We start from the raw sequence: 72,089 nt of genomic DNA, 5'->3' as shown, positions 1-72,089 counted from the left end.
TGGGAATAGTGGCCAAATAGCTTCCTTGTAGTATATTGAATTCTTTTCTCTCACAGGCTAACTGTACTTTCTCCGGCTTAGGTAATGAAATAACATAGTGTTGATCATCCAGTTTATCTATTGCTACAGCAGACAACATAACCTTCGTGAAGTGGCAGGTTTCCTTAAGATTTTGGTTGGTAATAAGCTCTTGAATGCAGTCTGGTTCTGTACGAATTTGATGACTTATTTTTTGGTCACAGAGATATAATATCCTGCTATACTTCGGGCATTCAGCCTCTATGTACACGAATGCTTTTTCGTTTGTTGCTATATAAGGAAAGGGAGGAATAAGGGCTAGTTGTTTTTCATTTGGAACGATGGATAGTTTGTACAAGTTATACCTGTCTATGTATATTATAGGAAATTTGTAAACTATAACTATTGTTCTATCATGATAGTATGAACCTGGTTTGATTAAGTCATAATATTCCCGTAATTCTAAATCAGGAATTTGCTCCTTACTGTATATAGTTATTAACTTATCTAGCATCGTTTTTAATACTCCTATATCTATCATAGAATGATGAGTGCTGGAGGCACGAATAAAAGCCATTATATTTTCTAATCTAATTATTTCTAGCACTAAATCCTCTACATTATTACTTATAATTCCTAATAATTGGGCAAACTGAGCAGACTGGACTAAACTGTTGTCTCTACGAGTATTTACTTCTATAAGAAATTCTAATGTGTTATTAATTTTTTCTTGATTTATAGTTAACTGATCTAAAATACCTTTATGTTGTAACATCTATTCTTTACTAAGACTAATATGACTATTGAATTCGGAAATAATTTTATTCTGGTTGTTTTGCAATATTTGAATAGCCTCATTATACTTTTGAGCATCAAGATAGTCTAAATTACCAGTAACACTTTTTATTAATGATCCAAGACTATCTACAAGACCTCTTTTAACTCTAATGGGTTCTAAAGATTTAACTTGACTTAGTACCTTGTTTAGCTTGTCTGTAAGATAATTAATCTGGTACTCGTAAAGAATGTAAGTTTCATTGTTCAGTCTGGTCTTAAAAGTGTTAAGTTGTGTCTGTACAGAATTTATCTTATCTTCAATATCAGTCAATTTTACATACTGTATAAAGGAGTGGTAATGTGATATTAGTCTGGTCGGTCCTAATTTGTAGGGCAAAAGTCCAGGTCCATCGGCTAAGCTCTCAAGTCTTATGGTTTGAGGATGCGTCACGTGTATTGTCAGCAGTAGCAGAATCCTGCAACAATCGGTTATTTTTAGGGGCGCGTTTTAGACGTGACTTAGCTACGGGGCCTCGCTTTTTTGACGTGTATATATGAATTGGTAAATCAGCTAAGACTGTGTCTTGTGTGTAGCGAGGTGCAGTTTTCTGACGAGAAGCAAAGGGATTTTTAATAAAAACTTGTTGTCCTGGAACATATTCTACTTCTGGTTCGCGAGATTTATTTCTATTTTCAATTAAGGCTGTTCTATTGCTCAGTGAGGACTCATTAATTATGTCATAAACCTGTTTCATTAGTTGTTTATGATTCTGAGCGTATTGTTGCAAAAGATGTTCGGTAAAATCTATGTCAACGGGATCTCTAGGATCGAAATGTCCGTTCAATAAATCAAAAGGTCTACACTTTGTAAAACTGTGAATAGTACTGTTGTATGCTATAATAGCGTATGGCATTAATCTAACTACTGGTTCATCTTTGTGTTGTAACTTAAGAATTCTTATGTGTTCTAATAGGGTCGAATGAAATCGTTCAATGTTACCGTTATCATTAGGGCTATGAGGTAAAGTTTTATGATGGATTATCTTATGGAGACGAATAAACTCTGAAAAAAGCTGATTAGTAAATTCCGTACCGTTATCGGTTATTATAGTGAAAGGTATTCCGTGGTGAGTACTGAAAAGTAATAATGCTTGTAAGATGCTAACAGCGGTTCCATCTCGTAAATGATACGCTTGACCGTATTTAGTAAAGACATCAATGAAGGTGACATATTTTTCGTTTTGAACTGTAAAGAGGTCCATGTGGATAATTTCAAATGGCTTGGTAGCAGGGGGTACTATATTAAATTGAGGTTTAATGGGATTTCTGTCGTATTTACTTTGACCACAAATAGTACATTCATTAATGTATTTAGTGATCTGCTCTCTCATTTTCGGCCAATAATATTTCCTAGACAGAGCGAGGTAACATTCGTTAATACCACGGTGGTTCGTTTTACCGTTATGATAATTCTGAATGATGTCTTGTTGTTGAAGATAATCTTTAACATTTTCGAGCTCAGTTTTACTTAATACGAGGTTAAGAGAGGAGCTTTTGAACTTTTCTTGTAAAATTGGTATTATCGAATACATTTCTAAGGGAGGATCTATCAATATAGCTGTTTTAACTTTCGGGTTAACGTATTCATTAATAGAATTGATAACATCGTTTTCTAAACTAGATTTCGACAACTGAATAGCTATCCGCGTATGGTTTTCAAATGGCTTAGTTATAATCGGTCGTCGTTTTACATCACTAACTACAGTAAAGTAAATTTGTCTGTGAAACTTGTTAAGGGGAACGTCAGTGATCGGGACTTCTAATATAGGTTGTTCATTACTAGTGTGTACGGTGTCAGTTGAAGAGTTTCTATGTTGAGATGGGGGTGTTTCTGATGGGTTATTAATCATTGACTCAAGCTCTCTAATACTATCCATTACCGATTTAATTTCGTCAGTTTCACTGATGTGAATTTGAACACGAGATAGAGCGTCTGCGTTGGTATTAAATTTACCTTTCTTATATATGACCGTAAAGTCGTATTCGCTCAGTCGAAGTCGCCATCTTGTTAGTCGTGAGTTAGGTTCTTTTAGATTCATCATCCACTGTAATGGTCTGTGATCAGTAACTATTTTAAATGTTCGGCCAAATAAATAAGGTCTAAAGTATTTCGTTGCCCATACTATTGCTAATAATTCTTTCTCTATTGTACTATAGTTGAGTTCGCCATCATTTAATGTACGAGACGCGTAACAAACAGGCTTGTCAGAACCTATGGGTCCCTGAGATAATACAGCTCCGATGGCTACATTTGAAGCGTCTGTGGTGAGATTGAACTCTTTGTTAAAGTCTGGATACTGAAGGATGGGGTCGTTAATTAAAAGAGTCTTACACTTATTAAAAGCTTCTATAAATTCTTGACTGTGGACTACCTTACTACCTTTTTTTAAACATAACGTGAGGGGCTTAGTAATACGGGCAAAGTCAGGGATGAATTTTCTTTAATAACCAAGAAGACCTAAGAATTGTTTTATTTCCTTGGGTGTACTAGGTATAGGGTATTTTTCAATAGCTAAGATTTTGTCAGGATTAGGTTTAACACCTTCTCCGCTAATAATATGACCGAGATAGGCGGTCTCAAGTTTTAAAAACTCGGACTTGTCCATCTGTATTTTAAAGTTGGATTCTTTAAGACGTTGAAAAACTTTTTCTAGGTTTTCCATATGTTCCTGAAGGGATGTACTGTAAACTATTATATCGTCCAAATAAACTAGACATATGTTATTTTGAAGACCTTTAAGGACATTGTCCATGACTCTTTGAAATGTAGATGGTGAATTTTTTAAACCCATTGGCATTCGAAGAAACTCGAAATGGCCATGTTCCACATTAAATGCGGTTTTAGAAATATCCTGAGGGTCCATTTCGACCTGATAGAATCCACTAGCAAGATCAAGGGTTGTAAAATATTGACACTTGCCTAACTTGTCAAGGACATCGCTAATATTCGGTATAGGATACTTGTCGTCTATTGTTTTTTCATTAAGTTTTCGAAAATCGACTACAAGACGCCATTTCTGTTTACCGGATGCATCTATTTTTTTAGGGACTACCCATATGGGTGAACTCCATGCAGAGTCTGATGGTCTAATTATACCTTGTTGTAACATTTTTGAGATTTGGTCTCTAACCTCTTGTCGGTGAATAAAAGGATATCGATAGCTTTTAGTATATACAGGAACTTCGTCCTTCGTTCGTATGCGATGTTTAATTTTGTTAGTAAAAGTTAATGGCTCCCCATCTATATAAAACACATCTGCATAACGAGCACAAAGTGTTAACAAGTTAGCCTTTTCTTCTTCATTAAGATGATCGGTACGTAATCGCGACAATACTTCATTTACTCGGTTTGATTTTCCTAATGGTTTGCAATTAAAATTGAATATCTCAGCGTAAGCGGGTTGATCTAATGAAAATATGATGTCGTTAGGTGAAGGATTTTCTATTTCTACAAATCCGCGACTACCGGTAACAGTTGTAAGACATTCGTGAATAATGCAATTAAATAGAACTTGTTCGTTAATAAAAACTTCGCCATCCGGGGCGTTAATGGGTATTTTTACTAATTTTGAACTTCTACCTGGGATAATATCTTCGTATAAATTAACGTTACGGGAATTGTAAACCTTAATAAAGTTTGTTGCATTTCGTGTAATTAATTTGAAATCTTTTAAATCTATTTTAGCTTGCCACTCAGATAATAAATCTAACCCTATTAAACCATCGAAATAATCATGAAAACGATAAACGAATAACTTTATATTATTATCTTCATTGAATTCGTTAAAACAGGGCAGTGTTACGGAATAATCATTTCTACTAATACCATGTACGTTTGTAACTTCGAAGGGGTCATAATTTAAAGGATAATTAGGATAAAAATTTTGTACGGCCTCGGGGCTAATAAACGATTGGTTAGCACCTGTATCTATCAAGAACTTTAAAGGTGGCTGTGAGATTTCAATATAGGGCAACTGTCGTTGAGTCTGTAAATTAACGTCTATCCTTGCTCTTTTGATTTTTTGTCTACTTGAAAATCCTGAGGTTGGGATTCACCGCTAGGGCCTGGCTGAGATTCTAACTCATTTACTATTTCATTGTCATAACTATCGTTACAGTAAGTCGGGTTGGCAGCATAATCATAGGGGTTGAAGTAGTCATTCGGGTCTGTATAATAGTCATAGTCCGGATAGTCAGTATGGTATGAACAGTCGGGTGAATAAAATTCATTTAGATTGACCTCGCGTGTTTTAAAATAATTAGTTGGTGGTGGGTTCCCAGATTTACGCCAATCATGACCTGACATCATAGGCTTAGGAGTATAATGTTGAACTCCACTCATTGGTTTCGCATTAAAATTTTGTGGTGGATTTGATCGGGGTGGTAAGCGAAACACATTACTTTGGGGGTTGTAATTCGGTGGTGGTGCGCGAAACATTTGTTGGGTTCGACTAGGGAAACGATTTTGTTGACTATTGAACTTAAAAGCTTGGGGCTGTGCGATAGGAGAGTTAAATCTAAAACCTTGGGGTTCCGGCTGGTAATAACGCGGTCCTACTGGAACGGGCCAGTTAGGTACGGGTCGCATAGCGCTGGGCGTATTTAATACTATGTTATGTGACGTAGTTTTAGACGTATTCTGAGTATTATGCTTAGGAAGATCATTACGCTGCTGTAAATAAATTACATTTAGTTCTTCTTGAACGAATTCTAAAGCCTTTTCAATAGTTTCCGGGCGCATGCAACGGATACGTGAACCTAGGGGTTCTTTTAAACCTCGTACGAAGGCCTGCATTGTAACCTTTTTATAAAGTGTCCGCTTAGCTTCAATTGTCGTCTGTAAGCTCTCATGTAACGTTACGTATGTCATTATAGTGCTGAACAAGGTTTGACATTGATCATAAAATTCCTGAGGGGATTTATTACCCTGCGTAGCTAAAGAGAGGTCATTGTACAAAGCCGTTTCATCTCTTTGATCCGAAAAATTATTAATTAATGCTGATCTTATACCAGTCCAAGTGTCAGGGATGCCGTTGGAATTAATAGTTGACGCGGCGGACCCTGTTATTTTATTTAGTATACCGTTTAAGAGACATAAATTACTTAATTCACTACCTGGCTCGGCACTCGCATATTGCAAAACTATTTGATCACATATATTTATGAACCTAGTTAATATATTCGGGTTACCATCGAACTCTGGCACCAGGCGTAAGGCCTTAAAAATAACGTCGGGATCGTATGACATGTTTGAATTATATGAAATATTTAAATTAAAATCTAATTTACTGTCTATATTTCTATAACTATCTACTATATAACGGCGAGCCTGACGGGATGCAGGTTCCCGGGGACAAGGCTTTTCGTGATGAAAAAATCTTGAGGATAAAATGACTTAGGATAGAAGGAAGCAACACGAGAAAGATTCAAGTGTACTTACATATGTTTCATCTCTGGCTCTTTTTCGTGAATCGATGCTTGGATTCTCCACTCAGCTTGGCAGCTCCGTAGATTCTGGATACTCGTAGCGTGACTTGACAGCCTCCCGGGCGACTCGCGAACGCGAATATCGATATGAGAAAATTCTAATGCTCGCGAACCGGCCCGCGAGTATCCTACCGACTGCGCCAATTACGTTTACTGCAGCCGATGGATCGAAAAAAAACCAAAATGACTTAAAAAATACTTTAATTAATTAAAATAAAATTACAATTAAGAGAGGTGAAACCTATTCGATGCGAGAATTAGGAATGACAAAATTTTGTATAAAAATTAATAATGAAATTAAATTTAAAATATGACGAAATCGCTGCGTCGGCGGCTCGTGGCTGGACGGACGTTGCGACATGGGCTGCATCGGTTTTCCGTTGTTTATTGAATATGGATATTAAATGCATGCTCGGCATTTTCATGGATGAGCTTAGGGTACTGTATGATAGATAGTACGGTTCCGTACTTAACAAGCTTCACTTAACATTTAGTGTTTGTTTCATGTCAATCGGTTCATAAATAAAAAAAAAATATACAAATTTAAGGAATCACGCTGAACATGTAAATATCTAAACGATGAATTTATAATCCAAAATAAACCAAGACATATGCAAAAAATGTACAAAATCACTATTCTACTCGGACGAAAACGCGGGCACCGCTAGTAGAATGAATATAACGTGATATTTGCGAATAAGTTTCTAATAATCCTAAATCGAATAGCGAACGGCCACGTTCAAATTTCTCATAGCCTCGTCTGTGGACTAATAAACAAGTTAGGAATTATATCTATTAATTTGTTGTTCTAGCTGGTCGATCAAAGGAGGTTACCGCATTATTCAGGATCTACGACAAAAGATAATTCGCTGTTTATTTATTGATGTTTATTGTTGTTCCGGCGATGACGGGTGAGGCTAAATTAAATTAATTTTATTGGTAACAATGAAACAGATTTCGTACCTAGCTGTTTCTTAAATTATTTTTTTAATTTTTATCATAGTATCCATCTCTGCCTATAAATCAAATTGTAACAGTATATAAATGTCGCTTGTTAGGAAAATACTTCTAAGAGAGGATTGTCATGTAATCCGCCCAGTGCGGGTCGGTGAATGTTTTTGTTACAGTGACTTTCAAAAGGTGCATTGTGGCTAGTTTTAATACCGCACTCTTTCGGTTAAAGTCTAAAAAAAACTTAATTTTTTGACTTTGGACCCTCGTTGTATAACTGTGGCTTTATATAATATATTTTGACTCTTTGGAGCTACATTATTCATCAGCGTTATAGGCTATAGCTATTTTCTTTTATTAAAAGTTAGTCATCCTATCAGAGAAAAATCGGCTTTTGAATTTCGATTGTGACTTACGATGACTTAACTATAAGGGATACAGACAAACACTTTGCAAGAGATCGAATTGTAAATCTGCATAAAATTAAGAGAAAACTATTTACTTACGTACTATTTACGTACTTAGTACCTAACGCTAAATATATAATACAGATTTTTATCTTTAAAATATTTACCTAATACTAGATAGCACATGATAAGTTAATATCAATATTACACGAACAATTTGTACGTTACTTTATAAATAAAAAAATAGTAAAACAAAATCATTTCGTTTGTGAAATATAAGTTATGTAAATGAGAGCTTCACACTCAATGCCCTCAGTAGGATTTTCTCCTTTGTCAGGGGTGTAGAAACACACACAGTACATAAGGACTAACACCGAGACCTAGACAAAAATCTATATGGCCAATAGAGTCGTGAGCGGGGATCGAACCTGCGATCACCAGCGCAACAGCCAGCTGTTTGACCGCTGTACAAATGTTTCGTCAAATAACTATCTCAATAACGTAAAATTTTTCGACGTAAGGAATATTGAATCTTCCGAGGTAGTACTTTAGTGATGGTTTAAATATTTAATATAAATAGTCTAAGACATTTTATAAAGGTAAATAGGTTATGAATATGACAATAAATATTTATTTTCGTATTTGTGTCTTCGGATATAAAAATTTCGATTATTACAAAAGTTTAGATATGAGTATGACCTAGCAAAATGTGATCGCCCACGCGTTATATTAAGTCGACGATAGTTGAAGCGGCGCGCGGCCTATGTAAATGTTATGACGGTCTTTTGGAAAACTTGGCTCAAAGAATTCGGTTTTTACGAATCGAGCTTAATATCGAACGAAAGAGTTGGATTATTCCTTTAATACTAACAAATCATCACAAATACTAATACGGAGTTTTCGTTTTCACATTATTTAGAAATATGGAACACCATTTTTTACCTTAATATTTTTTATCTGTTTCGCAAAGAAAATGAAACATACGTGTTCTGGACGAGTACACAACTAAAAAGGTTTGTATGAAAGAAAATTTAACAAAGAAGTCGATATATTCACGGCAAAAAACATACAGCTGTACGAACTTCATCGGGTTAGCTAGTATTAAAATTAATGAGTTTTATAATTGCCTCGGCGTTTTCAAATAAATCTTATTTTAGCGGAATAAATGTGAGTGAGGTTTATTAAATCGACTGCAAGTGCAAGATAATTCGTTGACGCAGAGAGCATAGGTCGGCTATATCGGCTAATACTAATTGAATCGTATTCGCTCGCCGGCGCGCCGACAACTTCAACTTTTAATTGATCTGCAATTATTGCGTTTGTGGCTACGACCAATAAAATCACTTTTCAATTAAACTTGAGAAATAATTCAATAATAAAACATTCACATAAATGTTGCTTTCGTCTGAATAAGTACGAATGTATTTTTTTTTTTTCGTAACGGTTATAAACGAAAATACTTTTTCTTTTGAATTGCTTTCAACCCAAAATCAAGTTTGACAATCTAGTTATAACTTTTTTAGTACCCGCTAGAAACTGACCGAGCTCGAGGCTTTTATGCATAAGACTATAACAGTTAGCCTTAGCACCCTAACAACTTTAAAACTTATTTTTTTATAAAGAAAAAAGGATTTTCTTAATAATTGCTATTTTCTAACAGGTAAGGGGTAAAATTAGGTATAAGTATTTAGAACTGACAGTGGCGTCGTTATAGTACGTTTTAACCGTAATGTAGAACATTTTGTATATTGTACATTTGTTACTGAGATTGCGTAAGTAATATAAACATATACTGTTGTGTTCCTGTGGTGAGTAAGGTGACCAGAGCTCCTGGGGGAATTGGGGGTAGGGTTGGCAACGCGCTTGCGATGCTTCTGGTGTTACAGATGTCCATAGGTTACTGTATCCCCTTACCAGTAGGTGGGCCGTAAGCTTGTTTGTTGCCGTAGTCAAGTAGTAGGTACTTTGTTACTAATACGGAAACAAATTTGTAGTTTAAAAACAAAAAAAGAATAAATTTTATGTTAAAAATGGTTTCCTACACAGGTCTTCAAATTTCCTTAACAATTTATTTAAACAGGGGTGTCGGTACTAACGTGTGTGACTATTAAGAGTTTACCTTTTCGTTTCCAAGTTTAAAGCGAAAAGCGCTAAGTCATCGAAACTTTGCAATCTTCACATTATAAATGCCAAAATCATTAGTCAGATTAAAAGTATATCAGCGGGTTCTGACTACCTCACTTACCAGTGTCACCAGAGTATAATTTAGCTAGGTATGATTTTATTCTAAGGTTGTGGTAGTTACTTTCCCAGTCGAGCTGCTCCATATTTTGAGCTTCTAATTTAATTAAGATACTTCCTAATGTGCCCTGCCTCAATGAAAAGATTTACTTGTATAATTTTCAAAATCAGTATATATTAAAAGTATGTACATATTGCAGAAGTATATGACATACTGATTTTATTAATCAACAAGTACCTAAGTTAATGTTTGGGTTATGAATTGTAATCGTAGCTTTGTCAAATAAAAGTTTCGCGTTACAAATCCACACAGATGATAGTTTAAGAATAATACATATACACGGTGATTTTATAACCGTTTTGGAAACGAAATATTTTACTTTGGAATCATCTATAGTACCTATAAAAATTGATAAATCAATTGTAATGTTGATTAAAAAAAAGTTTCAATTTTAATATTCATTTTTACTCGATCGACTTGGAAAGTAGTAAGGCACTGATCATTCATTCATTATTTTATATGAATGAAACACGTCCGTGCGCGTTTCGGTTGATAAAAGTATACCTATAGGCGCGAGCTAGCGAGTACTTACGTAGATAGACTCGTTTGTCCTTCATACTTTACACGGGCTTAGGACCGTCAGAAATACCTATTTTATTTAAACTTCTTTTCGATTATTAACGACGATTGTTCTTTTCAGAACAAATAAATTTATAAACGGACTGTAGGTATAAATTTCTGGCGTATTTAAAAAATCGGAGCTATCTACAGAATAATTAACTTACATACGTATTAACAGTTTATTTACACTATTTACACTTCTCTGTATCGAAACAACTGCTCAAAATGGAGTCCGCTGCGTTCAATACACAAACGTACACGTTTAATACAATTCTTTTAATTTTCTTAATGTGTCTTTTCATCATCACTTTTCACTTCATCAAAAGCGTCCACTATCGCAATGCGTAAATCATCACAGCTTTCATATTGACGTGTATAATTTTTTATTTCCGACCACAAGAAAAAATCCAAGGGCGTTAAGTCCAGACTTCCAGGTGGCCAAGACACAGGCCCTCCTCGACCTATCCACCTATCACTAAACTCATTGTCCAGGTACGCACGCACTACACTCGCGTAATGAGCGGGACAGCCGTCGTCTTGGTAGTACATACCTCTCGAGTAAGCTAACGGCACATCGTCTACTAACTCAGATATTATTCTCCTTAACATCTCTAAGTACGAGTTGCCGGTTAGATGACCTTCAATAAAAATAGGCCCTATTAATTGGTCGTTAATAATACCGGCCTACACGTTCACACTGAAACGAACCTGGTGATGGTTTTCTCGTATCAAGTAGGGGTTAATTAGAGCCGAGTAATGCTCATTGTGCACATTGTATAGTCCCACTTGAGTAAACAGTGATTCGTCCGTCCAGAGTATGTTGTCGTTTGTATTATTTAACAACCACTGGCAAAAGGCGATTCTTGCCGGTGCGTTGTTTATTACGTGAGCCTTACGAAAATGATACGGGTGTAATCCTTGTGTACGTAATATCTTCCATACGAAGTTTTGGCTAACATCGAATTCTCTTGCTGCCATCCTTGTCCTCCGCCGGGGATCGCGCTCGAAGTACTCAAGAACATCTTCAAACTCCGGCGAATAATAATTTAAACGTCCTTGACCTTGTTTACACATGTACCGACTACCGCTATGGTATTACTGACCGACTGAAAGCCAGGGGGACGCGGGACGCCGACGATTACAGGTGAGCCGTCATTGGTCGACTCCGGCGCAACTCGGTTGCTTTGTTTTTATTGGCTAATACGATTTTGTGACGCAATATTAAAACCGTACCGTGTAGCGCTACTACTGGTTCTCACTTTTTGTCTGTAAACGATATGAATATCGACTTTGATGAAAAAAAAATTACATATATTTTTAAATTAACGTTATATATAGCTTCTGTTATTGATAAATAATTCAAAATTTTCGTTTCCAAAACGCTTTCAAAATCACCCGGTATATTAACCCACCTTTGCGAGGCTGAACGTCGCCGTAACGCGTCGGCTGGCAAAAATATACAGCGCAGTATCGACGTTAGCGATTAATTACTCCTGAATATTTATTGCTCATTTGCTCATTCAGCTGGCGACGGATACCTAATTAGTATTTCGTAGTTTTCTCTATTGTCGGAATACCGATCGAAGAATATAGCTGCTCAAAAAATGCAGATTATTCATTTTAGGAATAGCCCTTAGTTTTATTATTATGCACTATTTGATGTCTGACTTTTAAAAGCTCGAAAAGCGATGACTACAACTTGAACATTTAATTGTTATCATTCATCATTTAAATTACGTAATGCATTTTAAATCTTGCGCTAGAAGGCTTTATACAGTTCAAGGCAATTATGAAAAGCGTTATAAGAAATAGCGTTTAAGTACCGGAAAATTAATTTAACAGAACAATTGAATGCTTGCGAATTAGCTCTGTCTGTGCATAGGAGATAAGCGTCTCTTCACACCGCCCTGTCGCGTTGGCGAAAAGCATTGTCGTTATGACTACTACTCCAACAGACTATATTGCTGCTGTCCTAATTGATAATTAAATGCAATTTAAATTAGCTTCTCTTATTATGTACTTGACTTAGCAATAGCGCAAACTAAAATTACCTGGGTTTTTTAATTCGTTTCTAATAATAACAATCTGATTCACCAAATGTCGACCGATATTAACAGTTAATGAGTTCACTAAAATGGCATCCGCTATCGGGCATGAATTTAAACTTTTGACATTCAGTATTTTAACTTTTACTTTTTCTATTTACTTTTCTATTAAACTTTGTTTTCCGTTTGTAGGGGATGAGCCTCGAGATTTATATCGACGCGATACCGGTTTATTTGTGCGAGGGTAAATTCAATTTCGTTTTTATCTGCAGGTGTTCGCCTCGCGCGATAATCTACGAAAATTCTCTTTGAATCTTTTCTGGTATTGTGTTAATTTTATGATATATACTTTAAATTAATTTAATACGTATCTTATAAGTAAATATACAACTTATCTTTTGACAATGATAAGTGGATACTATTTTACTTGGCCGTACTTCATGCGAATCTGGTAAAGCGTTTTGGCCGTTAAGTGTAATTAAACAGTGTCTGTGTATTACGTTTTCACTTAAATGTTATGTTAATATTCACAATGTAGACCGTCCACTATTAAACACGACAGAAATTTTAATTAAAATACGGTCGTATGTAAATTAAACTATTTTCACGTAGAATAATCACACGGTTAGAAATTTCTATCACGTCCAGAAAATTGAGCTAAAAACGTTAAAAAAAGAATCCACCCAGATCCAGTTAGCAAGAGATTTTTAAAACTTTTAAAGCGAAATTCCAGGGAAGTTCAATATTTACGGTTGCATAATAATCGTAGACCGGTTGTCGCTAGAAGTCATTATAACTTTAGCGTTATGAGATCCTTCGCGAAGAAGATGAAATAAGATTCGGATTTAGAAACGTTTCTTTAGTGAAACTGTTTGCCTCTCGACGAAGTTACGATTTTTATTTATTACATCTTTAGTGATGTTCGTTATATAATAGATTATACCAATAATTTGGAATACCCTTCCAGCTTCTGTTTTTCCAACGAACTATAACTTAGGTATCTTTGAATCAAGAGTGAATATGCATCACTTACTTTTGCTGTGTGGTTATGGCAGTAAGAATATAGCCACCCCATCCCTTCCCGTGGGTGTCGTAAGAGGCGACTAAAGGATACCACAGTTCCATTACCACCTTGGTACATAAAAAGCCGACCAATGGCGGAATAACCATCCCACTGCTGGCTTTGAAATGCACAGGCCGAAGACGGGCAGCAGCGTCTTCGGTGCGACAAAGCCAGCCATGCGGTCACCAACCCGCCTGCCCAGCGTGGTGAATATGGGCAAAACACATTAGTTCACGCCATTTTTGGCGCGAACTTGTGGAGGTCTATGCCCAGCAGCATGGACTGTATTAGGCTGAAGTGATGAGGTATCACTTCACTTACCATCAGGTGAGATCGCAGTCAAGCGCTAGTCTATATATATAAAGAAAACATCTACATACTCACTATAATACACAAGTAATTCCATACATATTCTACACAGATGATTACACATTAGAAAATAAGTATTTATTTAAAGGAAACAAGGGAAGGACTAGTTTGAATGACTCTTGGAAGTTTGTTCCGTAGTATGGAGGTGCGCACCGAAACTGAATTTAACTTGAATACTTACCATAACATAAACACATTGAATACATACAGTGAATTAGAGTAAACGTACACAAAAACAAAAAACCTAAAATTTATCGGTTTCTGTCATTATTCATGTAAACGCTAGACAAAGACTATAGCGGATACTAAGACTATGTCAAATATCTGTTAAATAATTTTATTTACTTGTATATTTACAATATGTGCACACTAATCCATATTCCATTTATTTCAAACTGTATTCCCATACAAAATTTCACATTTACGCATGTCATCGCCAACTCTTACATACAAATTTTAATTTCAGTTCTGGTAGTTTTAAAGTTAGGAGTACAAAAATTTCGATCAGTTTTTGTTTAGATCGGTTAAATAATAATACGAATTCAGCATGCATTGAATAATGCACAAACCTAAAGAATTTTAGCAGATGCAAGAACAGCGAGTCGTTACAAGTATCCTTAGTGCTATAACAGCACTAAAATGTATTTTACATTCACAGTAGGTGCCTCATTTGTATAAAGCAAGTATAATATTAGGTACTCTCATAATTATGGAATAAGCGATCAAATTACCGTTTTTAATAAAATCCATACGGTACCTGTTTAATTGAGTGAGAGGCATTTAGATAAATTAACAGAACTACTTAGTTCAGAGAAATTCAAATCGATAAACACTTGTAAACTATAAAGTATTAGCTGCCCGGACAGACTTCCTTCACTCACAAGTTATTAGTAAAATTATTACAATTTTTTTTTTTAATTTTAAAACCTTCCGTGGACCTTAAGGAACATACAAAAAAAAAATAACCAAATTGGTCGAGCCATTCTCGGGTTATGCGCTTGGCAACATTCATTTTTATTTATATAGATATAGATTACTATTAAGTACTACCAAATTATTTATTAACTTAGTAAAATTTAAAAGTTATTTAAGATATATTAAGTATTCTTTGTGCGCACCAAATGGGTCTAACGATGAGTTCTCGAACGTTTATATTAATCACTTAGTCGGACAAGTTAACGCCCCGCTGAGATATCGTTAATTTAACACTTAAAACGTTTTTATTCGAGTGGATAATTGCAAGAGGGCGTCTGTAATGGGCCACGTTCGAGCTCAGTAGAGATTGATGACGAGCTGTGTTGAAACATTAAAATAGCTGACTGAACATTTGAATAAGAAACCACCCCATGGGATTACGAGATAAAAACCATCGTTTAAATATTTGGACAGCGACTTGCGGAATACATTAGGGGAAAGTTGATGAATTCACTTTTTATTTTAATTATGCATCAAATCCCTATTTACAAATTGTTGTTTCAGGGACTAAAGATGGAATAATAAAATAGTAAGGGAAAATTTGATTTACAAGATCACATATTTAAAGGTTAAAGATTTGAAAAAAATGTTTTTCAAATCTTGAATCTTTAAAGGGGTGTTCTTCTGAAAACCTTCCCGTTGTTTTTAAATGAGGAGTTACAATCAACTCAAAATTAAATTGGGGTAATTTTGCTAATGGAATTATTGTTATTGTGTAGTCTAGATTGAAAAAATTCATCATCAGACACTGTTCTTAAGTTAAAGCCTTTAACCGTTAAGTCGGTCGGTAATCTGTTTAACACTACATATCGCTTATGTGCAAGTTAAAATAGATTCTTGCATAAGGATCAACTGTCTTGGCACCAGAATCTTGTTTTCAAATGAATTAACATTTTTTATTATTATTTGTTACTTTAGCCGCTTAGCGGATTCAGTGACAAATATTCAATGGTAGAAAGTTGAATCGTCTACATAAGAAAAAAAAATCTGATGGATGGACAAACGACTGATAAAAATCTGATCGACTGGTCCGACTGGTAAAATATCTTCTCTTCACGAATGCAAATGGGATAACCATCCAACTGCTGGTTTTGAAATACACAGGCTGAAGACGGGCGGAAGCGTCTTCAGCATTTTTTATTATATTATTTTTAGGAAAACTTACAGCTAGACAATTATATTATAGTTTTGGAATTACTACTAAAAGGCCAATTACAAGATTTCACTGTTAGGAATCTGTTTTAGCGCTAACTGTTGAAGGCCTATGTCCAACAGTGGACTGCGATAGGCTAAAGTGACGAATGCAAAATCCTAAATAGATACTAATAATATAATAATAAATATTACCTAGTTAGTTATATTAAAGACGCAGTAGTTTTCCATTCCCATCTTTTATTTAGTAAGCGTGTATGTCAAATTATCGACAACAAAAAAGAAAAATAAATACAGACGATATTTTCGAATTCATTTGTTTTCTTTTTTACAGAAGAAGTAAACAAAACGACCCTTTGCTTTTGTTTACAAAACCTAGAAACAAAAAGCTTACGTGTTTCAAAGGGAAAGGTTCGGAGGGTGCTAATCTGATTCGGAATGAAAAGATTTAGTGCTCCCCTCGAAATTAATCTTTGAAAGATGTAGACATTGCTTCTGTGTAGTGACATCTCATGTTTGTGACGTTAAGATCCTGTTTAATTACTTTAGGAAAGATTGTCTTTTCTATTGTTTACATTTCTTACTTCTAGGCTGTATTTGAATAAGATATAGGTATTATTGTAGAATTTTTGAAATAATTCATACTTGGTATTTGAATGCGAATAAAAACTTTTAACAAAAAAATAAAATCGCCAACAAAAACTAAAAAATTCTTATTTTTTATTAACCTTAATTAGTAAGTTCCTAGAATTAATAAACGTTCACACTCAACGGATCCCCAGTAGGATTTTCTCCTGTGTTGGGGGTCCAGAAAAACACACAGTACACAAACACAGCGCCCAGACCACGACTAGTACATCTATATGGTCGATACAAATGTCTGTCGTGAGCGGGAATCGAACCCGCGACCGCCAGCGCAACAGCCAGTGCTATTACCGCTGCGCCAACGCGTCGTCAATATATATATATTAAAACTAGTGGGTTTAAAAACCACACGACTGAAGTAAAACGTCTGCACAATAGGTCTGCACTGTTTTGGATATACGAAACGTAACTGGGTATCAGAGAAAGAAAATGTGTGCTGGCACCTCTCTCTCTCTTGCTTCATTCGCCTCGCCCGATCACACTTTTCGTAACGCTCTCGTCAAGCATTTATTGTAGGTTCCACGTGTAAAAAGTTCGTAACCCATTGTTAAGTTTGACTTCTTTTAACTAGACGAGCTACTCTAGCAAGGTTTTTCTGCATAACCGGCCAATACTATTTTTCTTAGCCCTAAAAACGTATACGTAACGTATATAATAACTAGCTGTGCCCGTGACTTCGTCCACGTGGGATTTAAATGTTCAAAAAAGTTAATGTTCAGTTAGCAGAGTTATAAAATAAGTTACTCCTTACAACATCAGCTATCTGCCAGTAAAAGTCGAGTCAAAATCGGCCCATCCGTTTTAGAGATTAGTCGGAACAAAAATATAGATAGACAGACAAAAATTGTAAAAAGTGTTATTTTGGTATATTATGTATCGTGTATTCATCCATAGGCATTTAATCACTCATCATCATCATCACTTCAGCCTATGGCAGTCCACTGCTGGACATAGGCCTCCCCAAGTTCGCGCCAGACATCCCGGTCTTCCGCAATCCTCATCCAGCCTACACCGGCAATCTTACGTAAATCGTCGGTCCAACGGGCCGGGGGACGTCCCACACTGCGTTTGCTAAGACGCAGTCTCCACTCCAGGACCTGTCTACTCCAACGTAGGCCATTCATTTATTTTTTATTTGGCATTTAATAAAAATCGGTTATTTTAATATTACAAGCAGGCACTCCAATTTTATTCATTTGTATAGATATATACGTATTTATAATTTTAATAGACAATCACAATCACCAAGATTCATTTACGCTGAGTTGCACGAAACAAAATTAAAATTTAAGTAGAGATTAAAATAATTTAATCACAAGTAATACAATCATACAATTCTTGCGATAAAATTAGTTTAATCACGACTTAAATTTTAATTTCTTTTTGTGCAACTCGGCGTTAATAACACAATTGTAAGCGTTGTAAAACATACTAAAAAATAACCACCCCACAAACATCGCTACGCCCAACCAATACGCGCACTGAATTGAGAACCTATTTTTAGTCGGTTAAAAAAGGTATTTGTATTCTGTCTCTAGTCGTGTCGGCGATATTGCACAATATTTGCAATATTGGATGCATGAACATACAACTTGCAATGAAAGGAAAATACCGGGAAATGCACCATAAGAGTATATTGCTGGCGCATGGCTGGATATTGAAATTCCTACTTAAAGGGATAGTATTCAATGGCTTGTGTACATTGTTCGCATTATCTACGATAATAAAGCTGTGGGTTTTTTCACTTAAATATATAGTAAAGTAATATGTGTTTTTATTTACTGTACACGTGTACGACAATGATCTAGTCTTAATTCATTTACTTTAGCTATTTAAATTAGAACAACATTACAAAATATTAATAAATAAAAATTAGTGTGCTTTAGACCAAACGACTGAAGTAAAACTTTCTATCGTCACTAACTTATATCTCCCACTCAAGTTCCGTTCGCCTCGGCCGATCACACTTTTCGTAACGCTTTCGTCACGCATTCGCCAGCTTACTCTCCATGTCAGCGTGCGTAAAGAAGTTATACTTCAAAAACACTATGTAAATGTTACAATTATTGCAGATGTTTAGAGGGTTGTAAGTCAATTTAAATTAAAATTTAATTTGACGTTCACCGGTTATAAAATTTCATCAAATTTGATAGCGGTCTTTTGGTGTTTGACGAGCGTTTCTGCTCCTTTACTCTGCAAAATCTTTGTATACCCAAACAAAATATTAGCTTAACAAAATATTACTATCTTGTAAAATAAATTAGAAAAAAACTTCAAAAGAATGTTTAAAGGAAGGTTATAAAATAAATATTAGTCATTTCAATAGAATTTTATTTAGAATATATTTTTAAGAAATATAAATTTCAAATGCGAATAAGACAATTTTAATAAGTTTCATTCTGAATCGTCGCTAATTACTCGTTTTTTGTACCGTTTCGCCGGCAGTACTTCTTCGTCGCTGTCTGAAAACGAGATAACTTTCATATTTCTTTTTTAATTAAAACGTCAAATTACAGCTTAATCCCCTTTTTTGTACAACGTTCAAGTAGGTTATATAATATTTAAAGGAGCGAGTTGTAAACGATTTATGATTTAACTTTAGAACGCCAAACAAATACATCCAAGTAACATGAGAATGATTATTAATTAATTTATCAAATATATACACGTATATTTTTATTACAAAAGTATTCAGACACAAGAATTTCTTAAAATACTGTAAGTTAATTGAATTTAATGTTGATTCAGATCTATCAATCTTTAAAGATTTTTTTTATACATAATTTAAAACTTAGAAATCGAACAAATTATCGGCAGTAGTGACTGATGAAATTCGTCTGCATTACATAATACATTAACAATATTTATTTTATTATTATCATATTAATTAATTTAAATAAATGAATAATAATCTGATTAATGTGTTGGCGAAAAACACTAAATAATAATAAGTAAGCTTACCACTATCAACTGGTCTTTGAGGTAAATCGCTCAGAATGTCTTCGGTATCCGGTAAATCAGTTTGTAAGGTTTTCTTAGCGAATGACAATATGTCTTCGCTATCATCCTCATCGATTTTCGGCATTTTACGGTTATTTTCTTCATTCGATTCTACACTGCGATCGCGTTTACGATTATCCGTAACTTTATTTGAATTATCACTTTTGTAAGGGGTTGCATCACGCATCATTCTAAGCTTATCGAATAAATCATCGTCACTTGATTCATCGTTAGAATCGTTATTTTGTGTTGGTTCATCGTTTTGTTTATTGTTTTCGTTTGTATTATCAATAATGAGTTCGTTGTTAACTGCTTTTAATATTATTTCACGTCTTTTTCTTATGGTTTTATGGTGTAATGAACTCGGTATTCTCCAATAGGTTTCCTGGAAAATGTATTGGTAAAGTATGGTACGTTAAATTATCAAAAGGTAAATGAAGATTACTTTAGTGTTATGTTGCCAATTGTCATTCTCAGGCGTTGTCTCGTCAAAATCGTTATTCATTGGTTATATTTGCAGGCATTGTACTCATACGTAGTTATAAGCTTAATAATTATAATAATTAATATTAATCGCAATCAAATTCTATGTTACTAAAAAAAACAGTCGTGTATGTTTACAGCTACTTAATGTAATTACAAAGTATATAGAATGTCAGATAATTTCTACATTCATCTACGATTTCTACATCTCATTTCTAATCCAATATCATTTACTTTGACAACCACTCTAGAGAACAATTATTTAGTTACTTTATTTTAAAAGGATTTAATGATCAATCACTAAGAATATCTTTAAAAATAAAGCGTAAAACTAAATTAACTAAGTGTAAAACTTTATTTTAAAAAGATCTTTAAATATAAAGCGTCATACATACTATAACATTAGCTCCTAATAATTTTGCATGAAATTCTAACAATAAACCCAAGTACAATGTTTATATATAGTTCATTACCTGCTCATCACTAGGCGGTACGACGCCTATACTTTTTAATGCTTTAATAAATATCGGATTCTCCATAGCTTTTACTGAATCGCTTGAAATAGGAACAAGAGGCGTTCCTTCTGAAGTAGGATCGAATCCTTCTGCTTCTTGGTCTAGTGCTACTTCTTCTAAATTCTCTGCTAGCCACTTCAGAGCTTCGGTTAGACCTGTTTTAGGAAGAATTATTTGAACCGTTACTGTATAAATGATATCATTTCATCATCTATTAACACACACAGACGGTCATGTCTTCCTTAAGTAAGCAACTTAATGCTTGTTATAGGTAACAGCAGATTGATATAGCTAAATAATTGTGTCTTCGATAAACATACATAAAAAATAATTATATATTAAGCCCAAACTCGAGTTGGGAATGGAATCGCAACCCCCGACGCAAAAAAACATAGTAACTATTATACAAGCTGCGTCAACGGGCTAGTTAAACTAAATAAATCTTATGGGTCTTTACCCTGCAGTAAAAAGATAAAAAATTTAAGTTAAGACCAATTTAATAAAGAATATTTATGTCTAGCAACGGCATTCGGGACAAAATTTGAGACGCACGTACATCTGCCAATTCTCAATGAAGTAGTTTTATCTTTTCAAAATCAAAATCAAAAACAGCTTTATTCAAACAGGTTCCAAGAGCACTTTCGAATCGTCATTTTACAAATTAAAACTTTAAAAATCAATTATTATATTTGTAGAAGTAAAGCTACCACCGATTCGGAATGCAGAGAAGAATCGGCAAGAAACTCCGCAGTTACTCTTTTGAAAATAATACATAAACTGTGTTTTAGTGCAAAATTAGTAACATTTTGCATAAAATACAGCGTCACTAAGTCCACACATCTTTATCAACTATGTAATCTATAATATATAAATAATAATGTAATGTATAAACCGCCTTTTGTACATGTCTATATTTTCTTTTACGGTGTAAAATTTTTCTCTGATAGTGTACAATAAAGAGTATTTGTATTGTATTGTATTGTAATCCTGCACCGAGTTATAAGCTTTATCTATTATTATTATTTTTAATAAAAACTTTAAGTTTATGTTGAGACAATTCCAAAATCGTTTGTGGGATTTTATTATACATGCGAATACCGTGACCCAGAAAGGAAACGTTTACTTTGCGCAGTCGGAAACTTGGAGTTACAATTTTGTTATTCCTTCTCGTGTTTACAATGCGATTATTACTATTTATTTCAAACAATGAACATTTTGGTGAATATACATAATATTGTTGTATTTTTGGTAGAAAAATTTTGAATTTTAATTTAATATCCTTGGTTTTATTACAGCCTTTATGTACGTTTAATCAAAGCGTCTCTTTCTTACACTAATAATTTGTATACGATTTTACTTCCTATTTACTACTACGAGTCTTGCCCGAATAAAACGATTAAGCGCAAATATGGCCTTAGAATTACATTTTTGTATAGAGTCAATACGTAAATGAATCATGCGGATTTAGTTATCTTTTATGGCTTCATTTTATACAGATGTTAGAAAACATGTTTTGATAATTTGAAATCAATATTAAGTTTTTTTGTTTGTTTTGAATCCCTCCGTTGAGCTGTTCAATTATAATTGATACAAGTCGGGAGAGGCAGTAGGCGTATTTATAAATTCGATTACAAAACTTAGAGTAGAAAACTTTTCGCTTAGAAGTTAAATATTTCTTTTCTCTCAGACTAAGATATTTGCTTTCAACATTGAAACAATTTCCATGTGCAAATAAAGAGAGTTAATAAAAGTTTTAGGCTCTTATCAATAATACTGAAAATTCATAAGTAGTATTATTCTTAATATGTTGTTCAATAGCTTTTGAAATATGCATTACTTGTTTTAGACGTTACTTAAAATAAGATTCATAGTTGTCTACTTGTGTAAAATCATTTTTTTATCTGATCTTTTTTTGGTTTTAATTCAAAAAGGTCCTCTTTCTTTTTTGAATTTAATAAATTGCACGGTTGTTAAATATAAATTATGAATTTTTACAGTATTACAAATCATGATAACACAATTGTTATCACAGAGTTCATAGATCTTTATTAAAGTTCTTTAAAAATAATATGGAAGACAAAAAACAAGACAAATGGATTTGCTAATTTTGACAATGATGAATTAGACAACTGGGTTACTAGTCCAATACAAATACGTAGTCATAAGACAATTACAGTTCAAAATATATTTGTTATTTTAATGATTTTTTCTACTATAATAATGAAATGTATACATACCACTATCAACAGCTTGTGAAAACAGCTTGACTATTTCACCAGCACTTAAGCCTTTACCGGTCGCTGGTTGCTTACGTTTTTCTTTCTTATTCACAGCTTTGTTTTTAGGTTTAATAGTAAGAGACGGTGGCGGTCTCACATCGTTATCACTGTCTGAGCTAGAATGCTCGGATTCGGATGAACTTTCTAGAAAATATATTTTATAAAACATAATAAAAAAATGTACTTTGGACAACACGACTGAAGTAAAACTTCTTTAGCAACAGGTCTGCACAATTGGTCTGCCTGTCATAGATATAAGAAACGTAACTGGCTATGAGAGAAAGAGAGAAAGAATTTCCGTTCGCTTCACCCGATCACACTTTTCGTAACGCTTTCGTCACGCATTCACCAGCTTACTCCCCGAGTCAAGTTTGTATAAAAGAAGTTTTACTTCGAAAACTGTGTTTATCAGCCCCGATACGAAACTGGAGTTTAAACGGTATTACCCTGTTATTTGAAAATTTAAAATGTTCTATTAAATTAATCAAATTATAGTTAGTAAAATAATAAAAGTGAATCTAAATAATAACTTTTAAGGCGTACGGTTCGCATTGGTACAGTGAATTATGAAAATATTAGTAGTATGTTATTTTTAAATATATAGAACATAATAATTTATAAAACATACTTAACGAAATGAAAAACAACATATTTGTGTGTGCTCGCAAACGAAAAAAAAAAACCAGACGTCAATTACACCGACCGGTAATACAACGTAGGTCGACAAAATAATTATTCAAGTAAATACGCATTATTAGAAATAGCTTAAAAAGTTTTTGTCAGATCTCGATTAACTTGGACCACACAAGCACCACTTTCCGTTTAAAAATAATAATCATAGAAATCGGTCCATGCAGTAAAAAGTTACGAGGTAACACATAAAAGAAAATACATTCAAATTGACAATCTAATCCTTTTTCGAAGTTGGTGATAAAAATAATAACCGCCACTCTAAGAAAACGGTAAATTGAATCTTAAAATTTCAAAATACTAAAATAATCCTCATTATTCTATAAAAATAATAATTTAAACATAAATTTTACGAAGAAACATTTAAAAAATAACAATAAAAAGAGCAAATATCAAATAAACATGAAAAGGAAACTACTAATTGGAAAGTTATACAAAGTAATAAACGTACAAACCGAGGACAAGTTTCCTTGGCGTTCAAGTTTGTAAATGAAAATATGTTCGGTATAAAAGAGACAGAGTACAATACAGAAGTCGGTCAGATAAAGTTCAATTGCTTAGAAACTCACCGTTCGATTTATCGTCGTCCACACTCTTAGTTTTACTTTGTTTCTTTTTACGGCACTGTTTCTTGTCTTCTATTATACAAAGTTCGAGCATCCGGTCCACGAAACTACGCTTCGAACGTTTTCTAGGCATCCGAGCGATTATTAGTCCCATTGGATCTGTGCAATCGAAATTTCAAATATTAATGGCTTTTTTTCGATAATATCGTACGAGTCGCAATTAGATGTATTTATCTATATTTTAACCTATTCTGCTGTGTGGTTACGGCAGTAAAGAATATAGCCACCCCCTCTCTTTCCGTGGGCGTCGTAAGAGGCGACTAAGGGATAACACAGTTCCACTACCATCTTGGAACTTAAAAAGCCGACCGATGGCGGGATAACCATCCAACTGCTGGCCTCGAAATACACAGGCCGAAGACGGGCAGCAGCGTCTTCGGTGCGACAAAGCCAGCCCTGCGGTCACCAACCCGCCTGCCCAGAGTGGTGACTTATGGGCAACACACATGAGTTCCCGCCATTTTTGGCGCGAACTTGTGCCTTTGTCCAGCAGTGGACTGGGATAGGCCCAAGAGATGAACCTTATTAATTTAAGTGTTCATAAAAATAGCTGTGATAACCACATCCAAAATCGTGTTATACATGTTTTCATTTATTTTATCTTATCTTTATAGAAAGTCAACACAAAGTGCAATTATAAATTTGTGCTAAAAATAAACAACAGATATACCAAATATATGATTGGCCATGATTTGGCTTCTATAACTTATTTTTGTTATTCTTAAATATCTCTAATATTGGCCGGATGTAATTAGGTCTTATGTAAACAAAACACATATTTCGTACGATAGATTCATACGAGAGAGAATGAAAAACTATCAACAACAAACAACCTTAAAGGCATAGAAAAGGCAAACATAAACATAACATACACATCCCTAAATAATATTAAAGTATAACATACATATCTCTAAATAATATTAAACAATTTTTACACTATAATAATATTTATTTGTTATTTTGTTTTATTGTTTTCCTTTTCTCATTTGCACGTACGGATGGATGGTCCTAATTGATTTTAATGATTATATTTCATTCTTGTTTCTTTTAAACCTTTCTGTGCTGTCTACCATCCCTAACAAATAAATAAAATAAGTACGCGTCACTTCATAATTATTGTAAAGTGCTTATTAATATTTCAATACAATAATAATTACAATTATGAAAGCTATTTCCGCGTCATATACATTTATTCGACCATATAAGTTTCGCTAAATTGAAAATATCTCGATCAATTTGGAAATATTCGTACAATGAATTCTATTTTCCGAACATGGTTTATTTCGAGGACTACCGAGGTCAAATTCTAAATAAAATATAGAACGGTAATAAATAAATCCTTAAGGGTTATATTAGATAGAAAAAAAAAGTTGAAAGACAATATTGTCCAAGAATTGTAAGTAGTTAGGGCTTTCACACAACCTTTTTTTTCGTTTCAATAATGGTTTTTAAAATATATTTAAAAATTTTAACAGTATCTATGAGATCAGTACGAGAGGGGAAGAGAATTTTTCTTGATATTACTAATAATAAGATTTATGTTTTGTTTATGACATACTGAATTCATAGACAGAGTATGGAGAAGGTTTTATAGAAGAATAAAAGTAAGCAGCCCTAAGGATAAAAAATTTCATCTCGTAGAATCATTTAGTTCTTTTAGACCTTTTTCTGTATGAAAACGTACAAGCTCGGCATTTTCCTACAGAATTTACGTAGCATTCGTTTCTCAGATGAAACGGCCAGTCTAATTCCCTTCAAATTTGATTAGTTCTAATACATCTTTCTGTCAAGTGAGGATTTTTTTCAAATGATTTAAGATTTTCAATAAATAAAATAGTATTCTAGTTAAGTTTTAGATATAATTTTGGTCGACAATGTTTTCCAAGCTCGATTTAATAAATAAAATGACTACCCAATGTGACAAATTCTTATCTTATTCAAATTAACAATACAACATAAAGTTTGTGAGGATATGTATGAATGTATGTATGTGTTTGTTACTCTTTCACTCAAAAACTACAGAGTCGATTTTATTAAAACTTAGTACGTGAATAGATTTATTATTTTCAAATAGCCATAACTTTTATACAAATTGATATATTGGTATCTTTTTTTTACTTTTGACCAGATCGAAAGGGATCGGGTTAAAAAGTGGTCGATTTAGCATGGAATAGCTCATTTGTATTGGCCATACGCATATGCCATATGTATGCCGTGGTCTGGGCGTTTGTGCTTGTGTGTACCCCTACTTTTTAATATACAACATACCTGAGGAACCCTCGTACTGTTTCCACAATTCTCTCAAAAGGTTATCCTCATCTTCAGTAAAATGCTTCGGAACTTTCTCCCTTCTCTCCTTGTTGCTCCTTTTAGTTGGCGCTTTGAATATAAGACCTAATTCCTTTAGCTTCTTGATAACACTTCTTCTGGTACGAGTTTGGTCGATTAAATTATCCAAAATCCAGTCGATGACATCTGTATAAGAAATTTCCATTTTTTTTTTAAATAACTGTTATAAGAAGGAGGCTTTAGACAGAAGAAGAATGAAGTGCAATAATTTTTTTTATTAAATATACAACATACATTATGTTTACATAGCAAAATATTAACTACGACAAATAAGTTATATACAGTATTGAGGGTCTGGTTCACCGATTGCTTATTATTTACCTTGAGGATAAGTTAATGATAGTATTTATCAGTAGGAAGTAAAGCCCGTAGGTGTTCCCCTGAACTAGTCAATCACTAAATTTGGATCAACATAATACATTATATCCAAGAGATAAAGTTGTGTTTGATAGCGAAAAAGTATCATACATTTTTATATGTATATTTATATCTTGTCATAAATTAATAACTAAATTAATACCAAAACATAAAAATCATAATATTAATCATTATTAAATTCCTAAAAGAATAATATTGTTCATTCAAAAGACGAAACATTAATTGTAATTTGATAAGTTAAATATTATTCAGAAGGAAAGACCGAGATAAATTGTAAGTGATTTCATTATTTTAAATATCTTCATTTAAATAAATTAAGTTGAAATTTGATTCATATCAATGAATATAAACTGAAATTTCAGTAAAATTATAATAATATGACACTGAAAGGCAGACAGAAGTTGATAAGTAATAAAATGAAATTTCAAGTTAGAATATAAATCTTAAGAGACGGGTTGAAGGTCGATCACATTTAAACTTTTAAATATTGTATGAATATTAGTAATAGTCGCGGATTGAATTAAAATCAATCAATACTTTTTTAAGCGACATAAGTAGATATTTTATTAATTTTGTATTCAATTATTTGTTTCAATATTTTATGATATTATTGTGTATATTTCTCGCACGTATTAAGGTTTATAGAAAACTAGCGACCCACCCCGGCTTCGCACGGTTGCAAAAACTATCAATGTTCCTCTATTTATATTACGCATGTGTTATACATATAAACCTTCCTTTTCAATCACTATATCTATTAAAAAAACCGCATCAAAATCCGTTGCGTAGTTTTAAAGATTTAAGCATACATAGGGATATAGGGACAGAGAAAACGACTTTGTTTTATACTATGTAGTGATGATACAGCCATTACTTATTTATTATTTGCATTAACGCACGCGCCTTTTGTGAACATGCGCGTGTGTGTGTGTGTGTGCAAAAGTTAAATTAAAAAAAAGTTTTCAATCGGATACGATATTTTGAAAAAAAAAATCACTGATTCGGATTTTATATTGTTTCATCAGAGGAAAAGAAACTTCTATAAATGTGGTATTAATCGCAGAACTTATCTAACTTAACTTTCTTATTAAATGTTATCAGAAAATGTGACTTTGACATCAATGAGGGAATTTTTTATTTTAAAAATGGAAAGAATTTAATTTAAACCTCTGGCATTTCCACAGTTCTTCGTTTTTATTCTCTAGAATTATAGATACAATGACTGTACGACTTCAAAGTTTGAACTTTCCGTAGATTTCATAAGGTATCAAATATTTCATAAAGAAAATACTGATAATTATGTTGTTATAGCAAAGACATTTATGATCTTAATGTATGAGTAATAACGAGGACATAAATAACTGCATATTTTGTTATAATTTTTGTATTTACTTACAACATTTTAGTTTTTTTAATCGGGTGACCGACGGTTTGTATTATGAGGCATAGAATTAAATAATTTAAAATGTCAAACTGACACAGAACGTACAATTACATGTTCAATTGTTCAGGTATGACAAACTTTAATCCTCAGTTAAGTCATTTTAAAAATAAATTAGTAATCCTTTGTAAATTATCTCCCACACGATCTTTTACACAAGAAACATGCATAATTTATATAAAATTAATTTATCTTTATTTGAATTTAATTCAATAAATTAAAATAATTCAAGCTTCAGATATATACATTGGGCCCATTGAACACACGAAGTATTTTACTTCTGTTTCTTTAATTACTTCATATTTTATTTATGTAAAAGTACTTAAAAATACGTATGTATACCTGTACAGCATGTCTTTAAAAATTTTGCAATCTCTTTCGCAATCACTTAGTTTTTTAAGTTATCATATTACAAATTAAGCAGAAAGCTAAAAAACGTAAAACTTAATGGAAATATTATATATACATTATATAAGAACAGGTGTGTTATTTTGCAGTATAGCTTATCTGTATTTCATAATTTTAGTACAATAAAATTAACCTCATATTTTAATGTGAAGTTCGAACAACCACGAATATGAAATATGTAATTCACAGGGGAAAAAAAATACTTCGTTCAAATTGTTTACGGTCTTATCTTCTCACATAGGTATTACAAAATAATTATTATTTTCGCACAGCGTAATATTTTTCATACATCGTATACCTATATGAACGCTACCGATTCTCTTATAACACAAATTATATTACACACTCATAAATATAATACGATAATCCATACAAATTAATTTCGCATACCCTGATCATTTTCCGGATTAGTCTGATTCTCCATATACAATTTCCGAAGTTCGTCTTCCTGTTCGGTCGTCCAATGCGCCTTGCCCGGTTTATCCCTGATGACAGACAATTAATCACAATTTAACCTTACCCGAGTTCAAAACTTTGACGTTTTCGAAGTTGCTACCTGTTTACGACCATTTATATTAATGGGAGTTTCGAATTCGCTAGAAATGTTTACCAAGAAGATAAGAATTTCAATTTAATTTTAAGTGATCCATAACAAACACACAGGTGTATCGATGTAGACACTAAACGATTCGCAGTCGATGAAGTCGAAATACCTAGGTCACAACAATCATCTGTTTGGCCTATACAAACATGACCAAATATATAAATATATCAGGAAATATCCTACTGCGCTGTTTGGAGCATGGCTGTCTGGGGATGTACCTCGGCCCTACAGAATATCACAGCTAAATAACACTGCTCTCAAATAGTGTTGTGTTCCTGTGGTGAGTGAGGTGACCAGAGTTCCTGGACAGGGTCAGGAGTAAGACGTTGGGAATCTGTGTGTGTGTGTGTGTGTGTATGTGCGCGCGCGCGCGTATGTGTGTGTGTGTGTGTGTGTGTGTGCGTGTGTGCATGCGTGAGTGTATGCGTGTGTTTGTGTGCGTGTGTTTGTGTGCGTGTGTGTGTGTGGGCGTGTGTGCGCGCGCGTGTGTGTGTGTGTGCGTGTTTATGTGTTCTTTGTGTACAAGTGTAGTAAATTACGTTCCCAATGCGATGACACTGATTACGAATTTCGACAATAAAACTTTGCAAATGGATTTTTATTTTCTTTGTCTGATTAAATTTGTTGAGGGTCCCAGGGTCTCGAGGGAAATATTAGAATTTCATTGCTCGGTTTTTATTCAATATTTAACAGTCATTCATTTTATATCTAATAATTTTTTCTTCTCAAATTTATAAGCTATTTTTTTCTGTACGTGAAAGCTGTATTGTTAATTCTCGATACCAATTTTCGTTTCATTTGAAAAGAAGTTAAATAATCCGGACAAAATAAACGGGCAGCAAATTTAACAAGTACTACCACATCAAAAAGCATTAATCACTTTTCGGGACACAAAATTGTGTTGATTATAATTTAAAGTTAATCACAATTAGGAGGTCATTGTTTTAGAAATTACTTTGGATTTAATCTACATTTTATAAAACAGATTTAGAAATGTTGTTTTTTTTCCCGTTACCAAGTTTTTATTTTTCATATTGTTTAATTTATAAATTATGTATTAAAGTAATAAACTAATAATTTCGATTTATTTAAATTTGATATTGCTATAATTTTATTACATTGAACAATAATTTTATAATACCAGTTTTATTTATATTTTTTACATAAATACAATGTATATACACTGTGCTATTTTATCATTATCATCATCATCATGTAGCCTATCACAGTCCACTGCTGGACATAGGCCTCCACAAGTTCACGCCAAAAATGGCGTGAACAGTGGCAGGCGGGTTGGTGACCGCAGTACTGGCTTTGTCGCACCGAAGACGCTGCTGCCCGTCTTCGGCCTGTGTATTTCAAAGCCAGCAGTTGGATGGTTATCCCGCCATCGGTCGGCTTTTTTGGTTCCAAGGTGGTAGTGGAACTGTATTATCCCTTAGTCGCTTCTTACGACACCCACGGGAAGAGAGGAAGTGGTTATATTCTTTAATGCTGATGCTTAAGTGCTATTTTATATAGAATACAAATTTAAATTTTGTAGACGAAATCGTATTATTCTAAACTTTTCCATCGAATAAACTGTTTTGCCAGCGAAAGTCGGTTTAATTTGTTTTAATCCATGGTCTCGAATATAAGTCAATTACAAGATTCGACTTATATTCGAAATAAGTTTGTTATATTATTACCATACATGTATTGTTTTGTTATTTAGTACACTTTTATTATTACTAATACAATAATATAAATAGTATTTTAATTCGTATTATTTGTTGTTAGTCATATTTTATAATTTATATTGAATGATTGTTGTTGGATATATACTAACATGTGTGCCATTTATTTTTTGCATAAACCATAAATAATTTAGTAATTAGAAATGTACATTTAAGTAATTTTAAATATATTCAAGTCGTTGTCGTCTAAAGATCGATGTTTGTACGTCTTAATGGATTTCTAACATTGGAAGTCTATTTCAATTGAACTATTGTAATTTTTTTATGGTTTATAACTGGATAAAAAACTAACTATGACGACAAAATATTATTCGTTTTTTACTTAAGTACCTATTATATAATCCGATTTTATTTTACCATTATTTCTTAGGAAGACAATCTAATATGTCTGATTTAGATAACATGATCAATGTTAACAATCAATTTACACTATATTTTTTTAATAAATACATCATTCATATCTATATACATTTTAACGATTCTGAAGCGAAAAGAAGGTTACCTGCTAACTACTGCAACCGGGCATTCGGGATTAATTTTACAGTTTTCACATATATGCTAAGTTCGGTAGTTTTTAAAAGAAAAACTTAATCCAGTAAGATTTAATGCGAAAAATATTTAAAAGCTATTGTTTCTTTTACGATTGCGTTAAACTTACCTCTGGTCGTTGTAGAGATCGTAACCGAGCTCGATCTCGACAGCGTCTTTAGAGTTCTTCCAAAATAACAGCTCGATAAAAACTTTACCGCTATTCGATGCTATTTCGGTGAATTTCCTTAGAACAAATATGGCGAACTTTTCCAATTCCTGTCGAACGTTACATTAGAATTAGTTTTAAGTCTCTTTGTTAACTGCTTTTATTAAAAAAAGAATACAACAAAGCCACTGAATACAATAAAAAGCCAATTTGGTGTTCCATTTTTGTTCCTATTTATTCAATTGTCTCGACTAAGAGATACACAGTTCCAGTACAACTTTGAAATTTAAAAAGCCGACCGATAGCGGGATACCCATCCTATTGCTGACTTTGAAATAAACGTGCCGAAGATGGGCAAAACACATGAGCTCACGCCATTTTTGACGCGAACTAGGAAAGGCCTATGCCCAGCAGTGGATTACGATAGGCTGAAGTGATGTAATCTTTTATAATGAAAGTTATTTTAGTAGAGTTAAATACCTTAACCAATAACTCAGTTTCGAAGGAGTATAAAAAACTAGCAAAGACTAAATGTTTAAGTACTAGTTTTACAACAGATATTGGCACAAGTTTAGTTCCAAAAAAAAAAAAAATATACGGTCGAATTGAGTATACTCCTCCTTTTTTTGAAGTCGGTTAAAAATGACTTCAAACTTATCGTAGTATAAAAGTTATAGGTAACACGAGTTCCAAATTATCATTTTGCTACTTCGATTTCGAATAACATTTCAAATGCAAGCACTTCCCACCCCTATTTATGGACCTTATTTCCTTTAGATTCAAGAAATCTCCCATTCGTCTGTATCGTTAATTCGTTTTATTCCTCGTCAGATTTGTTATATTTCCGTCAAGATTTGCCAATTGGCTAGACTGTTGCCTACAATTTCCTCCCCTCTGCATACTTTCTCGGCTTATTTAGATAAAGCGGTTAGAGTCGGGCTTTCGTAATAAATGTTGTAGTAAATGTAACCGCATAAGTGAGCTTTAGGATATTGTATGGAACTCGGCGAATGTTCCGCTTTCCGTTTATTTCGAGTAATAAGAATTAAACGTTACTTTTTAGGGCATTCGCTAAATTGTTCGTAAATTTCAATTTAACCTTTTCTTGTTACGATAAACGATAATCAAAATTGAAAGTATAAATTCAAATATTAATAATTAACAAATAACTACGGTTTTAAATTTACAATATTTTATATCAAAACATTTTTTTATATCATATCAAAAATCGACCATTCCAGCGGGGATCGAACCTGCATCTCCGACTGACCGTGTCGGTGCTTTAACCAATTAAGCTATGGAACGATGTACCCGCTAGATCGAAATTTTTGATACGATGATTTTATATTCGGTCTAAGCGACCGTGGCCCCGTCTATCCCGACTAGAAAAAAAGTCAGGCTAAACTAGATCATGTATCTCTGGACCGGATCAGGCCTCTGAGGCATGCCAGATCCGGCAAGCTCTATCAGGACCATCCTTGTCTGGACCAGGTCTGGTCCAGACAAGGATAGCCTGATGTAAAATATAATCAAGTTATGGTAAGGCATAACAGCATCAGGACCTGGCCTGGGATAGCCTGAAAGAAATTACGTGAACTGAGCCTAAATCGCGCTATCGCGCGCTATCGATGTTTTTAAGCACACTTACTATATATACAGTTATCAGGACAGTAGCTAGTCTATTTCTACACAGTAGAGCAATCTTGAGTAGTAGGAAGTAGTTAATTAATAGAAGTTAATAAATACAATTTAATTAGCAATAATAATTAATTAATAATATAAAAATAAATAAAAATAATTGATATTTAAAGTAAATACAAAAATAAATAACACATTGGAAAAAATAAACTTAAATAAATATAATGATAATTATGTTACATAACATATTTATAATATCAATTCACTTTTTTTTTATCAAACAATTTTTGTAAGAATATACATTCGTGTTTTTTTAAAAACCGGACCGGGAATACCCGACTCGGACCAGACAAGGTATGTAACGCAGATGATTGATCTGGACCTGATCAGGAAATCTCATCTGATCCTGATCAGGTCCAGACAAATCTTCTGCGTTACATACCTCATCCGGTCCAGATCGGGCATGCCCGGTCCGGTCCTGCTAAGGAACACGAAAATATTTCTACTCGAGATAGCGAGTTCTTTACAGAAACCCGTAACTATTCAAAGTTCCATATTACAATGAAAATCTTTGACAGGAGACGACACCATGCTAGTTTTAAATTTGTACGATTTTATTTTTGTGTTTCCCACACATTACGAAATTCTAAACATTTTTTAATATCATATCTGTAACGGTCGATTTTTGATATGATATTAAAAATATTATGTGGTGTCATGGAACACCAGGTAGGAACGAAATTCCTTCGGATAGTATAGAAGCAACACAATTTGAAAAAAAAATGTTGAATTTTATATATATTTTCTAGTTCTTGATTTTTTTTTTTTAAATTTTGTTAATTGGTTTTTAATTAAGTACAAAAAAGTATTTAGGAAATTTAGTATTTTAGAAAATAACAAATACAGTTTTTAAACACAGATTTAGTTATTGTCAATTATGTGAGAGAAATTCGTAGATCATTGTTGTTTACTACGAGATTACCTACGACGTAGCAGATAATTCGAGTGCTACGGTAAACTTTTCTACGCTACGGTACGAAAATTATATAATAATTACTCTTAAAAATTTACTCGTAATTGAACAAAAACTAATAATATTTTTTAAATTTCTTAAAAATTATATCAGTATACTATTACGGAAAATTTACAAAGGCTTAATAAAAGGTTTTAATTAAAGTCTTAATACCTTCATGTCGCAAGTTGCGATCGTATCGTATCGTATCGTTTCTAACTTTAATTGGTTAATAAGATACATATATAGACAAAAATAGAACTATATAAACAAGAACGAAACTTTTTAATAAGACACACATTAATTATATAAATTGAACATACACTTTAGCTACAGATATTTATATCTGTAGCTAATTACTGCAAAGCTAAAACTACACCTTATTTTTTTAAATATATAACTAAGTCGGCAAACAAGCGTACGGCTTACCTGGTGGTAAGCCGTACGCCTGTAACACCAGAAACATCGCAAGTGCGTTGCCGACCCTACCCCCAATACCCCAGAAGCTCCGGTCGCCTTACTCACCAACAGGAACACTGCTTTTTTACCTAAATGACTTAAAAGAAAAATACTTCCATTTACAGTACACATAATTCTATGGTGCATTCAAAACTGGAAACGAATAAAACTTTTGACAGGATTATTTCATAATAAAATTTACTCAATATATACTATACCTTCAAATGCGGTGCAGGGTTGTGTAGTATCTTTTGAAATATTAAAAAAAGCGTTGCCTGAAACATCATAGCCGGTCGTCGACAGTCCCAGGCTATTCTGTGTAACATCTTTACGATACAGTGGTTTGTGTGAGGCGGGTTTTTGTCGTAATGTTCCAAAAGGCTCACACAAGAGCTCACGACTCGCGGGTGACAGAATCTGAAAGGACGTGTTTTAGCAAAGCGAGTTTCGTTTGGATGATATATTCTTTGACTATTGTGTGTGTTGGCTTTGGTTTTTAATTGAATTGCAGGTGGATTTTAAACTTTTTTAAGTATTAATGTTAGGGATATTCAATATATAATTTTGGGCAAAGAAATTTATAATATTAATTGTCGAATAGAGCTAAAATAAATAAATATGGAATTTACCAGTCTCCTTCGATATATTTTAAGATACACTATCGTTTGTTCCTAAGGTAGGCAACATAATGCTGGCGATTTCAGTAATAACTACCTGATATAAATATATTTTTTTAATAATCTTATATATAATTTCAAATGTAAATAATCATATACAAAGACTAGGGGCAGATATCGAACCTAAAACTCCCGGAGCAGAATGTAATGTCACTGCAAACTGAGCCAACGAGCTAGTTGTGATATTTTTGTGTTTTTGTATTATACATGTATACATTAAATTTTTGGCTGACAATTTTTCTTTGAATAGCTCGCGTTTATTGTATAGTTAGTTAAATTAAAGTTGTTGGTTTGTTGATAAGCACTTTGTTTTCTTAATGTTTACATTTTTTTTTAATATAAATTGAAATAGTAAAATACTTTTTTAACATACATAATAAACATATTTGCGTTACAATCTATTATTTCGAGAAGATTATAAATGTGTAACATACACACTTAGTAGATTATTCCTATGCAACTTAATGCCTGTTTTAGGTGACAGCTGATTGAATCAATCCCACAACCCTCAGAGCAGGATGAGATACAGGGTTACTACGAACTGCGCCTATGGACTCGTCATTGCTATTGGCCTTAAATAAACATGAAGTGCAGTAAACACAAATACGGGGAAATAGCATAGGCCATAATGTAGCTAGTACTAATCCTAGATTAATTTTTCTTTGAGGATGTTCGATAGTAATTAATAAGACTTACCTGTTAACGAAATCTTGAAAATCGAAATCTGTTTCCACGATTGATGTCGTTTTATCCTCTTCGTCTTCTTCCTCTATTAACAAAAAAAAGTAATATTACACCACAGTATTCATCATCATCATTTCAGCCTATCACAGTCCATTGCTGGTCATAGGCCTCCACAAGTTCACTCCAAAATTGGCGTGAACTCATGTGTGTTGCCCATAGTCACCACGCTGGACAGGCGGGTTGGTGACTACAGTATTAAGAATAGTAAAAGAAACGAAAAGCTAATCTTTTCAAGTCGTTCCCAAAGTTTTTAAGTTTCAGACTATTTTTCCATATCAAATTCTTTTATCATGGTAGAGATGTTACAACTAATATTGCTTAGAAATAGTATTCAAAATGTACTTTCTTTTAAAGCATATGCTTTACAGAAACGTTATAATTTATAAATTCATATTTCTATGACTTGAGATAGTAAAATTTGATTTAAAAATTACATACTAATTGTATAAATGTGAATGTGAGTTTGTTTGTTTCACTTTCACGGCTCAACGGCTTGACCGATCGCAATAAAATAAAATAAGTTTGTCTTTAAAGACTAACAATACAAAAAAGATCCCACTAATCATTACATAGTATAAAACAAAGTCGCTGTCTGTATGATTAGATTTTGATGTGGTTTTCTTTAGTAAATAGAGTTATTCCAGAGGAAGGTCTATATGTATAATACATGTATAACATAGTAGAGGAACGCTGACAGTTTTTGTAACCGTACGAAACCGGGGCGGGCTAGTAACATAAATGCGAAAGTTTTTGAGGACGGATGATGACCTATGTTTATTACTCTTTCAATCAAAAGTTACTAGACCGATTTCAATGAAAATCGCTACATAGATCATCATGCTTTTCATATATATTCTAAAATGCTATAATATAAATACAAAATCGCATTTGTAGTCTTTAATAAATAATTCCCTATAAAAGTCTAAACGGTTCTTTCATATTTCAGTATAATTTTATAGCGAAATTTAATCTAGTGCAAGACTCGTCCTCTAACGAGCGTCGAGAACACTGCGATGCTTTAATGCGAAATTATCCGGATAGTATGAATATCTTGAATTTCTACTATTCATTCCTGTTTTACTCTAATTATTAACTCGACATTTTTATGCATTTGTGGATTTTTTGATTGGCGTCACTAAATCCACACATCTTCATCATTAATATAATCCTGCACCGAACAAAAAGCTGTTAATTTCCTTATAATATAAACATTAAATTTATTTTCAGGCCATTGCGAAATCGCAATGTCTGAACATATTTTACACCTGTTTTGAATTTAGGCATTTTACACTCACAAACGACAGATGTTTGTATTTACATTAATTTTATGAATTTCCTTTAAGAAGTAGGCTCAAATATTCTGCCAGGGTTACCCGCAATATGATGGGCAGAGCTACCCGATTTTATTTCAAGCTAAATTTAATAACTTAAAAAGACTTTGGTACTAAAACAAAAGTAAATTTATCAAAACGGAGAAAAATTCTTAAATTATAATGATCAAACTACATGTTACTTACGTTTTTACAAGACAATACTTTTCAGCTTTGAGCGTGTCTTAATATGTCGGAGAAAAAGTCTTTTGCCTACCTTAACTTTCTTTTATTATTTCTATTATTATTTTTGTGAATGACATTACTTTGACTTTCGTTAAGTGTATAATATATATATAACGAAATCTTATAATATCTTATGACAACCTTACGACGAAATAAATGTTTTCATTTTATTTCATGTTTTCATTTCATTTCATATCCTATTGTCTAGTGAAAAGTTGCAATAAAATATTTTTAATTGTACTGTTTGTAACTGGCTGGTTTTGAAAACATAAAAGATTGACATTTTTAAAATGTAATTAAAAAGTAAAAAGCAGTTTCCCGCCACTTTTCATTTATTTTTCTGTCCGCCAAAATGGTTGAATCCAACGAAGGAAATCGTTATTTTAAACTTTATCTTTAAAAAAGTTAAAAATTCAACTCAAACCGCGAAACAAATTTGTGACGTTAATGGACCTAATGCAGTGTCAGTAAGAACTCTTACTTACTCTTACTGCACGAAATTGGTTAAAGCGTTATTGGTCACGAAGTTTTGATTTCAAACCAGGTCAGAACTAGATCGACATTAAAATTGTTACGATATAGCTGAAGATCTGAGAATTGACCATAAAACAGTTTTGATCCATTTGATTAATGTGTTGAAATAATGTCTGTCACTACTTACGAGATGGCGGCAAGTTATCAAACAAGGTTATGATGTACAAAATCGGCCTCTAATTATGGGGCTAGGGGGGTGAAGGGGAGGGAGGGAGGTTGGGTCCCCCCCCCCGATAACTATTATCTTGTAAACGTGGTTACGGAGATATCGTGGTTGAAGTTTTGAGGTTCAATTTTTAAATCGGAAAAAATTAACCTATCACCTTTAAGGTTAGAGTAACGCTTGGCTCTGGCGCTGCGGGAAGTGCAGCCCTTCTTCACGCTCACTCATACTTCGTTCCTCAGCCGCTCCTCTCCGCATTCGTTCGCACGCTTTCGCACGGCGGGGGAGGGCTGCCCTCCCTCCGCGCCTCCGGCTTAAAAAAAACCCTCTAGGGGTAGGGCAGACCAAGACCACGTGGACACTGGGGTGCTCCGATTCGGTTTTGGGTATTTTTCGAATTTCTACACCTATATTCTAGCACGCAATGTTACTAATTTTATTAGAATATTATGTCTGACGCGTTATTTTCTTTAAAAGTGTCTATTTGTCAGTCGTTAAAGGTCAATTCGTATCGTATGTTGATCTTGAGTTGAGATCGTTTTTACGTATTTTTGTTCGAAAATAACATGTGAAAGTCGTGGAACGGAGCATGAGTGCACTTCCCGCAGCACCGGACTTGAGGTAAAGTCAGAAATAACAAAAATTTAACGTCCCATAAATTAAAGGCCGGTTATATATATAGCCTCGAACAAAATTGTACATATATATTATAATATAATTTGATGTAAATAAAATTTGTAAAAAATCTTTCCTTGAATTTCTATATAAAACACGAAAAACTTTTCCCCGACCAAATATATTTGGGCACATAAAGTGTATCTTTTTAGTTTTTATTAATATAGAACATGCGTCTTTTCAACTTCTTCATTATGTCGAAAAAGTTTAGTAAGGACTGGTTAATATGTTTCACACAGGTTATTATCGACACTTTCACTACCGAACACATGTAAAGCTATACTTTTTGCGAGGTTTGATTATGATACAATTGCACAAAGCTAAACAATATTAATAGTAGATTTGTAAAATTGATGTATTATCCCGTTCCCCCTTTTCCTTATATAAAACAACTTGTTCTTATTCACAAGACTGACTGATTAATGATGTTTCACACTTGAATGAAATGAATTATGATATCTTTAGAAATTCTACATCTAAGATTGTAAAATTTGTGTTGAAAACTTGTATAGAAATTTCTCAGTATGCGTTCAAAGCTGCGGGCAACAGCTATTATAAAACCAGTTGAAAATAACAAATTCAAGGAGAAAACATTACGAGTGAAATGAAGAAAATCTACCTTCAATAGTTTTTACTAAACGTCCACCCAGACCGTTAGGATGGTTCTCTCTTATAACTTTATCTACAGAAAAATATTTTTATTTTAGACTTCTTTAGGTATTCGAAGAAATAAAAAAATATGTTTCTATAGATGGGATATTTCTTGGGTATACTTCAATCGTGGAAAATTCTTGTACTATTTTAATATTTGCTTTTGCGTTACAAATCTTAAACACATTAAATAATGTGGGAGATTATAGGCTATAAAATATTAGAATATTAAATACAGCCTATACAGGAGTGGAGCAGTTTCTATTCACAATCGGATATGGTGTTTCTATATAAACGTACTTACCATCATCATACTCTGAATTTTCCTGTGTTTCCTCCTCATTTATTGTTACATCTAAAAGAAAATAAAAATACATAAATATCTTTTCATAATTTGATAATTATAAATAAAATTTTAAATCATCTTTCAAAACAAAAATTTGCGTCGTATTCATATTATACTGAGTAGCATTTGAACGTGGCTTCGTTTGACAGACATTTGTGGTTTGTCTAAACTTATATTTAGTTGTTTCATTTTAAGACAATGCTTGCAGATGTTACTCTAATTAGTCTAGGTCTAGTCTTAGACAGTAGTCATACATATTTGCCACATTGGTCATCAATAATAAAGCAGGAGATCCAAACTAGAGACGAACTTCACCCATCTGCTTAATCGAAGAAAATTATTTTATATTTCATCATCATCATCATTTCAGCCTATCATAGTCCATTGCTGGACATAAGGCCTTCACAGGTTCGAGCCAAAAATGGCGTGAACTCATGTGTGTTGCCCATAGTCACCACGCTGGGCAGGCGGGTTGGTGACCGCAGTACTGGCTTTGTCGCACCGAAGACGCTGCTGCTCGTCTTCAGCCTGTGTATTTCAAAGCCAGCAATTGGATGGTTATCCCACCATCGGTCGGGTTTTTAAGTTCCAAGGTGGTAGTGGAACTGTGCCATCCCTTAGTCGCCTTTTACGACACCCGCTGAAAAAGATAGGGCGGCTATATTTTTTATTGCCGTACTCACACAGCAATTCATATTTATTTTGGCATATCAGAAAAAAAAAATTGTACGTAATAAATAAATCTTACATCATAATGAGCGCTTGTTTCATTGCAAATACGATAACATAGGGTTGTCTGCTACAAATCTGGTTTGAATGGCGCTTGTCAAATACAATGAAAATTTCCAGTAAACTTATACGATTTATATTTAACATACAAAAGTCGATATGAAATTCATTTTATTCTTTGAGTGGAAGGGTGAAGACCTTGTCTAGTTCGAATCTTAGGCTACTATCTAAGCTAATTGCATACATAAAAATAGATAGAAATCTAAAACCATATCGCATAAGTATAAAACTGATTTTCTCATATAGCTTATAAATAGTAAATAGTATATATGTAGTTTAATGTAATCCTACTAAACTACTGCCTCTATTCAAATAAATGTTTCTGTACAGCTTACAAATCGACACCAACAATTTATACTACGCCAACTCAATGCGACCTTGATAAAATTATTAATTACTATATTAATTAATAATTTAATTCTTAATATGTAATAAAAAAATTGTGAAATTGCAATGAATAAATTAACTATTAAAGATACTAATTTTCAAATGAGTTTCTTAATTAATATAAAAGGTATCACGTTTTTCCCTTTTATAAGCCTCTATTGTAAAGTTCACTTTTATGTTACCTTAGTATAAATTGCTGGTGTCGTAAATAGTCGTTAATTGAATACCTCATGCTTGTATATAGACAAATATAAACTAACCGACATCAACACCCAAGTCAGTGTTATAAATGGTCTCGAGCATGTCTAACTCTTCATCCTCCGGTATACCCTCCACTCCAAATATACCCTCTTCGGGCCACACTTCCCTGTTTCATAGATTATGTCACAATTACTAAATATATAATGAAAAGTAATAATTCATCTATTAAAATATATTATAATTGTTCTATTGATAAGTATTTTTACCTCGCTGCACGTAAAGTTCCCACGGCACCTTCATAGTTGTGAACTCGCATCAATTTTTGTATTTTCTTCATACAATCCTCCCTAATAAAAAAATATTCATATTTAAATATTTAGGACAACATTTTCTGAATAAATATTTGTGGTTCAGCTTCCTTGACTAAATCAGCCTGTGGCGTATTTCGCAGTTGGGCAAAGACCTGTTCCTCCATATAGGATAATTGGAACTTAATTCACCAAACTACTTCACTGCATTTTAGCGGATAATTTCCCTATCTATACAATTTATATAAAAAAAATATTTGTTGAATATGAGTTTGTTTTTGTTGCGAATCCGCAGGACAAAGCTATAAAAAAAAGTGCGATTTGAAATTTTCTCGTTGTCTTTATACATACAAAGACTTAAAATATCTATTTCATATAAAATCCATATTTAAGTCTGATGAGACATAATTTTACCCATTTTGAGAATTAATTTTAGCGATGTATCATAGCTCTCTTATACACGAGAATTACTGGAGCTTTTCACTCATACATACGATATGATCATAGTCGTAATGATCATTATCACTTTTATACGATAACTAACTTTTATATGGGACTAACATCTTTACATACATTTAAAGGTACTAGCATCTGGAATAATTATGGTCTGGTATATACCAGCCGGTCACCGAACATTTCTTTAAAAAATAAAATATAAAAACAATAACTTCTTATAATAACATTACAATACAAGTATTATTTGTAGGGTATGGCAACAAATTAAAACTATTTTGTAATATGGCAATAATAAATCAACTCCTAACGCGTGTTACATTGACATATTCTTTATTGCATACAAAAAAATATTACAAGTACAGTGTAACAATATTTATAACAGAAATGCAGAAGAGGCGGCCTTATTGCTAAATAAGCAATCTCTTCCAGGCAAAGTCCATGATATTAGAAATAAAGTAGCTTGACAGTATTAACCGGTTATTTAAAAAAAAAAAACACTTAAGAAAAATCAACAAAAAGTACTGCATATTGAAGATTGGTCAAGTCTTACAAAGCTTTCGACTTTCAATGTGTTCATCGAAATTCAGCGTCTAGACGGGACAGGCAGAGCTAAAGGGCTTTTAAGAATAATAAGGCGTACAACGTTTACGAAATCTCTTAAGCATCCAGGCTATTTACTTTGAAGCCAGAAATATTGTAAGTTCAAAAAGATACAACGATGAAATGACTCAAATACTTGAAATATATGGAACGAAATATTTATTTCGTGTCTATAACATAAAATGTAAAAACAAAATATACACTTACGTAAGTACATTAAGTAAGAGCTGTACTCGCAATTTTGTTCGCGATTACAAAATTTTATTTATTAAAAAAGCGGACAGGAATAAAATGTTGATGTTTATGAATTTAGTAACATTCAAATAGCGTTGGCGCAACGGTTTCAGCCATAGATTGTACATGTTGGGTCGGCGGTTGCGGTTTCGATCCCCGCACGTGACAAACATTTGTATTGGCCATACAGGTGTTTGCCGTGGTCTGGGTGTTTGTGCAGTCCTTGTGGGTCTTCCCATCGTGCCTCGGAGAGCACGTTAAGCCGTCGGTCCCGGTTGTTATCATGTACACCTCTGATAGCGATCGTTACTCATAGTAGGGAAATTATCCGCCAACCCGCATTGGAGCAGCGTGGTGGATTAAGTTCTGATCCTTCTCCTACATGGGGAATGAGGTCTATGCCCAGTAGTGAGATATTACAGACTGAAGCGAAGCGAACATTCAAATATGTTATACCTATAATATACTCGTATGCTCTCAACATTATTATAATATATAGTAATATATAATGTATAGTATAAGACATTACAATTATAAGTAACCAACAGGTACGGGTTATACTATAAGTCCCTTTACTAGGCATTTAAAGTTATTATAAAATAAGGTATATTAATGTGTACAATTAGTACATGTTGCAATGAGCTTTCTAAAAGCATTTAAATTGAAATATCCTTTTACAAAAAAAATGCATTCTAATTTTTTTTTTTATTATAATTTTTAATCGACTGTTTTTTTATACTCAAAATAAATAATAGTATATAGAAATTCTTGAGTAACAGTAGAGTATATATCTGCTAACCCGCATTGGAGCAGCGTGGTGGATTAAGCTCTGATCCTTCTCCTACATGGGGAAAGAGGCGAGTAGTGGGATATTACAGGCTGAAGCGAAGAAATTATTGGTATGGCCATGATAATGCGAGAAATACGAACTCGAAAACGAGAATGCAAGGCGTCCCCCTTAAGCGACGGGCAATATGACAATCATGCAAACTCGCAGTGCATAATACCTTATTCCTTATTAGATTAGCCACGGGGAACCTTGATCCTCTCAACGGATCAAAATGAATTAGCAAATGTGCTAAAAGCTCGGCAAATTAACATATTATGTCTGTTGTATGCATATTGCCTACAAGAAACCAAATGGAAAGGGCTAAAGTCACGAGATCTACGATTTGGCTACCAAATTTGATATTACGGCGCTACAAACACTCAAAATAAAGTTTCAATAGTGTTTGATTCGAACCTTAAACAACGTGTAATTAACGATAACTAAAGTGACAGACTCATAGAAGTTAAACTAGCCATGGATTAACAACCACATGGTTTCAGTGTATGCACCACAAACTGGCTGCCCATCAATGAATGGCTGATCAAGAAATACAGAAATTCAAGGACGATTTCATCATTTCTTTTCATTTTAATTGTCATGAAAAAATTAAAACCCTTATCATTTTATGTGAATTATGAGTAATTTACAAATGATATGAATATTTTGTGTTCAGTGATTTATTACTTAATACATTGATTTTTTTAAATATAAAGTAATCTCAATAAATAATAAATATCGTTTCATTTTAATTTATATAATTATATACTTAATATATTTGATACTGAGAAACACGTTATGCCGTGATTTTATAAAATGAAATATATTTCTTAAGGACATCTACCAAAACGTTTCCAGCCTAGGCCTAGTAGGATCTATATCGGAAAGTAGTGTGCGTTGTAATCAAATAGTATTCCATACGCGTCATGGCTTTTCTTCATTGCCACAACGCGTTGAGATCGAATAGCATGTAAGCCACGACACGAATTTCGCTATTTGGTCTTTCTTTGATTGCCACAACGCGTCGTGCGCGTTTTCATAAGAGCCATAACACGAATTTCGCTATGTGGATGTTTTACTGTGACCACATCGCGTTGTGAGCTATTTTTCCGCTCAATGAGCGTTTTCGATCTTTGAGCGTAACATATATAATACAAATCAGCGAAAAAGATGACTAAGCGTAAGGTAGGCCAATGTCAGTCTGATGCACTTTTTTACTCTAAACTTGAGAAGTCTGAAATGACAAATAAATATTTAAGTTTGTGACACATCAAACCGGTTTAGGTATTCAGATCAATAAGTATATTTAATATGAAAATGGATTCCCACTGACGGGTCTATACTACAAGCGACTGCTTAATGAAGAGTTTCCGAGTAAACCATTGGAAAGTGCCTCTGGGTTCCATTCCAGAAATAAGCGTTGACGAAATCGAGAAAGCGATCAAAAAGATTAAGAAGAAAAAAATAATTAAGCATAACATCTGACTCTATATATTTTCGTTATTAACTGTAATTCGAAAACAAGATTATAACAAAGAAAAAGGTCTAACAATCCTGTCATCATTAAAAAAAAAGAAAAAAATCTTTTCAATTCTACGAAGTCATTTTAAAGAAAAAAAAATGTATTGTTGTATTTCCTTCGAAGTTCGCGAGGCGGACGACGAATCTATTTCATTAAGAAAATGCATCGAATGTACCATTACGTGATTGAATGTATTTTAGTAGGAAGTACATATATTTAGATATCGTTAAAAGTCTTTAAGTATGTTTGTGTTACGTGTTCGAAATATAGAATAACAGGCTACAGCGAATTAACATTTATTCATTATCAGAATCACGATCAAAATTCAGCCTGTAATATCCCACAGCTGGTCTATTTTGCCATGTAAAAGAAGGATTAATTATGAAATGCCTCCGAACATGAAATGTGAAAATAACGTGTGAAATGTGAAAACAACGTGTGAAATAAAAAAAAACGTTTGTGAAATGTTAAAATTACGTGTGAAAGCTGCGAAATTCTTTTTCTAATCTCAAAACTTTAACAATGGATATTTCCATATAACCATGGGGGTTTCGAAGTGTGACAGTGGTACCAGGGGTAGCGTTTTAACCCTAACCAAACTGCGGCAAGAGACTAATAAAATATATTCACTTACGAAAATACTTATAAAAAATGTTTACTTACTTCTGTTGATCAATAGGCGTGTCGGAGGCTGCGTCAAAGGGCGGCGGGTATTCTTCAACACCCGACGTCAGTACCGCGGCTATCTGCGGTCGAATTTCTTCCCATCGAGGTATTTCCACTTGTTTAGGTTTCTGTGGTTTCGGTTTCTGTTCTGGAAACAATGTTTTGTTAATTCCTTGTGCAGGATCAGTTCGATTTTCAATTAAATAAACTCGGATCACAAAAATATTCACCGATTTATTTCACTGCTTGATCTGTTTACATTGAAATTTTCTCCAAGACATCTTACATCTAACCTCTTATTTCCATCTACCCTACATACATCATTCACTTTAAGCATTGACACATATAAATAATCGATACTAACAATTATATATAGTTTTAACATTGATATTATTACTTGATTATAACAATATTAATACATACTTGATTCTAATCATCATCATCATCATCATCATCATTACAGCCTATACAGTCCACTGCTGGACATAGGCCTCCACAAGTTGACGCCAAAAATAACACAATTTTACGAAAAAAGGAATAAAATGTTTTTGCTTCACGTATTAATATATAGATTTATTCGTTTGTTCAATTGAACTAAACAACGATTTTTATTACGAAATACCGATTATTATCTTCTCCACGCCGTATGACACTGGCGAAATTAAAGCCATACAACGAACCATTGAATACAGATTGTAAAGTATTCTTCTTTTGCCAGCTATTATTAATACCGGCTTTTATTGCCAGAATCTGCCTTCCGACTAACGCTGCTCCATATTCATTTATCTATATATCTCCATATCATTCTAGGTTAGACCATTGGCTCTCATGTTCTGTTTCACGACATCAAAACATCGCTTTTTCGGTTACCGATATACCTTACCGATATTCTTCAGGTCAGCAGATATTCATTTTGCATAGGGTTGGGCGAATATCGTTCGAATCAAATCAAATCGAATAATTCGAAAATTCGTATTATTCGAAATTCGACGAATAATTTAAAAAAAAAATTGTTGATTTGAAAATTTTTGAATAATTCGAAAATTTTCGAATAATTCGAATTTTTCCGAATTATTCGCTAATTATTATATTATTCCAAATTTTCGAGTATTTTGAATTCAAAGTTTGTAATATTCGATATTGAAATATGAACGGGAACTTTCGAATAATTCGATTCCAATTTCGAATCGAATATTAATATTCGGTTTGTAACGAATAATTAGTATGTTCGAATTATTCACACAACCCTAATTTTGAGTTGACTACGACTCTTATAGGTGTTAACATGCTAAGTATTCTTTGCGACGATGTTCACGATGGCCAGATCAGATACAATACAGGTTCTTAGAATATTTTCTCCCTCTATAGAGCAATGATCTTAGCCAATGCCACCATGAACACTCTCGTACGTCTCAGCTGACTTACCCACGTGACCGTTTAAGAACCCTAACAACTATTCCTTTGGTTGTCGGTATAACGGTAGGTATAGCAAAAGTCGAATTGAGGACCTCCATCTTATTTTGAATTCGGTTAAAAAGTATAACAGTAGCAAAACCGTCAGGTTTAGCTAGTAATAGAGTAAGTAATTCTTTTGTTTATTTCCACATTCTTATTAGAATTCTTTTGTTTATTTCCGCATTCTTATTAGAATTTTTAAAGTTAGTTTTATTAATCTTCAAAAAAAAAAATGTCAAAATCAATATCCTGTCAACATGTCGAACGCCGAGGCGATTATATCCGACGCGTCGGGTGAGACCTTTTTATTTTATATGGTTGATTTTTCGTATTTAAAATATCAAAATTAGTTGTACCTAATATTGATATTTTATTAATCATATATTATAGGCTGTAAGCGGGGAGACAGTTTCAAAAAGTTCGTCTATTGCACTTTTGAACAGTAATTATAAAAAAAAAATTATAAACTGAGAGAAATCGGCAAAAACACCACACATGCTCTTAAAAGAAACTACCAATGTAACACAGTTTTTTTGTACATGGTTGACAAACGTACGGCTCACCTGAGAATAAGTGATTACTGTAAACGATGGCCTGTACGCCCTCCCCCCGAGGCACTCTGATCACCTTAGTCACCACAGGAGCACAACAACTATTTGAAACTGTCAGGGGCTAATGATAAGAACCGGGACCGAAATATATTATTTATTGTGAGTAATATTTCTATACTAATATTTGAAAGCTAAAAAGTTTGATTGTTTGTTTGGATGCGCTAATCTCAGGAATTACTGTTTCGAATTAGAAAATTCTTTTTGTTTTCGGTAGCCCAGTATTATTTAGCTGTGATCTTCTGTAAGGTACTTCCCCATTCGGGCTGTTCCAGATTTTGCGCAGGAGCTAAGTTAACTTATTATGATATTAAAAGTAATTAGTGCTTTACATATAATAATAGCTTATGATAAGTGATAATACTAAGATAAAAAAGTAACAAACTTTTATATGATAAATCGTAAATAGCGTAATAATAAAGTTTGAAACAAGTAATTCATAATTATAATGTATACATATATGTATTTATATGTATGTATGCATGTACGTGGGTATATATGTATATATGTCAGTATGTATGTATGTATTTATGTATCTATTTATGTATGTATGTATGTATGTATATGTTTAATTATTTGAATATTTATAATAAATTTGTTGTAACTTGTACACCTATGCTGACGCTAGACCATTTCCTTTGCCCTAAGGTTGCCTGGAAGAGATCGCTTTTTAGCGATAAGGCCGCCCTTTGTACCTAATGAATATATTGTCAATATTTTCTTTCTTTCATGTATTATTTCTGTTTTTGGTGTACAATAAAGTGTATTATTATTATTATTATTTGCTAAATAATTGTTCGAGACTCTTTAATATTATATTACCTACTCAGAAAGAAATACTCTTGTCGAAATAAAGTTTAAAATATATGATTCAATTGTGGTTCTAAGAGGCCTCTTAAAAACGAAGTGCCTCACAAATCAGGGGGTTAGTGGATGCCAAGCCGCATGTGAGCTCTCCTTAATTAACTATCTAGAAATATTGTCGAAGTTATTTAAAGTAATTTTACATTTATGATAGATAAATAAATCGGTCACCAACGGATACAGCCATGTACCTGTTGCGCTAGCGGTTGCGGGTTCGATCCCCGCACATGACAAACATTTGTATTGGCCATACATGTGTTTGCCGTGGTCTCGGTGTTTGTGCAGTCCTTGTGGGTCTCCCCACCGTGCCTCGAAGAGCATGTAAGCCGTCGGTCCCGGTTGTTATCATGTACACCTGATAGCAATCGTTACTCATAGTAGGGAATATATCCGCCAACCCGCATTGGAGCAGCGTGGTGGATTAAGCTCTGATCCTTCTCCTACATGGGGAAAGAGGCCTATGCCCAGTAGTGGGACATTACAGGCTGAAGCGTTAATAAATCGGTCACTAACTCGCTTGCCCAGCGTGGTGACTATGGGCAACACACATGAGTTAACGCCATTTTTTCCGCGAACTTTGTGGAGGCCTATATCCAGCAGTAGACTGCGATAAGCTGAATCGGAAATAAATAAATATCTTGTAACATACACACACGGTCGTCTGCTCCTATGGCAAGCCATTTAATGCTTGTGTTATATATGACAACCGACTGTTATAGCTATTTTTTTGTGATAAATATGCATAGAAATAATACATATATAAATACAAATATTACAACCAGACTCGGCGGGAATCATGCCCGCAACCCGTGGAGCAAAAAGCAACTAGAAACTACAAACTGCGCCAGCGGGTTAGTCATTTTACCACTTTAGATATAAAGCGTTCAACGTGTTAAGGTTTAGTCCCAAGTCTTTTTTCGGGCAAAAATAATATTGAAGTCAAATTATTATGATTCTATCCACGTAAACGATTTCTTTTGAAATTTTTATCGCGAGTTGGGGTGAAATAATTTAGTGAATTTTACGCGACATTATAAATATATATCTTTTTTTTTTTTACGAAACGTATTTCTTATCTGAAGCTTTGAAATTCTTAGTCGCAATGAAACTTCAAAGATCTATTTATCTGTAATTTTAACTCGTATAAAAGAGTATTTCAACCAATCCAATTTCCAAAATGAGATTTTTTTTTTAAAGTCAACATGTAAACAATATGACTAACAGTAAAAAATCTGAAACGCTATACGATTATCAAACATTATTTATACGATTTAACTTAAGCCCATCTTACACTTCTTAGTGGAAAAGGAAATATATAAAGTCTTACGTTACCAAACTAGTTTTTCCTATGAATACAAATATATATTTTGTAATACAAATATATATTATTTTCATAAACATGAGAAGGGCAGGAATATATGAATAAATCAACCAAATACATTGTAAGACGCAAGCTGTTTGTTTAAAGTACAAATACAATTTAATAAAAAATAAAATCCATCCAAGTACGATTCGGACTCACGCACCGAGGGTTCAGTACAAACAAAATTATTAAAAATAAAATTATTTTATGATGTAACTAAAAATTTATGCATTCGAAATGTTTCCTTTATCTGTGCTATAAGATATTGCTTCATACCAAATTTCAAGATTCTTAGTTCACGGGAAGTACCTGTAGATTTCGATTCCCTTGCGAGTGTCGAAAATTTGCAACATAAACGGCTGTATCTTTTGATTGCGTTGGCTTAGAAGTTTGATTTTTTCACAGCTCAAAGTGACAATACACTCTCAAGAGAGTATTGGAGATGAATTTCAGTTTGATACCTCCAACAAAGTGATCCTATAAGGGTTCCGTTTTTTGCTTTTGAGGTACGGAATCCTAAAAATGATAATTTCGCTTTTAAATGAGCACATTTGACTCAATAATTTCATGAGTCTGAGTTCAACTCATTAAGAAACTTATAAGGGGTAAGAAAATTAGCAATTTAATATAAAAGTTCGTTAGGGTGACTAAGAGTAGTAGTCTTAACGAGGCGACTTGAAATATTCCAACTAGCATTTGCGTGTTGTACTCGCACTGAAAAAGTTATTGACTTACTTATAATTGTGTTTGCTCGCAAACGAAAAAAAAATCGACTTCAAATACATAGACAAGTAATACAACGTAATTTGACGGAAAAAATTAACAAATGCCGCAAAGTCGTCACTACGTCAGAATTACTCTTTTTATATATGTTAACACATAATCGGAAAAATTTACGTCCTGTTTGGTTTAAGTATGCCCTTTAATTAAGTCAATATAACAACGTACCTTGTAAAAATAAATTTTCTTTAAGTAATAAAGAATTTTTTAAATAGTTTATAGAAATATATTTAGAACCATTTTATTTTTATTTTTTATTTAAGATTCATGTCTCAATTATTATTCTTAGAATTTATCATGGTTTTTTTTATGCAATTTTTCTCTTCACATCTAATTCCCCATAATTTATTTTAAATTTTTAATATAACAAAATTATTTTAGACGTTATAAAATTAATATAAATGAAAATATAACGGTAGCCGAAGATAAAAATTTATGAAATATATTATTTCTATTCGAAACTACGGCTCCAAATATTGTAGTTTATTAAATTTGTTGTTGATGATTAAGCCTTTAACAACCCACGGCTGGGCATTTACCTGAATTCGATGCCTCGGGGACTGTCAGCAGGATATCCGTTTGGTTAGGATGAGTTCAAATAGAGGTCGTTTGAAAGTGCTTTATGAATATAAATACTGAATGTTGATATCGTAATGATACAGCGTAAAAGTAACCTTTGGGGATATGTGAAGATTAGTGTTTGATTTTGCCGTAGGATTGTCACACTCAGTTTTTTTTTTACGATTTATCCTGTAACATCCCACCCACTGCTAGGCATAGGTCTCTTTCTGCATATAGGAGAAGGATCAGAGAGCAGATATATATAATCCCTACTACGAAAGTATAGTTATCAGACATCTATGATAACAACTGGGACCGACAGCTTTTACGTGCTGATATAAATATTGTGAAATGTCGTACATGTAATATTCGCAATAAAGTATTGAATAAAAAAATAAATAAAATATCATCAACAATTTACTTCGATATAGTATTAAACTATTAAGCTCGTATTTATTGTCGCACGAGATTCGTTTGACGCTTTATCGATGCCGACGTGCGGCATTTTGTTAATTTTATACTTAGGCATGTCAAACGAAATTAAATTTTATAATACATATATTTGAGGTCTATAATACGATATCGTACTCAGTTGAATTGTGTAGTTTGGAACTAGGCGCGATACTAGTAACGTCCGTATTGATGCGTCGAACACGTTTAATTACGGTTTTAGTTTTTAACTGAAACTTATGGGACGTTTTTATTTGAGAATTTTATTTTATACCATATTTATTTTTTTTAATTTGCTGGGTAAAACTACACATCGTTTTTTTTTTTGCACTACTTAAATAAGATTATTATCTGTGGTTTTTGCTTTATAAATAAAAAAAGAGTCTGTGTGCAATTCACACACAACAGAATCGAAAGTTCTAAAAAGTAGCCGATGCGAGATTTTTTTACCGACAATATAAAATACTGTGTAATGTATTTTAACTTATACTCTCGCCGACTTAATCCTACACATCTAGTTTCAAATCTAATGAATACGTAATTTGTTATATAAAGACGATGTGACAGTTAGTTAGTCTGTCATTGTTACGTTCAAATATTCTGGTGTGCTGCGATAAGTTGCCTTAACCACCGACCACCGACGGTCGTCAGTTCGATTCCCGTTCGGAGCATACGTTTGAATATATGAAAATATTTATTTCTGTCTCGGTGTATATCCATTATCCTTGTAAATACCGGCCGCACCTCAGAGAGCACATAAAAGGGCCTTGACAAAGCTTAACTTTATCAAAAGCACCTGAAAGCTATTATTACTCATGGTAAAGTCATAACTCATATATGTATATGCCAACCTACAATGGAGCAGTCTAATGGGTTATGCTCCAACCATTTTTGAGTGGAAACTTTGTCTGGACACTTTTGTCCAGCGTCTAGACGTTTTCCAGCTTTGCTAATTAGATTTATTATTAAGAAAGCAAAATAAGTAAAAAAAAATCCAAATTACTCCAATTATTGCGAGTAAATTCGACTTATGCGAATAATTTCGTTTGTTAAAATTAATTTGACTATTTTTTTTTTTCAATTATTTCAATTATAATACTTTTTAATAATGTTTTATCAAATAATTTTTTATGTAGGTACTAGTTATCAATTTATATACAAATTTACTTGCGTCATTTTCCATACAGTTTTATGAAATAATATATATTATAATTTAGGTACCCATTCATGGTAAAATTTTATAACGTTCAAAGTTTAATAGTGCAAGCGTCGTTAGTGATAAGAAATTTATTGTAAGCTTTATTTCACGATAATATATTGTTTCAATATACAGTTTATTTGAACTGGTGAAGGTGTTCTCAAAATATAAGGTTAAATTAAAAATATTTTGAAAATTATTAAATCTATGCTAACGTTCATTATTATATTTATCTATAAAAGGCGTTTGAATCCTAACTACATTCTTTCAAATGGGGGTTCTGTAGGTGAAATAATATCACTTTTCGAGGGAAAAAATTCGTTTTTTTTTTTAAAGTGAAATTTCTTCACACACGCTTGACGGGGAGTAGGCTGGTGAATGCGTGACGAGAGCGTTACGAAAAGTGTGATCGAGCGAGGCGAACGGAAGTTGAGAGGGAGATATAAGTTAGATGGAGCTAAAGAAGTTTTACTTCAGTCGTGTTTTTTTACCGTGTGGTCTAAAGCAGCTCGTTTTTTTTTTAAGTTCACTTTGTCTTAATATACGAGTTACTCTGGTAACGTACTTCTGCATAACCGTCCAATGACTGCGTAGGCACGGGTATGATTTTCAATAAATAACATTCTACGAGGAAATGAAAAATTTCCAATACGCAGTTCTTTAGTTGTATTCATCAGTTAGTAATAATTTTCCTTCTAAAGGCGTGATTACGTGCTCACGAAGGTATCATGCAGAACGAACCTATCAAAGTAGCTCGTCTATTTATAGAAATTCCACCTACAGAAACCCTACATTTGAAGAAATGTAATTATAATTAAAAATTGATTACCGAAATATGTACGCGCTCAACTGCCAAACGATTATAATGAAAAATTCTTTGTTTTGGGTTCGTTAAATATCGTCAAGACCGGGTACACACGTGATACAAATTAATTATTGACATTAACAGGTGTTAAAATGTGATTTATTGACAAATTATGTTTATATTATTACTAATAAGCAACGAAAACATCCTTATCGTTATTTTTTCGCATGACATATTTATAACAGAAAATTGAATATTTACAAAAAAAAAAAAAACTTTATTGTTTTTGGCAATTCTAAATAAAAATAAAATATTGTAGTAGTAAACATTACTTACTTTTAGACTTAGTCTTCTTTCTAACTTTCTTCTGCACAACAAGTCCGGTTTTCTTACAATAATGTTCCAGCATTTTTAAAAATAAGTGTACTGTCTCTATTAAATCCACCAAGTATGATCTATTAGAAAAAAAAAGAGTTATTAATAAATATAATAACAAACAACTTTGCACACCTACAAACGTCTGCTTTTGTACGTCCTAAGGTTGACTGGTAGAGAATGCTTTTAGGATTAAGCCTGCCTTTTACAATTCTTTGATGTATTGTGCAATAAAGTATTAATAAATAAATAAATGAACTGACACTATGGCCCCAAAATAAAATGAGAGTCAAATATTTTATACAAATATTTGTCATGTGCGCAAGTATATTAATATGTTATACTATTTCTGACGACGCGTTGGCACAGCGGCCACAGCACTGAGCGGCGGTCGCGATTTCGACCCCCGCTCACGATAGACATTTGTATTAGCCATATAGATGTTTGCCGTTGTCTGGGCGTTTGTGTATTGTGTGTGTTTCCGGACCATTGAATGTATATAAAAAAGTGTTGTATCAGCTCCGATGCACGACTGGAGTTTACTTCTTCAGATCGACTGTCTAAATAGGCACAAAAAGGCTTACTAGTCTAAGAAATTGATTAATACCATATCGAATGGTAAATATACGATTTAAGAAACGCCATCTATCTATCTAAGATGGCGTTACTAGAAAACGTCATAACGCCATCAATCGGAACCCTATTGGTTGTAACGATCTTGTTGATAACGAGATTATTCGTTCAGTGGATTTCACTCCTCATATTTTTTTCATACCCGGGGGCCTAATATGAAAATCGATTCTTAAAGAGTAACCTTCAAAAATTATATACATACCTTGGCATCTTATTATCATCATAGTTCAGAACAATAAACAATATAAATTCTCTATACTCCAGTACGTAGAATATATTACTTTTCAATACTTTAGCAGAGTCCTTGACCGTATTATCATCACTTTTGTCCATCGCTAGTAATGTGTTCAGTAATTCTTTATAAGCTCTCAGAGCTAAATGTAAACGTCGGACCCATACCGAGAATTTTTTCTTTTCAACTTTTATCATATCGTAGTACTTTTCCATTTGTTGTTGGACGTAATAAAAGGTCGGTACGGACATTGTTTCGCTAAAAAATAATAAATCAATTTCAATTTAATGTTTAATCAATAGGATTATAACACAGCCTGTTACTAAATTTTCTAGAGACCTGCTCTTAAGTTGTGGGTTCAATACCAAAAAATATACAATAAAATAATATGATAATATAATTGTATTATCTCGATCAAATTTAAAGTGGACCACATGATAGCACCAGTTATCGATTAAAAAAGAATCATCAAAATCGGTACACCCACTAAAAAGTTACGAGGTAATACACATTAAAAAACTATTGAACTGAGTTGAGAGACTGAGAAATTAAAGTATTTCAGCTAACTGTTAGCTAAAATGACAGGTCTTAGATTATCTATCTTGTCTTAAGTGGTTATTATTACAAATAAATAAATAAATACAGTCGACTCTCGTTAATTCGAAACTCTGAGGACTCGATCAAAAAATCAATATATTACACCCAGACTTAGGGTGGGAATCGAACCCACAAGCACCAGAGCAGAAAGCAGGGTGACTACAAATAACACCAACGAGCTAGCCAAGGAGTATTAATAATGATAAATTTAAATAATAAATTTAAAATGTCTATAATAACATCCATTCAATAAAATACATACATTAAAAAATACCAACCTCACTAATCCAACTTGAAAATTATGTCCTCTATTGAACTCCATGAAGAACTTCATCGCCCATAAATAATATGATTCATCGTTCTGTTGAGCCTTGGCTCTCACTAACACATCTTTGACATAATGCATTAATGGATTGTACGAACTATTCAAGAACTCTATACAGAACTCCTTTAAGAATAATCTGAAATTAATCACTTCACTTTATTTCTTCTAATAAACAATTTGATATCAATAGCTGTGTATTCATTAGATTCAGCCTGTAACACCTCACTGCTTAGCATAGGCCTCTTTCTCCATGTAGGAGAAGGGTCGAAGATTAATCCACCACACTGCTCCACTGCGGGTTGGCGGCTTTATTATATAGTGTCTATAATAACAACCGGTACTGACAGCTTAACGTGCTTTCCGAGGAACGGTGGAGACCCACAAGGATAGACATTAAAACCGAAAACGAATATTAATTTGTATAAATAGTTACAAATATCCATCCCGAGTAGGAATCGAACTCATAAACCGCCGGTATTTGAGGACAATACTGCACACGCACCTCTACACCAGCGCTGTCCTTGACCAATTAAATCGTAGTAAATTAGAACATATCTTTGATGAGCTTACTTCAACTGACCAGTATGAACTTCTGATCACTTCTTCTGAATGATGAACACTGCATTTTTATTCACAACAATTTAATTGATCAAGTGGCGTGGCTAAGCTGACAGCGATGAATCATTATTCATAAGGCCAGCACACACAATGAAAAGATAAATCGGAACCTAATTGAAATCTGAAAAATTCAATCTCTGAATACAAACATGGCGCCTTCACTTGAATATTGTTACGAACACACAAAGAAACTAGCGCCATCTAGCGGCAACCATTGAAACCACGCAAAGACAGCGATAGCATGAAACTCTCTACTCAATACTAGATGGCGTTAGAGGAACTACTGTGGAACTATATAGAAGTATAGTCTCGAAAACCGGGTACATGCGCGAACTTTCCAGAATGGTCTGGGCCTCGTGTCGGCCGATATAAATAGCCGCAGGTAGACGAGCGAGTACAGTTCAGTTTGAGCGATCTTCGAGGCGACTTCAAAGTGAAAACTAGTGATCAAGAGTGGTACCAGCGAAACCTACGACATTGGCTACGACATAGGACATTGTTAGTGCTTAGTGTTTGAACCTAGTGCTTTGTCTTGGACCTAGTGCTAGTGAATAAAGTCTTGAAAAGAGTCAGCAGGTTTTTCTCTCCAAATCCTTCGAACCCTAACACGTAACAACTGGTGTCGGAAGTGAGATTTGGAGATGCCATTCACTCCGAGAGAAGACTTCAAGGACTTCAAGGGCGTCAGAACAAGGGCACAACGAGCTGCGGAGGCCACACCTACTGGGGACCAAGCTCCGCCCACCGTGGACCAAGCCCGCCCACTGACCCCGCCTATCATGCCCCACCCACTGACCACGCCCCTATGCCCCCGCATACTCGGGCTCAGACCCCCTCCACCCCCCACTCGGCCTCAGGCCCCGCCTACTTGGACGCAGGCCCCGCCCACTCGGGCTCAGGCCCCACCTACTCGGGCTCAGGCCCCACCTACTCGGGCTCAGGCCCCACCTACTCAGGCTCAAGCCCGCCCACTTTGTCTCAAGCCCCGCCCACTGGATCCGCCCACCTTACCACGCCCACCAGCGACACCGTAGCTTCTACAGACTCTACTACTACTCTACTCTACTACTCTACTCAAGTGGCTCTTCAATTAGGAAGTTTACTTAAATTAATGGAGCTGCAAAGGGCTGAAATTCGTGCTTTGCAAGAATCACAAGAGCAAACAAGTTTCAAATTGCAAGAATCACAAGAGCACCAAAAGGCTGAAATTCGTGGTGCTTTGCAAGAATTACAAGAGCAAACAAGTTTCAAATTGCAAGAATCACAAGAGCAACAAAAGGCTGAAATTCGCGGTGAATTACAAGAGCAACAAAAAGAGCTCCAAGAAAAAACGCTTTGGTCTGTAAAAGATGTTAGTGACGCGGTGACTAAGCTTCGAAAAGTAGTGGAAGAACGAGTTACCGGGTTAGGATTTAATGTTGAAAATGTGAAAACCGGCCTCACTGAATTACAGAAGAAAGTAGTGCGCCTTGAAACCACGGGAGCTGCGATGTCTAGTGGAAGTACCGGAGTGGCACAAGGACCAAGAGTGAAAGTGCCTCCATACGACGGTACTACTCCGTGGAACGCTTATCGTCAACAATTCCAGACGGTTGCTACTGCCAACGGATGGACCGAAGAGCAATGCCTGACCGCTCTCACTGTTGCGCTCAGAGGGCAAGCTTTGTGGTTCTGGAAGCACTGCCACATACAGGAAACGGGTTCCAAGACTTGATGGAGGCACTTGAATCCCGATACGGGGAGCGACACCTGGAGCACGTGTTCCGTGCCCAACTGCGTGACAGAGTCCAACGCTCAGGAGAAGGACTACAACAATGGGCGTTGGAAATTGAGAAATTCGTCAGGAAGGCACACCCATGAGCAGACACCAAGATGGTAGACACGAATATTGTTCAAGCATTTGTCGACGGAATCAAAGACCTGGAGGTCAGAGCTGCAGTGAGGCTTCGTCATCATACATCGTTAAAGGAACCATTGGCGCATGCTTTGGAGGCCGAGGCTGTTCGCCATGACATATGGCAGATCCATAAGATCCGCGAGGTCTCTGAGGAAATCAAGGAGGTTAAGGCACCTACGAAGAAAAGCTCTGGAGTTATGTGCTACAAGTGCGGCGAAAGGGGTCATCTTGAGCTCAACGGCCCGCAGAAGGAGACCCAGATAACAAGGATGAAAAAGATCGAGGAACAAATAGAGGAGCTGAAGAAACAAGGGGCTTCGTCCCTTGCACGGGAGCAGGGAAAAGAATAAAAGCCAGTACTAAGGGGCGAGTACTGGCTGACGCGGAGGAAGCCCCAATAACTGTTATCTCCCAGGCATGCAGCGGGAATAGTCTTGCGATTCAGGGAACTATTAACGGGGCGGATTGCAAAACGACTCTAGACACAGGCACCTCTAGAACAATAGTGAACCCAAAGCTGGTAAAAGCCGCAAGGGAACACAAGAGGAGAATTAACTGTCGGCTTCTTACGGCCTCCGGTCAGCCAATACCCGTCCTGGGAGAAATGTCAGTTACGATGTATGTAGGGGGGTCCTCATACTGTCATAACGTTATCGAGGCTGAGATTATGGATGATTGCATCGTGGGTTTGGATTTCATGAAGAAACACAACTGCAGAATTAATGTCACTGACGGAGTTTTCAAGTGTGGTGAAGAAGAAATCTTCATTCTTGGTGGTGCTTGCGGGAAAGTCGCATGTGTAAAGAAAGTCATTATACCTGGAAGAGCGGAAGCTCGGGTGTTGGTGAAACTACCGACAACTGGAAAGAAAAAGTCAAACAGATGCGTGTTGATCGAAGACACACCTACCAAGACATTGGCGCAAAAACTGATGACGGCGAGAACCCTTGTTAGTGGAAGCAGTAACGCTGTGGTCAAGGTTTTGAATCTTGATGATCGCGAGATCTGCTTGAACAAAGGTGACGTCATTGGAAAGTGCGAAGAAGTTGTCTGGATGAAAAAGTGTAGTTCGATGACAGGCGCAGACTTGGCAAAGAGCAACAACTACGGATTAGTGACTGAGCTACTCGATGACTGCAAGAGTAATCTTTCTTATTTGCAGAGCATGAAAGCCAAGAAGTTTTTACAGCGCTACGCGCATATCTTCTCCAGTCACGAAGGGGACCTTGGAAGAACATCGGTGGTCCAGCACAGGATAGATACAGGAAGTGAGAGAGCAATTCGTCAACGAGCAAGATGGATACCAATTGCAAAGGAAAAAGAAGTTGAAGGCCTTTTGGAAGACATGAGAAGGAATAAGATTATTGAACCGTCTGCAAGTCCGTGGTGCTCTCCTGTTGTATTAGTGAAAAAGAAAGATGGTAGCACGAGATTTTGTGTGGACTATAGGCGTCTCAATGATGTCTCTAAGAAGGACAGTTACCCGTTACCTCGAATCGACGACACTTTGGATACCTTGAGTGGCATGAAATGGTTCTCAACCCTAGATCTAAAATCTGGATACTGGCAGGTGGAAATTCATCCAAAAGACAAGGAGAAGACAGCTTTCTCGACCGGTAAATGTTTATGGCAATTTAAAGTCATGCCCTTCGGATTGTGCAACGCGCCTGCCACATTCGAGCGACTCATGGAGTGTGTACTGGCAGGCTTAGTTTAAGAGGCTTGCTTAGTCTACTTAGATGACGTTATCATTGTCGGCCGTGACTTCGAGGACCATTTGCAAAACTTGGAGCGAGTTTTCGCTAAAATGGAGGGGGCCAAATTAAAGTTGAACCCGAAAAAGTGTCGTTTATTCAGGAATAAGGTCAGTTATCTCGGCCGTGTTATCTCCAATATTGGAATCCAGACAGACCCGGAGAAACTGGAAGCAGTCCAAAAATGGCCTACCCCTAAGGACAAAACCGAAGTGCGGGCATTCCTTGGACTGTGCTCATACTACAGGCGTTTTGTTAAGGGATTCTCAGAGATAGCCAAGCCATTACATCGGCTGACAGAAGATAAACGACAATTTAGTTGGGATGGGACTTGTGAAGATTCTTTTCAGAAACTGAAAAAACATCTGTGTGAAACACCAATCCTGGGATATCCACAAACCGAAGGTCGGTTTATAGTCGATACGGATGCAAGCAACACGGCCATTGGAGGGGTGTTATCTCAAAAACAGGGTGAAAGAGAAGTTGTTATTGCATATTTCAGCAAATTTTTATCAAAGCCAGAGAGAAACTACTGTGTGACAAGAAGAGAACTCTTGGCTGTTGTAAAGACGCTACAACATTTCAACAAATATCTCATCGGCAGACAGTTTTTACTGCGAACTGATCACGCAGCCTTGAAGTGGCTACTGCAATTCAAGAACCCAGAAGGTCAAGTAGCTCGATGGATTGAGCAGCTTCAGGAATACGACTTCAAGGTGGAACACCGCAGCGGAAAAATGCATAGGAATGCCGACGCACTCTCACGAAGGCCGTGTTCGGAAGACTGCAAACATTGTGTTAAGCAAGAATCTAATGAAGTAACATTAAAGCTAACAAGAACAAGTCCTTTGGGTATCTGGGAGAATGATGCTATGAGGGAAGCTCAAGAAAGAGATGACGACCTTCGGTACATCATCACATGGAAGAAACGGGGTGACGTAAAACCAATCTGGAGTGAGGTTGCACCCACTGGCGCTGTCACTAAGGCGTACTGGGCTCAATGGGACATTCTGATACTTCAAAACGGAATACTCTACCGGAAATGGGAGAAGACTAACGGCAGAGAGTTCCACTTTCAGATAATTGTCCCAAGAACGAGAGTACCAGATGTTCTCCGTGAAATACATGATGGCGTATCAGGAGGTCATCTAGGTGTCAAGAGGACGTTAACAAAAGTGCGAGAACGATTCTACTGGTTGCATTGTCGAGATTATGTATAGGATTGGTGCCGCAAATGTACTACTTGCGCTGCTGTAAAAGGACCACAGACCAGGAGCCGTGGGAATCTGCGGTTGTATAACGTCGGTGCACCGTGGGAACGAATTGCAGTTGACGTAGCGGGACCATTTCCTGTAACGGAATCAGGAAAAAAGTATTTTATGGTCGTCATGGACTACTTCACCAAATGGCCTACTTCGCCATACCAAACCAAGAAGCTACAACAGTCGCTTCTAAATTAGTCGAAGAAGTGATATGTCGCTTTGGCGTGCCTCTAGAAATCCATTCTGATCAGGACAGGAACTTCGAATCGCAAATATTCCAGGAAGTGTGCAGAATTTTGGGCATGCATAAGACGAGGACCACCGCTTACCATCCACAGTCTGATGGAATGGTTGAGAGATTTAACCAGACCCTTGAGAGGCATTTGGCGAAATTGGTAGACGACAAACAAAAAGATTGGGACAAGTATATACCACTCTTCCTTCTGTCGTACCGAACCGCTGAGCATGAGAGCATAAAAGCTACCTCGGCGTATGTCAATTACGGGAGAGAATTACGAATACCAGTAGACCTATTGACTGGAGGGGCACCGGAGGGACCAAATACCGTACAAGACTATGTCAGCGATTTAAGGGAAAAATTGCACTATATACACGCCTTGGTTCGGGAAAATGGGTCACAGTCAAGCGAGAACATGAAAACCAGATACGACCGGAAATCGAACACGAGCGGCTTCAAGGAAGGGTCACTGGTGTGGCTGCATAACCCGAACCGCCGGAAAGGGAATCTCCAAAGTTGCAGACCAAGTGGGAGGGTCCATACAAAGTGGTTACCCGACTGAATGATGTGACTTACAGGATTCAAAAGCAACCAAGAAGGACATTCAAAGTGGTACACATAGACCGTCTGGCGCGTTACCATGGCAGTAACAACGATGCTCGGGACGAGCATCTCTAAGAGGGGAGTAGTGTTACGAACACACAAAGAAACTAGCGCCATCTAGCGGCAACCATTGAAACCACGCAAAGACAGCGATAGCATGAAACTCTCTACTTAATACTAGATGGCGTTAGAGGAACTACTGTGGAACTATATAGAAGTATAGTCTCGAAAACCGGGTACATGCGCGAACTTTCCAGAATGGTCTGGGCCTCGTGTCGGCCGATATATATAGCCGCAGGTAGGCGAGAGAGTATAGTTCAGTTTGAGCGATCTTCGAGGCGACTTCAAAGTGAAAACTAGTGATCAAGAGTGGTACCAGCGAAACCTACGACATTGGCTACGACTTAGGACATTGTTAGTGCTTAGTGTTTGAACCTAGTGCTTTGTGTTGGATCTAGTGATAATAAATAAAATCTTGAAAAGTCAGCAGGTTTTTCTCTCCAAATCCTTCGAACCCTAACATGTAACAATATAATTACGATATTGCTGTGTATAACTATTGTGTAGGTGTGTACCTATAATACAAGTCCATACCTTCTTAAATAAATAAAAAAACGAGTTTGCTTTAGACCACACAACTGAAGTAAAACTTCTTTAGTTGCCCCTAACTACTCCTACTACTACTCTCTCTTTCTATATTCACTAACTTATATCCCACTTTCAACTTCTGTTTGTCTCGCCCGAACACACTTTTCGTAATGCTCTCATCACGAATTCACCAGCTTACTCCCCAAGTCAAGTGTGCGTAAAGAAGTTTTACCTCAGAAATTACTGTTATGATTGCAAGTAATATGTATGTATGTATGTAAGTATGATTTAAAGTCTTAAACCACATTTAGTTAAGATACTGTCTTACATTGAAAAAAGTAACAGCATATTGTCTTCCCAATAGTAAACAGTTACCATATATTGGTGCATACAACTTCAGAAGCATCACAAGCGCGTTTTGAACATTTTTCTTTTTATAAAACTCTTTCGGACACAAACGTATGGCTCACGTGATGGTAAGCGATTACCGTAGCCGCCTATATAGACACCGGCAACACCAGAAGCAACACCAACGCATTGCCGACCCTACCCCCAATACCCCCCCACGAGCTCTGGTCACCTTACTCACCACAAGAAAACAACGCTACTTGAAAGCAGTATTATTTAGCTGTGATCTTCTGTAAGGTCGAGGTACTTTTCCAGTCGGGCTGCTCTAAATTTTGGCTAGGATATATCAGGATATATACTGCCCAAAATCAGCCTGAGCCTTTATAAAACATATTTTACATTATATAAATAGTGTCCAGATATAATACCTGATAGCAAAGGCGGATCTTCTTTCCAGCATACCACTCTCAGTAGGCCTTCGGTTCTTAGGTTTAACGAATTTAGACTTTTTGCTGCCATTAAAATTTAAATTAGATATTTTATTTAAAGGCTTGAGGCATATCAATTGATTATCAGATACAGACTTCATGTTTTGTATCACATAGGTGCCGCCGAATCGAGAATGTCTAAAACAAATCATAATGTTATATACATAATTATATTGATTTTATTTTCTGCTTCAGATTATGAGCAGGATATTTCCAACTACCTCAGTTCAGAGGCGGCTCGTCCTAAAGAGCGCTGGTGCAGTACACTCCCAGGAAAATTAGATAAAAAAAATAAAATAAAATAAGCCTTTATTACTGTTCCACAATTTATAGAAAAATTAAAATTTTTATATTAGTTTGTTATTGACAATCGGTTTCAAACAGCTTGTCCTTCGACATAGGCCTCCTCTAATTTTTTCCACATTGATCTGTCTCTCGCTATTCTCATCCACACTGGACCAGCCACCTTCTTCAGGTCATCTTCCCAACGTTTCATTTGTCGCCCTTTATTTCTTTTTCCATTCCTAGGAAAATTAGATATGTAATCTTAAATGTATATATTTTTTTATAATACATACCATCCTAACATTACATTCTTTCTATTCTATTATGCCTATACAGTAATACATTATGTATACAATACAATAGTAGTACGTACATTTTCGCCAAGTAACTAGTGGAGCGCCAGCGATTACGCTACTCTGAAACAAAGTTTAGTACGATTCCTAGCACAGCATTAATGAATGCGAAAAAAGCAAGCCATCTCAACTGCTAAGAAATCAACGAAAAGATGGATTAAAACCTTAACGCGGTTCTACCTCCAAACCAATTAATCTTAAAGTCTGTTTTCCAACTTGTTCTCTCTGATTTTGATGAATTTTTTTTTATTGGAAAGCAGTTACCTATCCAAAGGATGGCATTATGATAAGAAAATCAGGATGGCATCACAGAGAAATCGAGGGGAACCTTCGAAAATCTTTATAGTGGTGACTAGTGCGTTTGTTAATTTTTTGGTCAACTTATGTTGTATTACTAGTCAATGTAATTGAAGTCTTTTTTTTTTCTTCGTTTGGTGGCAAACAATTATATTATTTACAAAATACATAAAGGCAATAGATAACATCAACCATATATATAAACAAAAGTAAACAAACCTCGTCGATGAATACTGTTTAACTTTATTCATCCTCTCTTTAGATTCAGACATTCTCATAGTCAGTAGCTCTTGATCATCACGGAGTTTCTCATCGACACTTCTATGTAAGGCCGCATCTGCTAAGCTTGTAGGATTCTGTTCTCTTAACAAATGTGATATTATTTCTAGAATATGCATGAAGTACTGTTTTTCATTTTCCGATGACATATACAATATTATATCCAAAATTCCTGCTTGGTTTAACGCCCAAAGAACCTAAAATAAAATAATATATATATAAAATACTATCCATACAAAATCCAAACCAGCTATTAGTCTAAAATTATTGAATCCAAACCAGGATACAGAATTCAGGCATTTATTTCGAATTTCCAAAAAGATGTGATCTGTAGTGATAGGGATGATTAAAGCACATAAATAATTATAAGTATATAAATATAATTTTACCTGGTCATGTACACTAGCATCGTTTTCCGGTCTTCGTTCCTTATCTAAGTCAGCGGGAACATGTAACACATTTCTAATTAAAATTAATATTCTTTCAATTATTAATCCTGTGTCTTCATCTCTTTCTGACCAATCCTGATTGGAAGTAATACAGAAGATAGAATAATACATTGTTAAATTACAATAACTAGTTCAGTAATTAAAAAACTGATTTTTTTTGTAAGTAAAACTAAGTAGTTTTTCTAATTTAAAACTATAATTTATATTATTAGTCATTAGTTTTGAGTTTTTAATATTTGCAATGAAACAAAATATTTATACTTACAATTTCAAGTATTTTAGCTAATTTTTTAGCAAAGACTTGCCAATTTTCAACTTTGGTAAATGCTTCCTCTTTATAAGATTGTAAATGTGACAGTATTTGTAAATAATTATGTCTGGCTGTTCGCTCAACGGGCACCTCTTCTCTATACAATAGCAGGGCTGGATTGGTTAAATTAACTAGCAATCTGTAAAACACGATACCTTGACACACATTGCCGTCGAAAAAAATATAAGCTTCTAATATCTGTGAGTCGTTTCGTTAACTTTCAAAAGGTATTTATGGTATTTAAATATTATTACAAATATTTGCTTACAAAACAGAGTATTATTTTTAAATCTTAAAGAATATGCTTATGAGTTATAGTACTTTTACCTGAGAGTAACGTCAAAAAGTTCATCTTTTTCCCAATGATCAACGAGCATAGGCAATAAATCAGTTTGTAACACTTTAGTTTGTCCAAAATGTCTTCGAATTTCGTGTTCTTCGCCATCACGCCTCAGATATCTTATGAGATCTTTCACAGTATTCAAAGTAAAATCATCTATCAAATACTTTCCCGTTTTCTTATTAAATGTTCCCAAAGCATTGCAAGTAGCTGAAAGTTCTGCAGACAGTAACGAACTCATTTTTACACAATCACAAGCACAATAAGAACTACCCAAGGATATAAAATGATAGTTGTCGTAAAAAAAATTCCATTTAAAATAAAGTTTAATAACAACTTGTCTTCGTAAGAAATTATGACATTTTAGTATTTTGACGTTAAAAACCCCGCGCAAATGTAACATCAGTTGTGTACGTTCCGTTGCACGTAGATAATGAAATAAACATGAATACTAAACTATTCGAGTACAGTTTGAAATAAATGTTATATATATTTTTTTTTTTCTAATGTTTACGCGAATTTTACTCATTTAATAAAACACTCACGGGAGGACTTAGTCCTCCCGTGAGTCCTCCCGTGACCATGGTTGCTGTAAAGTATCCGAAACGTCAGGAATCAAAAGTTAACAATAAACCGCGATAAAATCCGAAAAAAGTGTTTTATTAAATAAATGTTATAATTAATATAATTATATTATTAAGAAGAAATAAATGTTATATTATTAATGTAGTTGTTTTCTTCGTAACCTTTTATTTTCTGGGATTATAATCATTTTTAGGATTGGATATTATCTAGTGTACACTAGTTCTATCTTAAATCTGAAATTCTTCAAGGAGTGATGATACTTTATGCTTCGTTGCTCGGTCGGTATTATAAATTGCTTATACGCAAAAGATTAATTTCTTATACAAATGTTAGATTATTATAGTGTATATTATTTACTCTTTCGGTTTTATGTAAAAATGTTTAACAAACATTATGAGAACATAAAAAATAGGTCTTCAGGTTTTGATTTTATAATAAATTGTTGTGATTGCTTTATTTGACACAGCTTACTAACCGAATTCAAAAAAAGGAAGTGGTTCTCAATTCGACTGTATTTTTTTTTATGTGTATTAATTACCTCATAACATTTTACTGGGTGTAATTTGATCGAGATCTGACGAGTACCTTCTTTTTGAGTAATCCAAAATAAAGTGTACTTATTTTTGTGAATAGGTACTAAAATACAATAATTATATTATAAGTAATTGGTCGACGGTCGGTCTAAGACAATCACAAACTTATATTGACTACAACACAATGAATATTAACAAGTTTAAAGTATTCACGTAAAAATACAGAAAGGACAAAACACAAGCATCAATAAACACTACGGTCCTGTAAATATTGAAAATTTACAGGACAGGGGCCAATAAATGTATTGGCTATACCCTAATCTATCATTCAAAGTATTAAAACGTATGTATGTTTTTTTCTGTATTTATTGAGTAGGGAACGAAAATGCATCATGTTTGCATACATAATGTTTTATTCACAAATTATACAGATAACTGCACCTGCTGCATCTAACCTTTTCAATACATATTTTCCTATTTCTAAAGGTTGTCTGGAAGAGATCGCTACTAAGCGATAAGACCGCCTTTGTACATTACTATCTCTATGACTATGTGATTATTAATTTTGTCAATTATAATAATAATGATTATTTTTTACGTATTCATTAGTTTATAATAAGGTTATGTATTATCTATGTATGTATATATGTATGTATGTATTTATTTGTGTATTCTGTATAAGTATTAGTGTGTATGTATTAGCATGTGAGTTTATCATATAAATGCACCACCCTGTCACGAGATTCTATTAAATTTATCCTTCCTTTAATTGGGTTGTCTGGAAGAAATGGCTAAATATCCATAAGTCCACCCATTGTATGTGTTTATTGTTTAAATGTAGTTGTGGTGTACAATAAAGTATAAATAAATAAAAAATAAATAAATAAATAACTGTTTTATGTAAAAAAAATCTGAGTGGTGTGCAATAAAGTTTATTCTATTCTATTTTTCTATTCTATAAAACTTCAAATTAGGCTATAAAATTCAGCTGTGTTAATGTATAATTTATACTACATCTAATTATTACATCACATCATTTACAAAAGAAATAAATGATTTAGTATGATTCCGTTTATTAATACCAAAGAAGATATTTTCAAAGCTTCAGTTATTCTGAAATACCGTAATGAAAATTAAATTTATATAGTTACAAGGACTTGAAATAATTTTGTTTGAAGAAGTTAGTGATATTTCGAGTCTTGATTTGCAAGTTTGTTAGTTGAGGAGAAGATATTATTTTAGAAGAATACCTAATTGATTGAAATACAATGTATTCTGTAAACTTCTATAATGGATACATCGCCGACTTAAAGCTTCTACCTCTTAATATAATAGGAGATTTTTATGATAATACTTGTTAACTAATTAGGTATAAATAATATGTAAAAAAATCATATTTGTATCTCATCAGTCATCTTTTCAATTGCGAATAGTGATAAATAACCCCACAAGTGATCCGAGAATATTTTCAAATCTTCAACAAAAAATAATTTTTCGTAATCGTGTTTGCTCGCAAACGAAAGAAACCGACTTCGTAACATAGATAGTCGAAAAAGTATACGTTATTAGAGATAACTGAAAAAGTAATTGTCAGATCTCGATTACATTGAAATGAGACCACATGACAAGCACCAGCTTTCGATTAAAAAAATAATCATCGAAATTGGCAAACCGATTAAAAATTTATAAAGTAACATAATAAATATATAAAAACACAATCGAATTGAGAACCTCCTCCTTTTTTGAAATTGGTTAAAATTCATATATTCGAGAACAAAATACTGCGCCGGGTCAGTATATATTTTATAACTTGCTAACCAATTAAATAACGCTGTGTGCTCAAATAACAGCACTTCGAAATACGGCTATCGAACTATCAGTAGATTTTAATTGCTAGTGGACCATTGCAGTGTTTTTGTACTTTTTCTCAGTCTTTGCATACTTCTCTTTAGTGGACGTTTATATTGAGTTCCGAGTTTTCAAATTAAGAGAAATGAAGTAGAACTAAATTCAAAGTTAAGTTACGAACTATTTTTTGTGCTTTTACTGTACACTATGAGAGTATTTAATGTTTTATTAAAACTGTTACTCTGTATTATTAAAAGTTTTGTGTAACGTTCACATAATTAAGTTTTGTCATAACTCTTATAACTCCGTTCTCGTTTGCAAGCAATGTTACGACTAACTTTGAGTTTATACAGCATATTTCTATCGGTAAAATAAACAACATATCTTTTATTCAAAGAAATGTTTTATTTAAGAAGATTACATCTAACTAAATGGATTATTAGATCAAATTTGATTAATTTGGGACACCGTTAATATAGTTTTAGTCTAAAGGTACATGTGGACAAATATAAAGAAAAAATAGGTATTACCTACGTTAGAAACTTTTGTTTGATAAAATCAACGGATATCAACATCCAGCGAAACACAAGCTTAAAGCAACGTTTTCCCATTGATCTCTGTCGGCGAACGCAATCGCAGCCTATTTTCTGGCCTGGAGCCAGCTCGTAATGCCCAGGATATGTTGGCAACATACCAATAACAGGATTATCGCGCTCTAATAGCGACTGTACGCGTACAGTCCGCAAGAAAGAACTATCCAAGTTCACAAACTAATTATAATGTTAGTGTACCTACATTGAGCGTGTCTTCTTTTTATCGACATTGCTTCTGTACTTTTGCAAGTTTTAAACGAACATAGTTTTTGTTTTTTTACAGCTTAATTTTCATTTACTTAGTTTTAATAATTGTTTTTTTTGCAGTTTTTTTTAATAGGTACATACATTTTTGGCCATCGCTTCGATTATAAAATAGCTATAAAATTCTTAGTAAACAATTATGACAGTTCAAATGTTTATTAAACGATAAAAATCATAAAACACTAACGATATTACATAACACAATTTATATGCGATGTATATAATAAAAGTATTTAGATGACAGTTTTAAAGGAAAAAAGTATTTTCTCTACATCTTTTCTTTGCAAAGGAAAAATGAAAGTGCTTCACTTAAGTTGGAAGAGTAAGATACAACGTAAGTCTTGGGGGTTTATACTCTGAAGACATAAGTACAACACGATACAAGATACAAGAGCCTAATAAATAAAATGTTATAGTTCAATATTATAAGTTTTTTTTATTGTATATTTTTTTAATACCTAAAGATGTTTTTGACCATATAGTGATTTATGAGAGTATGCGGTGACAATATTTGGCATGTAATTTATAATAATAACGCCATAAGATTGGTACAAGTCACGCGTGAAATACAATATCTTTGCGCAAGTTTAGTCAGCTATATGCTTCTAAAAAAACTGAAAGACTTCCACGTAATTGATCAGTGGATTATATATTTTCATACGTACATACTAAATATTATATAAATATTTAATGTAAAGGTTCTTTACTATTAAGTTATTAGTCACAATCCTCTATTAAGGAACAATCACATCTTAATAATACTACTTACTGATCTCCAATAGCGTTCTCCTGCAGCGAATGTGCTACAGCCGTATAATTATATGAATTACAGTAACCACTTACCATCAATAAAATCGTACCTAAGTTTGTTTCCCACTATAGACGTATAAAAAAGTAAGTAAATTTACAAAAATCATTTAGATACCAACTTTCTATCAATTCATTTTTGAGCAGTAAGACTCAAAAAACCAATCTTATTAAAATATTTTTCATAACGAAGGAAAAAAATCTTAAAACGATAAACAAGCAATTTCTAGATAGAATAAAGGTATTCAGATTTCTTATCCAAAGCAAGTTACTTGAATGCCACCTTGTTATACTTGTTAGTTACCGCTTCCCACCCAAGGGTAAATCACTGATGTAACCTAAGAAATGAATGTTGTTTGAGAAATTGTTCTCTGAGGAGAGCATAGTATCCTTTTTCTTATTTTCTTCCTACGTTGCGTCTAAGCTACAGTTTCCTCAATTTACTCTACTGCGAAATAACGTACAGAACTACTGGCGGGAATTCTTGTGATAAAAATTACGTAACTTTGATACAGGTCATATTCTTTATTTTCTACATTTGTAAAATGTCAAGTCTATCTTAGTGTATGAGAGAAATCTTCCAGTACGTTAGTTGCAGATGTAAGACGACATTATTTAGCTTTGAATGTGTACATAGTAAAT

The 72,089-nt window shown here is 34.1% G+C and overlaps 1 protein-coding gene across 1 annotated transcript; it reads right to left on the bottom strand.

The window, feature by feature from the left end:
• Positions 1-19,128: 19,128 nt before the first annotated feature.
• LOC123655019 (protein timeless homolog) lies at positions 19,129-67,058 on the bottom strand. The gene is made up of 22 exons (XM_045590867.1): positions 66,805-67,058; positions 66,433-66,616; positions 66,108-66,242; positions 65,659-65,915; positions 64,445-64,642; positions 56,662-56,844; positions 55,757-56,044; positions 54,883-55,001; positions 46,460-46,610; positions 42,117-42,197; positions 41,910-42,016; positions 40,432-40,482; positions 36,501-36,573; positions 35,346-35,544; positions 31,980-32,128; positions 29,372-29,466; positions 26,674-26,880; positions 24,349-24,504; positions 23,048-23,233; positions 20,769-20,965; positions 19,774-20,197; positions 19,129-19,274 (listed from the first exon to the last, which is right to left on the bottom strand). The coding sequence occupies exons 1-22, from the start codon at positions 67,056-67,058 to the stop codon at positions 19,207-19,209; spliced, it is 3,762 nt and encodes a 1,253-aa protein (XP_045446823.1). The 3' UTR covers positions 19,129-19,206.
• Between the last annotated feature and the right edge of the window lie 5,031 nt (positions 67,059-72,089).

Source organism: Melitaea cinxia, chromosome 7 (assembly GCF_905220565.1).
Source record: "Melitaea cinxia chromosome 7, ilMelCinx1.1, whole genome shotgun sequence".
NCBI classification, from domain to species: domain Eukaryota; kingdom Metazoa; phylum Arthropoda; class Insecta; order Lepidoptera; family Nymphalidae; genus Melitaea; species Melitaea cinxia.
The sequence above is the reverse complement of the archived record's forward strand: the minus strand, read 5'-3'. Positions and strand labels throughout refer to the sequence as shown.

Bases quoted from the DNA above. Each gene is read 5' to 3' on its own strand.
- LOC123655019 (XM_045590867.1), bottom strand. From the start codon at position 67,058: ATGAGTTCGTTACTGTCTGCAGAACTTTCAGCTACTTGCAATGCTTTG. The intron at 65,916-66,107 runs GTAAAATTATAT...ATTTTATTTTAG, and splicing joins ATGCTAGTGTACATGACCAG to GTTCTTTGGGCGTTAAACCA. The intron at 23,234-24,348 runs GTGAGTTTCTAA...TATATTTTCTAG, and splicing joins GGACGACGATAAATCGAACG to AAAGTTCATCCGAATCCGAG.